We start from the raw sequence: 72,089 nt of genomic DNA, 5'->3' as shown, positions 1-72,089 counted from the left end.
CATATGAACGCAGAGACCGGTGCAGTGCACCCCTACCCCTTCCATGCATGCAATCTGGGTGTCTGGAGGCTGTTCCAAATGTACCCTAGGATTTTGGATGCTTTGGTGCCAGAGCTGAAAATCACCTGCCTCTCTGGTCCCTCTTGGGGATGGAAACCTGCTCTCAAGCACCATCAGCATGAGACTCGGACCTGCCCCATGGGAAGGGACTTTGGCTTCATGTGGCCACATGTGTTGGGATGCTCTGAGACCTCTGTGCCATGGCGCCTCATCTATCCCACTGCCATCATGGATGCTTGGAGGCTGCTCCATGTCCAGGGTCTGTATGGGAGAGAGACATATAGCAGGGCTCATATCGTCCTCTTTCTCCTCCCAAAAAGCAGCCTGAAAAATCACTGCAGCTCACTGCTTGGGGTGTGACTCAAACCACAGAGTGTCCTCTTCCAGAGGGTCCTGCAGCATCCTTCCCTGTGTCACTCCTGAATACTCTGTCCTCCCCATCACTGCATGGGAATCAGCTCCACAGGACCTTTCCTGCTTCAGAACACGGTGCGAGTAATGCTGCAAGCAGGACCCTTTCGTCTTGCCCCCATTTTAGAGGCTTTTTGGCAGAAAGTGGAAGAGTTGCTTCCTCCTTCCACCCTTGCACCCCCAGTGTCTAAGTAACACTAGCCTTGTTTGGAGGATCTCAAAGGCTCGTTATTCATTAACCCCACCAGAGAGTTTCCTGGCAATTAATTTTTAACGCGTTGAAAAATTCTCCGCCCAACCCTGCTTTCTTCAGAGCAAGCCTCCGAAGCCGTTGTTCACCCTCTTGATGTTTCTAATCATTATCTCCTACATTCCTTTAGCTGTTTTAGAAACCAAAGCTGGGGAAGAAATTGGAAAGTGTTATTATTTCATTTGGGTTAAACTGTATCGCTTCAAGTTTCTCTCCCCCTGGGCACGATCATCAGCATATCTGATCAGCAGACATCTGCCTAAGCCACCCGCTCACGCCTCCCGGGAAACTTGGTGGAGAAAAAAAACCTGAGACGAAGCCACTGACGTCACCTCCCGCCTTTTGCTCTTTCCCCCCTGAGTTTTATTTCTAAGGGACATTTGCATAGAAAGAGGATCTTTGTTTCTGAAGGTTTTGCCAGCTCCCGCTGCAAATTCCAGATTCCCCCCATCTGGAAGCTTAATCCTTTCCCTGCGGTCGCTGTGGAAATTGGAGCTGCATGCCAGCGTAGTCCCTGCCTCCCCCAACCCCGTCCCACCACCCAAAGGTCCAGCAGCCTCATGGGAACACCGTATCACCCTCAAAATCAGGCGGCGAAGGAGCTTGGGGTATCAATTTGGGATGCCAGTGGTGGAAGTGTGTGCTGGTGCCACAGTCTTGGCACGCCACCTTACCCATATCGTGCCTCAGTTTCCCCGGACAGGGCTATGCAGGTGCACATCAGCTTCAGAGAGCGTTTATGCGGATTAATTACCACCCATAAAGTTCTCATAACACGTGAAGAGTGACACTGATGCATAAACAACGAGGGTAATTTGTACAGCACTCGAAGGGAATGAGGTGCTAAATTAGTAATACAGCAAACACGGCCATAACAATACATCAAATATTGCTGGCACAGAGACCAGCTCAGCTACAGCTCATTGCAACCCACCTCCTGTGCAGCCTGGAAAGCCCCTGGACACCCAACCACCTTCTCCGGCCGCCTCTGCTGCTTGCCCCCCTCAACAGACCTGTTGACTTTATTGGCTAAAAGGAGATTTTTACGGCTCAGCTGGTTAAAACATGTCTAGGTTTTTTTCACGGGCGTGTCCCTCTTTTCCCAAATCATGTATGAATTTATTCTACTTTTCTTTTTTTCTCAAGATGAAAAAGGAGGAGGTGGGGGACAGACTTTCAAAGAACGCTCTCTGGTAAAAATATCCATTTTTTCCATTAAAAAGTAAGGCATTTTTACGGTTAGCTCTCCTCCGATGGAAATTTTTAAACAAAACAAAATTTTCCCAGGGAAATAATCTCTTTTTCTCGGTTATGAAAAAGGCATATTTTATCCCCTCCACTCCTAAAAATAATATTGAGATGAAAAACATCTTGTGGAGTTGCAAGAGCTCTCCACCTCTGCGGTCAGTGCCGTGCAGAGGGAGGGAAGCAACACGAGCATCTTCCCTTGAGGAATGCTGCTGTAAGGGAGATAACTTTAAGGATAAATCCTGAGGGATGGTTATTTTTTCTGAAATCTAAGGCCTGCAGTGTCACCTCCTTGAAATCAGCGTGGGCAGAGGATGCTGCACTGGGGGCTCTGTGTTGGGGTACGTTGCATCAGCCAAAACGCATGGAGCAAAATCTGCCCTGCGGTGCAGATGGTTGCAGGCAGGGCAGTGCCTTGGGCTGCACCACCCAAACCCATCCCACCGCCTTCAAAACACATGCTATGGCAATGAGGAAGGATGCTCCAGCTTCTGGCGTTTGCAGCGTTACCTGGGAAGGAAAAACACCTCTGGTCTTGACCCGTGGGCAAACCTCCAGAACGGGAGGCTCGGAAGAGAAATGCAATTCCTTTACAGGGTTTTATAATTGATCTGAAGTCACGGGAAGCAATGAATGTGGAGCCCCATGGTATTGCTTCAAAGCAAGGATGGATTTTCAACCTCATAACAGCTAAAACCAAGAAAAGGGATCCAGTGGAAATTGCATTTTGAATGAATGAATCTCCTCCCGCAGCATTTGCAAGTGCAGCTGGTTTTCAGGCAGATTTTTTTTTCTTCTTTCTGTTGAAAATGCCAAACTGTTGAAAGCAAAACAGCTTGTGAAAATGCGTGGATTGTGAGGAAACTTCATTCTCACAGAAAGAAAAAGGGAGGAAGTGGTCAAAACATCAAAATGCTTGTGCATAATACACTGTAATGTATATAAAATAATTTAATAGTAATGGGTAATTAAAATCAGGACAAAACATTTTGATTTTATCCAACTGTGCCGACTTGAGTGACTCAAAATGATTAAATTCCAGTTCACAGGGAAAACTCTGCCTTTGTTTTGTTCCGTTTTGGAACGAAGACTGTTTTGAAACACTGGACTCTCCCGAGGAGCAAACTCTGAATTTCCTCCCAGCAATAGCTGCTGGAGAAGGCGGACTGGTGCAATGGAGGAGGGGAACAGAGGTCCCCACCAGGGAGCTGGGCAAGAGCTGGGGTGAATTCCTGCAGGAAAACCAGTTGTGGGACTGACCTGCAGCACAGCAGAAACCCATCCTGGGGCACGGGTGAGGAGCTGAGACAGGCTGGGCTCCAGGGACGTCTTTAGTGGTGTGCACTCAAAATTCAACCTCCTGGGACCTGTGTGAGCTGGTTGGGCCAGTGACACCTTGGTGAGCAGTGGTTTCCACCGGGAAACCAGCTGGGTGAAAGCACACAGGCCAGGGTCTTCTAGAGGGGCAAAACCACATTCTTCCTCTGCTCATCTGGGCATCACCTCTGCTCCTCAGGTGCTTTGCTCTCCACCATCCACAGCCTGTTGCAGGTCCGGAGATCACAGGTCTGGCTCATCACTGACCCACACCCCACCCCTTGTTTTTCAGGAACTGTTTTATGAAAGGAAAGACAATCTTCAGTGCTGGTGACACAATCAAGGATGGGGAATTAAAACCATGTCTATCTCCAGCCTCCTTTCTTATGCACTGCTGGCAAGTCACGAGTAAATTGGAGATAGCGAGTGACTATCTTTCTCTGAGCACAGCCAAGGGAAGATAAGCTTGTTTTTTGTGATTAATTACTTACTAATTCATTTTACATTAAAAGAAGTATTACTTTCTGTTTCCTCATTGTGGTTTTTTTTTCTGTTTGTTGTTTGAGAACAACAATGAATAGATTTAGGCAAATGGGTTTCAAAGTGTCATTGTGAAATGGAAACTTGAGACTTGCAAATGTGACTTTCATTTCAGTTGTTTGGTTTTTTTTTTTCAGTTCTTTTAGCTTTCGCCTCACCCCCGATTAAAATATTTGCCATCCTTGACATGAATTCATGAATAGTTTCAGTTGTCTCAAATCTGCGTTTTTTGGCTGGTAAACTCTTATCTAAAAAACTCATTTCACACAGTCCTGTAAATAATGTCACCTGCCCTTGGGCTGGCTGCCTTGAGGGTGTGCTGCAACAGGTAGATCAAGAAGAGAGATGCAGACATGGAAACCTGGATGGTCATGGGCTGCTTCTTGGATGGGATGTAGGAAGCTGCAGCCATGGCTTCACACCACGCTGTCTGGGGTCAAAATGTTATCACATGCTGGATAACATGGGAGGGCCTCTTACTTGGGAAAAAGTCTTCTCCCACCTGTTTTAAGAGCAGTTTTGAGATCCTTGCACCCTAACAGGACCCTTCAGCCACTGAAAAGGGGGCAGCCTTCTCTTCATCAGGCAGCTGGAAACGTCTGCAAACTCTCAAAATCACGATCTCGTTTGCAGTAGTTTAACAATCGTTTAAGGGGTGAACGTTCACTCTTTCAGGGGAAAGAGGGGGTTTGGCTGGTACTCCCTGCTTTAACCCTGCTGTGACTAAATGCCATCTCAAAGCCTTCCTCCATCAGTGTTTTCACTTACCAGGTCAGTTTGGATCACTTTTCCGCTGGTGATAAGAAGATGGGACTTGCATGTCCAAATTCAGAAGTCTTCAGCCCAGCTGTCTGCACCTGAGCTAGTGATCACAAACTTCCCTTACCGCTGGTGAGACAAGATTTATTTTTTTTTTTTCAAGGGATGGTTTCTCTCCTGCTCCATCTCCAAAATACACGGTCCATGCCTGGTCCAGGAGGAGCCAGAACCTCCCCATATCTTGCTGTGTAGCATAGCAGGACAGCCCTGGCGAAAGTGGGGACCTGAAGTGAGCCAGTGGCAGCCCCAGGATGAAGGCAAGACTGCTCCAGGCTCTGTCCTCTCCCTCCCAGCATCCCCAGGCCCCACTCACACCTTGTGCTTCCCCCGCTGTGGCCGGCAGTGCCCACCCCCGGTGCCCCTTTGTTTGGCTCTCCTTTTATTTTTTATTGCTCTTCACATCCACTGCAATTTATTTGTGTCTGAATGTGATAAACTCCACATTTCGGCTTTTTTTAAAAGCCAAATATTTGTGGAAAGTAATACTTAGCCAGACTCATATTCCAGCCTTAACACAAATCTAATCCAGATACAAGCCAAACAGCAGGATGACAACTGCTCTTAATACTCACCGTGTTTCTAGCATCATAGCTTTCACTGAAGAGAGAAGATATCAGCTTTTTAATTGCTTCAGGATTCCCCATGCTGGCTCCCAGGGCCACCCTGGGCTCCCCAGACTGCCTTCTCCCTTGCAGGCACAACTCTGACCCTTAAAACCCCAATCTTTGCCCTCTCCGCTCCAGCCTGGCCTTTCTTAACCCAGGTTATCGAAGAAGCCTAACTGTCTGCCTTTGTGGGAGTGTGCAAAGATGATCAGTGGTTGAGGTGACTGCATTTTCAAAGAGGATTTAGTCTATTAATTGAATTTAGTCTATTAATTAATTTTGATTTGGTCTATTAATTTTCAGGCTTGGTTCGGATAATCTCTTTGTTATCCCCCTTGTTCTCTCTAAAGGTTTCCTTTTACATCTGTCTACCAAGCTCCAACGATGCTCCTGGGCTAAGTGGTGCAAATGCAATTTATGATTCCAAATCCTTCTTTGTGGAGCTTGTAAACCCATGCTAATCCTCAGAGATGATTAACAAAGTGGCTCTGCTTCAGCAGTGGGCTTAGAAGGGCACTGATGGGGGGGGTGGCTCTTGGGTCCTGTCCAGGTTTCTGGATCTCCCCAGTCCAACCCAAACCACTGAGAGAGGACAGGGTTGGAACAGGTTGGTTCTGTCACATAGGGATGACACAGCTCCTCCAGCAGAGAAGAGGGATGAGGTTACAGAGGTATTGCAATGCCATGATACTTCCCTGGCTTCCCCACCCCAACAAGCCTTTCTGTCTCCAAGGAACCCCACCATGTGAATAAAGTCTTATTTTTTACCGAAAGGCTATCTGGAAGCTATCTCCAGCTCCTTTCCCTGCTGGACACTTGCTGGTCTTCTCCTGAGCTTGAGCTGAGCTCTGCTCCAAAGTCAGGAGCAGTCACTGTGAAAACCCGTTGTTCATTCACCTTTTGAGTATTGCAGATAGAGCCAATCCTTCATCTCAGGGGGATATTGCAGGACAGCAAAAGACTCATGGAGGATGATCAAAGGTGTGGAACAGTCCCCTCCTGACAAATGCATGAATAACATTGCTTCCTTATGGTCCAGAAAAGAGGTGACTGAGGAGTACATGGTAGGAGGCATGGGAAGGTGGCAGGAAGCAATGTGAGAAGCAGAGGACACAACAAATTGCTAGCAGGTCTTAAGAGCAAGCCAAAGGAGGTGGTTCCCTGTGCAAGGTGTGATAAACCTGTGGAACCAGTTGCTGCACAATGGTCTGGATCCTAAAAGTTTGCCCAGGTTTAAGGAGAGAATAGAGAAATTCACAGAAGAAAAAGGTCTTCAGGGTCTGTAAGTAAATACATAGAAACAACCTGCAGCTCAGGATGGCTCCTAGCTAAGTGGGGTGAGGAGGGGGCTGGAAGGATTTATTACAACACACTTGCCTTCATCTCACAGGCTTTCTGGGACACTGGGGTGCTTGGTCCTACCCAGCTTCCCCCCTCCATCATTTTAAGGCTATATCCCCCCTACTGAAATAGCTGGCTGGAGGCACAGTAGTGTGGACACATTGGAGGGCTGAGGCTGAGCTGACGTACACCAAGCACTGGCTCTTTCTGCATGCACTGCATGCACAGTATGAGAGCCATGCTTAGGGTGACTGGCTTGGGCTATCTGCTGGTTCTGGGCCCCAGCGCCCTGATCCCTCCCATGTCTGATCCTTTCAGGCCGCATGAACAGAATCCAGACCTTTGCTACTGCACAGGACCCTGCAGGAGCTTCCTTTGTGGAACGTCTTCTCAGTGGGATCTGAGGGGTCCCACCACATGCAGAGAGTACAGCCTGCTGCAGGCTCGTGCGGAGGTGTGGAGTCAGTGCTGCAACAGGACCTGTTCCCACAAGAGCCTGTCTGGTTTGGATCTGCTCTGAAGTCCCTGTCCATGGGCTGTAAACTGGTGCTCAGCTGTGTTTGCAAGTTGTGTTTTGGATGGGTGAAGGAGAAGGAGAGGTTACCTGTTTCCTGCATGACTTTCCCAGCCTGAGGCTTTGCCAGCTTTGGTCTGTTCAATGGACCACAGCTGCTCCTGAGCTCATCTCCTCCCACACCTTCTGCGATCCTCCCACACCTTCTGCCTGGAAACACTTTCCTCTCACTCCTGTGCTCTCCAGGCAGCACCTCACAACCCTTCCTGTCTCTCTACTCCACACCTTCCTTCATTAGCAGCCTCTTGAATGATCCAGTTTAGCTACCACCAAACACCTGAACACTGATGTGCTCTGTGATTTACACGCTGCCTCCAGTGAAATCCTTGCCTGATGTTTTCAGAGACATTTTTGGGTAGCAAAGCAGCTAACCATCACAGAGCAGTTGCTTTTTGCTCCTTTTCAGGTTTCATAGGACTGAGGGATTTCTGAGAGCTCCTTGAACCAACTACAAGTGTTTTGAGCAGAGAAGATGAACTGGACTCAGAGCCCTGAACATGAGGTCTCTTTGTATTCATAGGAGAAGTTAAGTCCCAGCTCCAGGGCCTTTCTTATCTTTGTTGGGACTGTAAGCAATGAGCTAGCCCAGAAGGGCAACAGGATTTAATGCCTTGAGCAGGAGAAAAACAGGCTGTCCTCTGTGTGTGCACCCAGAAACCCACTGGGGAGCATGCAGACATCGTTCTGGGAGTTTCTAAGAAAGAGAGGTCAGCTCTTCCTCAGCTCGTGAGGATCCAGTTGCAGTTGTGCAGCCCCTTCTTTTCCCCCTTGTGTCATGTGTGACCTGGAGCAAGCGGACACTTGGTGTCACTTGGGTGACACCCAACCTGCAAACAGCCCCTTGGCTGAGACCTGGCACACTCATTTCACCAGAAGGAGCAGAGGCAGCTCATCCGCTGCTATCCCTGAAGGCTGCGGCTGGGGTAGGAGTGGTGCTGCACAGCAGCAAGATGGCGATTGAGCGATGGTCTGTTTGTTCTCGAGCGTTTTCATCTCCCCATCTCTTTGGCCACAGCACAGTCGAGCTCTGGCAGCAGGGAGACCCATCAGCCAGGGAGGCTGCAGCCTGGAAGGTATCTCAGCATCAGGCTTGGGCTCCCCTTTTCCCCTAGGACAGGCGGCTTGCTGGCCTCTCCCTGAGCTTGGAGGAGGACAGGCCACCACATTTTCCTGGGTCTGGAGGGGGAAATTTGAGAGCACAGCTCTCCACTGTGCAGGAATCCCATGTGTTGGTCTATGGAAGGGAAGGGGGCGGGCTTCTATCCAGACGGGTCCCTGTCTTTTCCTTGCACTAGAAGTGAAAGACAGAGGCTTTACTCTGCACCACAGCTCTGCCCTCCCTCACACCCTCTCCCTGGAGCTGGCTGTGGGTGAAGTGCACGCACGGGGGTGACAGCCAGGGTGGCTGCTGCCGGGGGGCTGTAGGGCCAGGCGGACCCTCACCAGTGGCTGAAATCTCAGCGTAGACTCCAAGCCTTGAGAAGGTGAACAAGGCAGGCACCTCACGTTTTAGCCAGCCAGGCCTTGCACAGCAGGAAATGTCATGCACCTCTGCAGGGCAGTGAGCTGAAGATTTGGCAGCTGGGGTTCCCAGGGAGATGTTGTGTCTCCCATCCTCCCGCAACCGGACTGAGATGCCTCAGTGCCTGGCTGCATCCCTCCTGCCGGGATGCCCTCGAGGGAGCCATCCTCTCCCCAGGCTCCCCTGCTTCTCTGCCCAAGTACACACTGTGCAGCATACATGTGGCAGAGACCCCGCAGAGGAGCAAAGAAGCCGGAAGGATGTGCTCGTCACATTCGCATCCACAGACCTGCTCAGCTAAGTGCAGGTCCAGGTGCCTCGAAGCATCATATCTGGATGTCTAATCCCTCTTGGTGGCTGGAGAGGTCCAGGAGCCAGAAGCTGGAGACACCGTGGGGCTGATGCTGCAGGAGTGAGAGGGAGCGTGTCACACTGAAGAGGGCTGGTGACAATTAGTTCCAACCACAGCAAACTGTAATCACCGAATTGTTCAGGAATAATTATGCCTTGATAACAACATTACACTTTCTATTTCCTTTATTGCTGTTCTTGTTAAATATAATTACCATGCAAATTGCACAGCGTAAGCAAGCCCAGGTGATTAACAGGGCCATGGGGGCCTTGGGAGCAGACTGAGGTGACTGCAAGTACATATTTCTCTGCTTGCTTAGTCAAGTCAGTTGTCTGACCATATTTGCTCTTGGGAGAAGTCCTCACATGATCAGAGACTGTAAAGTGAGCTCAGCTCAGAGAAGATAGGAAGGACTGTCACAGGGACACCAAGACACACATGGCTGCAAGCTCACCAGATATCTGCTAGCGGGTCCAGGGCAGGCTCTGCTCTGAAGACCTCCAGATGCAGTGTGGGACAAACTGGGGTCTGTTTTCTTGTAGCTGACCTTCAGGAACTGGTCTGCACAAAACTGCCCTGGAGTGGGGGGTTCCCCCACCATCCAGTGTCCCTGGCCACTTCAGTACCCATCCCACACCCTTCATCGTGGTGTCTGGGCACTTGCTAAGCTTTGCATGATCCTACAGCTTGTGGTTCATCCTACAGCATGTGGTTCACCACTCTTCCAGCTCTCACCGTACAACTACCTGCACAGGTAGGAACTAGAAGATGCTCTTTTCTTCCTTCCTTCCTTCCTCTCTCATCAGCACATATGTATCTGAAGGACGTGAATGGGAAGGCAGAAGAGGATCTATTAAGCATAATGAAGTGGAGGAGTATGACAGAAAATGCTGAACAGAGTTCCCTGGGGAGGGCTGAGAACATTATCACCTGAGTCAGTAAAAAAGCTGACGAACAAGCCTGGAGCATGGAAGGACAACATCACAGATGCCCTATGGGACAAGGACGGCACCTCGCTGCAAGGGCTGAGAGCTGGGATGCTCAGCTCTGGGCACTTGTGCCGGGTTAGACCTCCACATGGTCTCCTGCCATCTCCTTGTCTGCCCTCTCCTGAGGTTAATGGACACAGTGTCTCCTCTACACCTTTCATTTCTGTTTGACCCCAAGGCCTCTAAACGACACTGGTGACTCTTCTACCTCACCTTTGTCTCGCAGCTGCAAAACAGCCTCCTGACTCGGGACATCATATTTCTCCTGGACTGGGACCTGGCAGTGGCTTGCTGCTGCAGGTGTCCTTGGCTATGCTACAAATCTGGGGCTGAAAACCAGAGCCACTGCCCAGTAATCGTCCCAGGGCTGCAGAGGGGGCAAGGACAGAGTGGGAAGCAAGCTGCTTTTGCCCGTCTCCTCTGAGCCACCTCTTTTCTCTGTGCCTGCCTTTACCAAGCCAAAACCAGCAGGTCAAGAGCACTTACCTGCTGCGCTTCCTGGTGTGGCCGTAAGACCTAGCTAATTATAGGGGTCTCAGCTCCTCCGATGAAATTCTCTTTCTATATATACATGCATACATACATATGTGCACTGAGTTTATTATTATTACCATGCCAGACAATCCTTCTTCATTAGAGCTTGGAATTTGCTTTCGATGCGTTCAGTCAGATCTTTAACATTATTTAAACACAGTGGGTTTGGGAGAGTTTTTGTTATTTTTAATGCAGACCAGATTTTGCTGGGATAAGGGAATGAAATTGCACTTCATCCAGACCAACTAGCTGCCTCCCTGGCTGCAGGAACCAGGAGGGTCCTCATTGCCCAATTCAGCCTGCAGCCCCTTTGAAATCACAGCCAGGCTGCCAAGGAAGGGAAAGGGATGATGAAGCACCCCTTTCCACCTGTGCCATGTCTCAAGGGTCTGCATGGACCACAGTGGCACGCTGAAGGCTCTCCTGAATTTAGGCGAGCATCAAGTGGGTGCCTGCAGCTCCCTCGTCCTCCCCGTGCGTCACAGTGCTCAAGAATGTCAGGAGCACATCTGGTGCACCCAGGCGCGTGACGGGGAAGGAGTCCCCGTGCTCGGCACAGCTGGGGCTGTGTGTCTGCTTGCAGGCGCCTTTGAACACCCGGTCCTGCTACGTGGTACATCCCCAGCTGCAGCGCCGTGCTGGGACCACTGTCTCTCCAGGAACCCATATGTCAGAGGCAAGATGTCTCATCTCGGATCCCCCACCCAGCTGGGTCTGGTATGTGGGTCCTGGAGAAGGGAGAGGCCACAGCCCTTCACTGGGAACGTGTGAGCTCCAGGCGAAGGAGGGAGGGAGTTGTCTGAGATTCACATGCCGCAGGGATGGGGCCGTGTCCAAGCAGTCCCGGCTGTGCAATTGTGGGAAAGACAGGCGCAGACTGCTTTTGTGAGCAGTCCCAGTGCACCTAAAATGAGTTTTGTGGGGAAAAAAAAATATTCTGGTCAGGGCAGAAGGTCCGCTGGATTATACTTGTTTTAAATGTCCTTTTGGGGGGAAAGAAAGGAAGGGAGGAAGGAAGGGAGGAAGGAGGGAAGGAAGGGAGGAAGGAAGGGAGGAAGGAAAGAAAAAAGGAAGGAAAGAGAGAGAGAAGGAAAGAGAAAAAAGAGAAAGAAAAAGAGATAGATAGTCTTTAAATTATCTTCAGTGGCTGACAGACAAAAGTTGGGTATCAGAATAGCATTTCTTCCAGAAAGTGAAAAAAAAAATAATATTGCTTATGAGACCTCTCTGGTGTAGAAGGAGTTGGTGGAAGAGATGGGAGCAAACCATCATCTTGCAGAAATGCCCAGGTGCAAGGGTGAGTGACTGCAGCTGAAATAAAATTTTGGCACTAGAACAAACATGTATAAATGGGCCATGAATAAATATAAGCTGGAGATGAGAAGAAACTACCCAACCAACAAGAGTTGTGGAACTACTTTCTGCAAAGTAGTGATGGGGAGAGAGATATTACAGAAAGCACAGAGAGGGCCCCAAGACTGAAGGAACACTGCCTTATTTTTCAATAAGACCAGTGCTGCTGCTCCTGGGAGCAAAGGCGTGAAGCGTAATTAGAAATGAGGGTATGGAAATTCTCACAGCCAGTCTAGAAGCAAAGCTTGGTGAGCCCAGCCCTCTGAGCTTGGTGGAACTGGGCAACCTCCATCCCAGGGAACCAGCAGGTCACCTAGCATGAATTCAAGCATCTCCCAGGGCATGGTGTGGTGTGATGGGATTAAACTGGCGATAACCAAGCTGAGGCTGGAAACTCAAAGCCATTTCCTACCCATGGGTACAGGAGGCTCTGAGGGGCCGCTGCTGCTGTGGGCTAGGCAGGAGCTGCTAGTAGGGCTGGAGGCGCAGCTCTGGAAAGCTGGTGGAACCCCCAGTGAGATTTTTTTTCACTATAACAAGACCTATGTTAGACCTCGGAGTCTGGAGAGCGAGATGTGTCCTCAGCAGTCCCCCACAGCGCAGTGGAGGGGGAGCAGCTCCTCCACCTTTGCTTTCCAAACCACTGCCTCCCTTGGCATCATCAGTCGAGAGAGCTGCCATCCACTTGAGGCTCTCTCCTTCTTCTTGTCCTGATTATTATGATCATTACTGTCTCATTTCGAGCTGTAAATCAGAAATATTGTGCCTCGTATTTTTCCTCCCTGGGGAATGCATAACTAGGGGTGAGATTGGCTCTGAAGTTCAGTGCTGTTCTGTTGAAAAACTGCCTCGACAAATCGAAACTGTCTCACTTTTTAGAAGAAGTTTTGATTGGAATCAATCTTTCTTTTTTTTTATGAGCATAAAAAGGGAGTAGTTAAAAGTAAGATTTATTCCAAATTCATCTTATCAGCTCTGAGACATTCAATTTTGTAATCAATTCCCACAGGGGCTCCACCAAGAAGCCCATATTCAGAATCAATCTTGTATTTCATTAGGTTATTTCTGGTGTTAAAAAATAAGATTGATTCTTACTTTATGTTATAGCGCTACAGCAATTTATTTTTTAATGATATGAGGTAAGAATCAATCTCTGGCTTCTTCTTCCTTTTCTTTTTTTTTTTTTTTTTCCCCTGTTTTTCCTGTATTGGTTTCGTTAAAGCCAAGAGAATTTAGCAAGTTCTGAAGGATTTTCAAATTATTCTTGCACAAATTTAGACCCTATTGGTGCCCATCAGCTGCTCACGGGATCCGCAGAGCACCAAGAGACCTGATGAAAGTCACAATCTGCCCTATCCTGGGATTTTGGTAGCACGCTCCAGAAAACTGCCGCAGGCATCGTTTCCCACTGGCCCAAAGCCATTCATGACTGAGTGCAAAGTGCAGATTTTGTACTTGTTTTGCAGCGGTGTGAAGTCTCCAGGTTTCAGGTTCCTGGGTCCCAGCAAGGCGTCACCCTTTGTGCGGGTGGAGTTTTGCTGGGATCTACAAATGTCCCTTCTAGCTCATCCCCACTTTAGCAGACAAGGCATGCAGACTGCTTGGCTGCCTTCTGGCCCATGTGCTGTTCTCCATCCCCTGGCAGTTGGCATCCTGACTTCCTCGGACTCCCACACCACATCCAGCATCACCAGGAGCAGGTTTCTTACCTTCTTCCCCCAGGGAGCCCCCACTGCTGTCCAGGAATGGATGATCCTCTGTCGGCAGCAACCAGCAAGGACAGTGAGAAGTGGCCACTGGCATCCTGGTCATCCTGCTGTCCTCATCTCCACTCGCTCCATGCCTACCTCTTTACACCAGCCTGAGCAGCGATTTACGTCTCAGCCCACCCTGATGCTGATGTGATGCTGTTGCTGTCTTCAGTGAGAGGAGCTGGGAAAAGTCTTCTGGCCAGGACAAACCTCTGGCAGGCTCTGCCACCCACCTTGCACCTTTTGGAGGAGTTTTGAGGACAGTCCGCTCCCAGCATCCCACTCTTCACCCAGTGACACTGGTTGTTAGCCATTCTTGTAATCACAATGACAATAATTATCCATGACTAAATTAATCCTTAACAATTTATAATGAGTTGTGATTCATCACCAATGATTCAGAAGTTACTCAAGCAAGCACAGGTGCTCTTCATGGGTAGCTGGGAAATTACCTTGCTTGCAGCACTGGGACTTGGATGTCACTGTGCCGGTATTTGCCTGGTTATTCTCAAGATATTTTGGTTTATGTGGTGGGGCTACTTGAAGGCTCAGCCTTCTCCTTTTTTTCTTTTGTTTCATTTTGGTCCTAGAAACAAAACACAGGTTTCCAGAAATGAGGGCAATAAACCACTGGAATAACTGACCTGGGAGGTACACCATGAATCAAAGCTCCCAAAAGTTCAAGAAAGTTGACCACATGGAGTCTTGCTGGCCCTCGTGGATTGAGGCACCCAGGGCATCCAGCCTTCACCCTCCCAGGGTGCAGAATCTGTCCCTGTGTTGTGCAGACACTAATCACAGAGAGCAAGGGCTGGGCTGTCTCCCTTGCTATGTGGGAGTTACTGGGGCAAGGCCTCCAAATTTTGAACATATTCTATGAACGCCCCCATAATCGAAGAGGAAATAGCACACTACTACTATACCACTTAGATGCACACAAGTCTATGGGGACAGATGGGATCCACCCAAGGGTACTGAGGGAGCTGATGGAAGTGCTCACCAAACCACTTTCCATTGTTTACCAGTAGTTCTGGCTAACCAGGGAGGTCCCAGTTGACTGGAGGCTAGAAAATGTGACGTTCGTCCACAAGAAGTGCCACAAGGAGGATCTGAGGAATTACAGACCTGTCAGTCTGTCCTCAGTGCCAGAGAAAGTTATGGAGCAGGTCACCTTGAGTGCCATCATGTGGGACATACAGGACAACCAGGTGATCAGGTCCAGTCAGCATGGGTTTATGAAAGGCAGGTCCTGCTTGACAAACCTGGTCTCCTGCTATGACGAGGTGACCTGCTCAGTGGATGAGGCAAAGGCTGTGGATTTTGTCTACCTAGAATTTAGTAAAACTTTTGACACTGTTTCCCACAGCATTCTCCTGGAGAAACTGGCTGCTCATGGCTTGGATAGGTATACGCTTCGCTGGGTAAAAAACTGGCTGGAAGTTTGGGCCCAAAGTGTGGTGGTGAATGGAGTTAAATCCAGCTGGCAGCCAGTCACAAGTGGTGTTCCCCAGGGCTCAGTACTGGGGCCAGTTCTGTTTAATATCTTTATCAATGATCTGGACAAGGGGATTGAATACATCCTCAGTAAGTTTGCAGACAACACCAAGTTGCGCAGGAGTGTTGATCTGCTGGAGGGTAGGAAGACTCTACAGAGGAATCTGGACAGGCTGGAATGGTATGAGGTTCAAGAAGGCCGAGTGCCTGGTCCTGCACTTGGGTCACAACAATCGCATGGAACACTACAGGCTTGGAGAAGAGTGGCTGGAAAGCTGCCTGGTGGAAAAGGACCTGGGGGTGTTGGTCAACAGCTGGCTGAACGTGAGCCAGCAGTGTGCCCAGGTGGCCAAGAAGGCCAACAGCACCCTGGCCTGTATCAGGAATAGTGTGGTGAGCAGAACTAGGGAAGTGATCATCCCTCTGTACTCAGCAGAGGGATGAGTACATCTGCTCCTGGTGATGTGAGGGGCATCACCCCCCCCGCAAACCCTTTTTTGGATTTGCGGTGAGGCCCCGCCGCAAATCCTTTGTTCGCTTTTGGGGCCCTCACTTCAAGAAAGACATTGAGGTGCTGGAGCACATCCAGACGAGGGCAACAAAGCTGGTGAGAGGTCTGGAGCTCAAGTCTTATGAGGAGGGCTGAGGGAACTGGGGAGAAAAGGAGGCTGCGGGGAGACCTTATCGCTCTCTACAGCTACCTGAAAGGAGGTTGTAGCGAGGTGGGGGTCAATCTCTTCTCCCAAGTAACAAGTGGCAGACAAGAGGGAACAGCCTCAGATTGTGACAGGGAAGGTTTAGGATGGATATTAGGAAAAACTTCTTCACTGAAAGGGTTATCAAACGTTGGAACAGACTGCTCAGGGAAGTGGTGGAGTCACCATCCCTGGAGGTATTCAAAAGATGGGTGGATGTGGTGCTTAGGGACACGGTTTAACGGTGGGTTTGACAGTGTTAGGTTAATGGTTGGACTTGATGATCTTCAAGGTCTCTTCCAACCAAAACAATTCTATGATTCGATGACTTCTGAAGCAGCATGGCAGGACTGGGAGATGCAGGGAAAACTGGCAGCAGGACCCTCCTGCAAGTTGGACACCCCAGATGCGTGGCTTGAGAGGTCTGTATGAAGCAGAGATTCCTCCAGGCTCACTCACATGTTGTGTCCTTGTGCACGTTGTGGGTACAAGTCTCCAATTTCGTTTCTCTCCATCTGCCTGCTACTCTGGCTGTCTCCTCATGCGTGTCTCTTGCTTGTCTCTGTCTTTGTCACTATGTACATATCTGTCTGTCTGTGGCTCTGTTAGTCTTCAAAGGCCCTGAGTTCATTTGATTTCATTATCATTTCCCATCTCTTGAGCTCTATCTCTTTGTTTTTTCCCCTTTTCTCATTATAATTTACATGCGGCTTGGGTGCATGCTGGAAATGAAATGTGAGTTTGATAAAGCAGCCACAGCTCTCGCTTCCAGCCATGGCCTGAAAGCCCTGAACCCCTTGGAGAAAAGCAGGCTCTTCTCTTTTTCTTTTTTTTTTTCATAAAGGGGGGAAAAAAATTGATTTTTTTCCATTGCACTGGCACAGAATGAAATTCTTCCAGCAATTACCGGGAGATAATGGCCTGAAATTAAACAGTCCTATCTCACTCTCTAACTATAGGACTTTTTATTTTTTCAAACTATTGAATACCAAGCGAATAATAATCAGGCAGGCATTAGGCATTCACACTCAGGCTACCTGGGACATGAAAGTACATACACATGGCAGAGCTCCTTTTATTGTTTGTTATTAGCAGCAAACCGTCAAGATATGCAGAGCTGTATGCAAATGGAGGGAGACATTAGCCTTGTGCCCATCAATGCGTTGCTAAATCAACTATAGCTATCAGTGTTGCCTTGCTCATGGGAACATCTGATTGATGGAGAGCCTACCCTGCACCATGTGGGTGGGGGAACAACCTTCCCAGTAGAAGTACCCAGCACCAAGCACACCTCTCCTCTTGCCCATCTGTGCCATCTACATTTACTGCAGTGTAAATGCAGTCGTGTCCTCACTTTGCAATGCAGCACCTAGAAGATGTCAATGTAGAGGAGTTTGAAGGAGGGTAGAGATCAGGTCAGGTCCTGGTGCACTGCGTGAAAATTTTCTGGACTTCACAGCCCCAGACACTCCTGCAGCCGATCACACCCTATTTTTCCTGTTCTCCTGAGCTCTCAGGGGGCAGTTTCAGAGCTCTGCCATGGCCATGGAGGTGGCACACAGTGTCTAAGCAGCCTGGCAGACCCAGAGCCAGCACGTTGCTTCCTCCTGAGCCAATCTCACTCAAATTACCCAGGAGATCTCAGCAAAAATGTAATTGACCTGCTCTGATTTAGACACAGCTTGATATACAAGAGGAAGGGAAGAAATCCAGGAGGATGGAGCATGACTCCTAAAACTGGAGAGATAAAAAGAGGTGAGGAGATGGCTGAGACTGAGCATCCTGCTCCCTGGGGTGCTAAATACCCCATGCACCACCTCTACGAATGTTTTGCAAAGATGAAGCGTGAGGGAGTGGGCAGGCAGCCTCCTGCAGCGACAGGGAGATATATATCCGAGGGGAGCCTGGGACTTGCAGGATCTGCCTGCGCTCCTTGTCAATCTGCAAGAGGCATGATGAAACAAGGTAAAGGACAGTTGGGGGAAAGCAGAGGGCAGGGTCACATCTTGTCAAGAGGGTACATTCCCCACCATGGCTCATCCAAGAGGCTACCTGGAGAAAGCAGTAAGGTTGGGCATGGTCTGCTCCAAACTGCACGTAACGGTGACCTGTCACCATCCTACCACCCACACAAGGGGGCATAATTCACTCCAATGCACCCCAGCTTGGGATCGTGCTGTGACCACTACCTCAGAGCATCACCAACTGTCTGTTCCCATCCAGCAGCAAGGATATCCCCTTCACCTTTGACCTTTGTTGAGCTGAAGCTCAAATGGCAGGAGTGGGCCAAAGAGCTGGGGTAAGACCAGTACATTCCAGATTCCTGAAAGGGCTTTTCCACCAGAAACTTGGGTTCATCTCACGTGGACTCCTTCCGCTTCAAAATTATTTCTAAAAAGACCTTTTAAAAATTGTTGAAATGCCCTCCTTTAATACCTGCATGACACAGGATTTTTTCTTTGCTTAGAAATACCTTCACTGTATAATACTTGTCAATTTATAGTCATGATTGTGAATCAAAATTAAAAGGGAAATCACATCAAATGCTCCCAAATTCACCAAACAGCATGATCTATTTTTGAGTGAGGAGGGCTGATGAGTGGCTTTTCAGTTCCCGGGCATAGCTTGCTCTCCTGAAGTGGGACAGGAGTATGTTCCAGCATCTCAATAAGTCATCCTGGGCCAGGAGGGACATCTGGGTGAGCCCCAGCGGCTTTTGGTAGAGCTGGCCACGCAGCCGTGTAGGCAGGCAGGGGCTCTGCCTCTCTAACCTGAGCTGGGAATCCTCCAGAAGGGTTAACAAGATAACAGGGAATGGTGGAGCCATGCCTATAATTTATTTAAGCTTTCAAAAGGCTTTTGATAAAGTCCCTCATAGGAGGCTATTAAGGAAACTTGGTAACCACAGGATGAGAGGAAAAGCCAAGGCATGGATTAAAACTGAGATAAGATGGGGAGGGAAGGGAAGGAGCAAACGGCCAATTCTCAGCAGGCAGAAAGGTTAATAGTGGAGAGCCCTGAGGTCACCCGAGGCCCTGAGTGGTTGAATATATTTATTAACCCCAGCATGGAGGGGAAGGGAACAGTGTGGCTGTGGATCTCTCTGGGGGCTACTGCAGCAGGTCCCGGCGAAGGCGGATGGGAGTGAGATGCAGCAGGAGCCCTGTGGTGGGGTGGGATGAGGCAGGTGTTGGGTGATGCTGCACCCGGGGCTGTGGTCAGGGCTAGCGCGGGAGCCGGGGCATCCCAGTGGGTTGTACCTGCTTGTGGGGTGCATGGGGGACGTCGTGAGACTCACTGCCCTGGGCCCTGCCAGAGGAACCAGGGCAAAGTGAGAGCTCACATCCAACACAGAGGCACAACTGTAAAGTTCGGGTAGTAACAACCCCAAAACAGAACACATAAACATCCCTTTACATCGATAGGACTGATTGACACCAGCTGAGGAAGTGTCCCAAAGGCCAAATTTCACAGACCCAGTGATACCCCCCGAAAGAGATGGCATTTGTCACTTTTCATATCAGAAACGAGGGTGGCATCTCCTTCTCCCCAGTGAAGCAGGACTACAGCTGTCTGGACTCAAGTGCCACGCAAAAGCCAAGTTCGTGAATTTAAATATTAATCTAAGGGACAAGCAGGGTCCAAAAGAGAGGTCTGAAAAAACTAACTGATGAGCATAAAAAGAAATATTGGCTATTGACTCAGTGAATATTATCCATCCTGTGCAAACAGCCCCGTGGAGCAAACAGTCTGTGGACACCTGATTAAACAGTGTTTATGGTAACTAGTTGAGAATGTCTTTTTAATTACTTTTGTGGGAGGGAATGCAGATTTGTGTAAGAAGTCTTTTTTTTCTTTCTATTTTTCTGGGCACAACCAGCTTGAAAAACTACCTAGCTTGAGAAATGGCTGTAAAGACGAGTCTGGAAGCTTTAAGAAAGCTTTTGGTATTTTCCAAGAGAGAAAGAAAAGATTAGAAGTTTCAAAATGTCTCTTAATTTTGAAGAATGAGCTGATTGGAGGTTAAAAAGAAACCAGAAAGCAAAAGCTCAAATAAACCATTTTGAAACTATTAAAATAGAACATTTCCAAAATTATTTACATGAGGTATTTCCTAATAACACCATTAATTCAAAGCATTTTTTTGTTAATTTTCCATTCACAATTTTGATTTTTTTTTTCCCTTAGAAAAGTAAAATTTAGAAAATTGCTGAAACTTTTGGTGGCAAAGCCTTGAAGAGCAAATTGCTCCTATCTCAAATCCATGAAGAGATAAGCTGTGTAAGGAGGAATTAGATCTCAGCAGTAATCTCAGTCACGGGGTTTCCTAATTGTGTGCTCCGTGTTTTGAACATCCGCACCCTTTTAATGGATTTTCCTAGGGTGATTATACCATTATTTCACCGTGCATGTATAAAACTGGCTGTTCAAAGTCAACTGTAAATGAAAATTGCAGTTGTTAAATCACTGGGGTGGCTAACTTGCTGGCTACAAAACAAAACCGGCACCCACTAATTGGCCTTTAAACAAGGATGGTGGGGAAACTCTGAGACACGTCTCCGGCGTCCGCCGGGCACCATCCAACAGCAAACCGAGCATCAGGAAAGCAAAAGTCACTTGAAAGACCCTTCGGCTGCCAAGGTCAGCAAACTGCTTGAGCTGCCGCGCTGTGGCCCAGGGGGACAATCTGGGAGGCTGAGCTGTGTGCACACTTTCTCTCCTCTCCCAGGTCACTTGCTGCCTGCAATGTTAATTATCCATTAAGAAAACAAACAAGCAAGCCCATCTCCCTGCCCAAGGTGACTCGAAAGGGTACAAGGAGGCTGGGACAGCCTTTCTCCCTTCTCTGCTGGCAAAGGGAAGACGACGTACACCTGACCCATGTCCGCACCACTGCTGATAGCAATTATACAATAAAATCAAATATACAGGCAAAACTCAACCAAGGGATGAACTTTCCAGCTCTGCTGTTAGCTGGCTTAAGTTGAGACAGTGTGAGGCTTTTCAGCCTTCCTGGATCTTTCTAGTCTTCTTTGCTTTTGCCCTCTTCTTCTTCATCCTCACGCTCATTAGAGCCAGAGAGAAAAATAAGATGCTAACAAAACATCTTTCAGCTGTATTTGCCACCTTGTGGATGTCGCAGTGTTTTGCAGAGATCCCTTCATGGTGGCAGAGAGGAGCAGGAGGCAGGCTGTGTTTGCCAGGACCTCCACGGTTTTGCCATCCATGGACCCCGCGTCTGCCCCTACCTCTCACTGGACAGTCATGGACCAGAGACATGCAGCCTGGGCAGATAATGTCACTTCAGACCCCTGCAGCTGCCTGGGACTCGTGGGCTGCCAGGGCAGACCACCAAATGGGTTGTCCCAGGATGTGTTTTCTCCCTTGGAGCGTCCTCAAATAGTTGGTACTTTTCTGAACCAAAATAAGGTCAAAGTACCCAAGTCTGCCATTGAGCAGAGTTATCATCCTCCACCAAGCAAGCGTGATGTTGAGTGGAAACCAGTGTTGCAGCTATATTTAGTTATATCTCTGTAACTTATGATGGCAGTCCCCAAGAAACCTGATTAAAGGGCAGGGGGTCTTTGTGCTTGGGGTGCAGTGAGCAGTCCCTCCAGCCGCGATCCGGCAGGAGAGGCAAAGGCAAAGCCATGTAGCTGGGATAAAAGCAGGTAACACTAATTGCAGCTCTCTTGGAGAGGACTCTGGAAGGACTGTTTTGTGGACAACATGTAATCAGGGAACTGGAGGGCACCATCAAGGGTTTTAAGGCTGTTCCTCGCCTTGGGGCAGAAGCAGCTCTAGTGAAACCAAGCATGTGCTTCTCTCGCCATCCTCACAGACCTCTGGCAACAGAACCTCAACTCTGCAGAAAGATTTTTTATGTATGCCTCACCAATATCTCCCTTGCTGGTGTAGGCAAGTGTTAGAGAGAAATTTAAAAGGAAGCTAAAAAATTAAGTTTACCAAAGGACTATCTTTTTAACCTGTTTGCCTTGAGCTCCTGTTTGCTGTAGCACCCCTTCTGTGCTAAACACATATCTCAGCTCACTGGCAAGGAAACACTCATCTGGATTAGCGATGGTAAAGTTTGGTTGTTCAAGAACAGCACCAGGGAATGGTGGTGCTCAGAGGTCCTGTGGATGGGGTGTCACAACGGCACTCCATGAGTGTGAAATTAGCTCTGTAGTGAGATGCAGGTCCTGTGTGACACTAAGGTGACTCAGCCAACCGTACCTCCTCCAGGCATCACTTTGATGTCTCTTCATCAGGTTCACCAGAGCTGATGTGAAGGGGTGAGCATACACCAGGTTAAGGGGAAATGAATTTCAGTTCAGCTGTGGGTTTGGAAGGGAATTTGCTCTCAAAGAGTCTCACTGGCACGGGCATGGGTTGAAAACAGTACCAAGTTAAAAAGCAATCTACGTGCCTTGTCATTTGCATCAGCAAGGTAGCAGTCTCGTTTAACAAATTTATTAATGATCTGGAAGGAGAGGTAAACAGCTTGTTAATTACATTCTCCTGCCTCAGTTGGGAGGCATTGCGAATGCCAGCGCAGATTGGGTAGTAATAGAAAGAGACACCAGAGATGTCAGAAAGACAGGAAGGAAAGAAAATGAAATCCCTCTTGGGCTCAGGCAAATTGCAAAATAATCCAGGACTGGAGTTTTTAGTAGGAACAGTAAGCCCATTTGGGAAAAGACCAGTGGCCAGCAAGGAAGAGAGGGGTTTTAGAGCAGCCAAACATGCTCTTAGGGGCGGTAGCATGGGAGAGAGCTGAGTGTGCGAGTGGGAAATGATCCTCCCGCATCTCCCCCCCTGCGTGTTCAGGCTGCCATGCTGCTCGCTGTGTTGTCAGAGCAGCAATGACGAACTGATGCTGTCTCAAGAAAGAGTTACAAATATGATCAGAGGCCCTGGGGAGGGGGGAATTGCTTCATGAGGAAAGATTAAAAGTGCTTACATACATCAAGCTCAGTTAAATGATGGGCAGGGGAGGTGGGATAGCAGCTGACAAATATTTGAAGGGCATAAATCTAGCAGTGACAGTGGGCTATAAATATAAGAGAGGAGCTCTTGTGGGGTGCAGGTGTCATTTTAGGTATATGTAACATCTGTCACATTGCAGGTTGGGGAAGCTGTAGTGCCTGTATGGCTGCTCCTCACCACCAGGATTTGAGATACTGAAGAGAAAGGTGGGACGTGGAATATCCACGTTTATCATCATGACTTACCACTTTTAGGCAACAGCACAGCCAGCGGTTGCAAGAACTGCAAGCAGGGTGGCTCCAGCCTGCTCCTTCTCAGGGACTGAACGAAGTGCTTGTAAAGTAATGAGAAGGGGCAAAAGTTTCTGAGTCCCTTTTGGCTGCTGGGGGATGGGAAGGGAGCTGGGAAGGAGGGAGATACCCTGGAGGCTCTCAGAGGGCTGGGACCTCCTGCATAGGGGTGCCTTCATGTGCCTCTGAAGCCACAAGGAACTGAAACTATGAAGGTCAATGCATGACTGCAAACACAGGCTGAACCAAAGAAATGGCTGCACAGACCTGGTTGGTCCCTCCCTCCCTGGCAAATACAGGTTTTTAGTTTAAGGGTTAAAAAAGGTAGTCTGGGGATGAAGAAAAGCCCTGACATAGTGACTGATGTGTGAGGAAAGATCTGTGAAAACCCACAAACACTGTGTTTTGACAAAAAGAATGGTAAGCAGTGGGGAAACAAGAACATGCCTGTCATCAGGGAATGGAGTTATATGCCATCAATACCTGTCCACCTCCCCAGCTGGCCCTTAGGCCTTTTGACAAAGGTGGCTCAGAAAGCTCCTCAGGGTTGTCAGTGGGGATGCTGCAGATCTATTTATGGATTCACTGGGAAAAAAAATGCTCTTGTCTGTAGTCTGCCAACCAGTGTAAGCGGAGGAGGGCTCTGGAGACGGGACAGCAGCACCGTCAAGAGGAGCTTCATCTTGAATCTGTTTAGGAGTCACTGTCTTGGTGAAACAACGGTATCAAAAACGAAGTGTCTAGAACCAAAATTCTGTTTCCAAGCCCTGGCAGTAGCTCAGACAGCTTGAGACTGCATAACTTGGCTGGTGCAGGTCAGAAGTAAGGGGTTTACCAGAGGATCTCCAATGCTGCCTTCCTTACCCTCCCCTGGTCAGGATTTTCCCTCCATTGCATAAATTCTGTAAACAATGCAGGGGAAGTCACTTGTCCAAGAGTCTTTTGAAGAAAGGTTAGCTAAAGCCTGTGCTTTGCAGAGAACATTCCTGTGGCAGCTCCAGAGAAATGGGCCGGCAAACCTGATGACTTTTTCCTGTACTAAAAATGCTAAGTGGCTTCTTTTTTTGATGCATGACACACTAGCCTTCCTTGCCCCCTGCAGGGTTCTTATGCCCTCCTCGTACTGGCTTTTGAACAACTCATCTGCCACTTCAGACTGCATCTGACTGCGGGATCCTCTCAAAAAAGCAAGCTCTCTGTGCACTGATAACTGAGAAGTGTCCTTTCAGACTTAAGTTCCTCTTCTGCAGCTCCGACTAAATACAGCACTTAAAGCTTTTATGGTGCTTTTCATTTTCAAAGTGCTTTACAAACATTAATAATACAACACACATGAACTCCACTGCCACAGTAATACCCTAATCCTTTCTCTTATCTCCTCTTTGGGCTCAGAACTTCCAGCCCGGCAGAAGCCCACAAGCTTTGGAGTTCTCTGACAAATAAACACCATTAAAAATAATCTCTGGTCTTTCTCTTCTTCCTCTTTTAAAAGCATCTCTCTGCAGCCCTTCATGCCAATAATCCATTAATACTGTCAGCTGCGGGGTTATGAACCACGTATGGTAAGTGGCTTGAAGAGTGCTGCATTTCTGGGTTAGACCTCTCTGGACTACCTTTGCAGCAGCTTTATAGAGGGACACCACATAAGGACCACATCCTTGTGATCCTCAGATTCCGTGTAGGCACTGGATCCTCCACCCTTGGAGCTCAACCCAGCTCTAGCAGGAGGCTGGAGCCTAAGAGCCAGCAAGCTCTTCTTTGCCGACCCTGAGTGGTGCGACATGTCCTTGTGCATCTCATACATAAAAGGGACGATGTGGTCCCTAATCCTCCTCCCTGCTCCGTGCATGCCATACAGAGCAGGCAGCAGCTCAGTGAGACGGGTTGATCCGATACGAAGTGATCCCAATCATATACTATAGAAAAATTAGAATGGAGGTAACTTGCCCAAATGTGCCAGGCTGCAAGCTGCAGCAGTTTGATGGCTGATAAATGAGCACCCTGAAGACCCCAGCAGCGTGGCGGGCAACCTCCAGGAACTGAGCCGGACAGGGCTTAATTATTTCACTCATCCCAAGGTACATTGTCCCTGAATCAGAGTCATGAGCCATGCAGTTGTGCCTTGTGTTGGGGTTTTACTCCTGTTCCTTTAATACAGGGGTTTGGCTTGGCTTGTATTCCCCACAACACCCCTGCCTGTTGCCCTGGATGCTGTATAGATACACATTGAATGATTCCAGCTTAAATCTGCAAAACCAACAGCAGAGGTGTCAGCTGCAGTTTTCAGGCAAGGTGTGACAAGGCTAAAGAGTCGGCCTTGGTGTGTCTGTCCTCTGATTACGTCAGGTTCATGGCCCTTGTGACTCTTCCAGCCACAAAACCAGGTCATTGCTCAGTGCTTTGAAGAAGCTGTGGGTCAAGTAGGAGGTCCATGGAAGGAATATGGCTTGATGCCAGCTCAGCACTGGTCCAGTGTCCTCACCACAAAGCCATCCTTTTCTGGTTCATGCCTTCCTTTCAGCTTGCTGTGGTTAGCAACAGTCTTTGCAGACAACTCTACAGCGTCTGTCTCTAAAGCTTGTCTGCACATTTTTTTTTCTCTTTGCCCCCACTCAGATTTCACCATCCTTAAAACACAATTTCAATTTCTTCCCTTGATTTTGTATTCAGATTTAGCAACCTGCATCTCAAATTTATGCTTAATATTTCTCCTTATCAAGCCATCAAGTAATTTCCCTCCCTCAAATTACTACCTCCCCCACTGTCTCTGCAACTCCTCCTCCTCTTTCTCCATCTCTCTTTTGTATCTGGCAATATTTCAGACTCCTTCCGTAATTTGCTTGACTGTGTAATTGATCAGAATAACTCAGTTTTACTACAATTTGCTTGAAATCCCTTTGTTAGCAATTAGAACACTTTGTTTAAAGACAAATAAGATTTAATGTGACTCTCTGTCTTCCTTGGCAGCCTCCCAGTCTGGTCTTTCCATGCCTCCTTGCGGCTGTCTGCTCCTTACCACCATAGTCAACAGCTGGCAACAAGTCCTTTGTCTTTTGCCTCTGGGGTTCTGCCCCCTGCCTCTCACCCCACTGCCTCTGGTGCTGCCTAGTCGACCTTCTTCACTGATTTGTCAAGGTTTATTGTATTGGCACGGAGCACAAGATGTGCCTTCCCTCCCTTCGCTGCCTTCTCTCTCCCGGGAGATGCTCAGACTCCCACTGCCGGAGCAAATGGGTCTGAACCGGCCATTGAGACATTTAAGTGATTTTGGACTGTGTGAGGAACAGCCTCATGCCCAGAGAAGATGCCTATTATAAGAGAGGACATAGGATTATGGGAGGGGTGCAGGAGTAGGTATATGATGCGCATGTTTCTGCTTGTTCATAGGCACCTACAACAGCAGTGTCTTGAAATGTGTCTTGGGTATATTTTGCTGAATGCCTTCAGCATCCTCAGCATACTGGAAACCATCCATGTGTGATAAATCCCAGAGATTAGCTGACATCCCCATTGGGAAATGGCTCTCCAGCTGTCTGGACTACTGCAGCCCTGATGCTGTTGAAGTCCAAGGCCTCCCTGGTGCTCCCTCAGCTCACGCAGCCATCATCTTTGTCCGTGGCTGGCTCTGAAGGTGAGACTCAGCTGCAAACTGTCTACTGTCAGGGTGGCTGCTCCTTCACCCAACCCAGTGTGCGGAGTTGGGTAGCAATTGTTGTTGTACAGGACCTGCGTTTTTGTCTGAGACTTGCTGTAGTCTTAGCTTTCACTTGGCCCTGGTCTTATTATAGAGTAGATTAGGTGGACGTGGAGTTGCGTATGCAAGGGGTACCAGCTGTTGGGTAACACATGGTGTGTAGGGTAGATGGGACGATGACAAGAAGACAGGACCTGGTTCTAGACAATCAGCTGAATATTTCCTGATTTGTGCCAACGCTCATCCTTTTCCCACAGCATCCTCCCGCCCTTAAGCAGAGCCCCATCTTCCCGATTCACATGCTGCATCCCCGTGTCATGGCAGGGGACAGAGCATGGCAGGTTCCAGCACAGGGGCTGCACGTGGGACACAGGCTTCCCTCCAGGGACATCTCCCCCGTTGCAAGGATGCTTTCTCCAGACATGGCTGGCCAGCTGAGAGGCAGTCAGGCTACCCTCTGCATCTCACGTGTGGGAACCCAGCACTGGAGAGTCTTCCTTTGTGTACTGTGGGTGCCTGAGATCCTGACCAGGCAGGTGACATCACCTGTGGCCTGAGACCTCCTGGGCTGGCAGCGCATCCTTAACCTGCAGGTACCTTGAGCCCTTGGCAAGCCAAGGGATGCCAAGAGCAGAGCAAAACTGTTTCCTCCCTCTGGAAAAGCCTCATCAGAAGCACCGTATTCAGTGTCTGCATTGCCCTGGGAAATTGCATATGCATCTGTCTGGGAGGACGCAGCCGTGCAGGCTCCAGAACAGTGGTTATTTCTCCATGGGGATTTTGGATCTAGCAACGTACTTTTGATAGGCTGATGCTCTGTGTGCTGATGGGGGGAGCCAGGGGGAAGAGCTCATCCAGAGACTCTTCTTTCTGCCTGAGCGGGTAGCAGTGTCCGTCAAAGCAACGGAGGAAATCCATGCGGTTAACACGGTGTGTCATGGAATATCAAAACATGCCACAGGATTTCCGGCCAAAATGTCAAGTAGGGTCTCATGAAAATATCTGACACCGGAATTAGCCTCTGCCAAAGCTCAGTGGAATTGCACTGCGGCTGGACAGTAAGAGCCTGTTATTTGCAATCGACTCAGAACAGCTCTGTTAGCACTGGGATTTGGGCTGCTGGGCTCCTTCCAAGGACGTTTCATAAACCTGGGGTTAGCTTCTTGCTCTGAGAGCATTTTCTGCAGAGCAGTTTGGATTCTGCGGCCAGCCCCATGCCCTTTGGCACTTTGCATTCTGAACAAAGAAATGCAATGTTTTAAGTATTTCAAAATGTGCTCAGAAGGCACTGCACATAAGAAATGTAGGTGACCAGGGACGTAGAGTCTTCAGCTTTGTGGGAGCTGTAGCAGCTGATTTGCAAAACACTAGGTGATTTTAAAACCCCAGTCTAAATCAATATGAGATTGGGAGTTAAATGCTTAAGAAGAGGAAAGTGATATTGAATGATAGCATGCAGAATGGCTTGCTACAAGCTGACCATCACGGGAGTAGTCCATTTGGATTGGAAAACAATCTCTTCTATACCAGCAGTTGCAAACTAACATTTCTGGTCCGAACTGTCACCTGGGCTCACCCAGGACTTGAAAACAGCAAGGAAGGGAAGGAGGGCACAGTGTAGGCATGGTGCCAGCCCGACAGATCGGGCATCAAAACTCACCCCGGTACTGCAACTACAGCTGCACTCGGCCAGAGGATCTGGTGGTACCCAGCAGGGGCAGGAGCCACAGGAGGGACCTGGCTGCTGGCATGGGTCCGGGGCGGCTGCTGCTGGAGGCAGCTGTGCTTCACAAAAAGGATGGCAAATAAACCACCATGTTATTTGCATTGTGTGTCTGGGTTTAATTCCTAATTCCTACTAGCTGAGCTGGCTTTTGAAAGGAACCTGTTGCTTTTGTTTATCTGTTTTGGATCTTTTGAAAAATAAATGCATTAAAGAGATACAATTAGTGATGCACCGGTGAGAAAAAATGTAGGTTACTTGTTTTAGGGAATTTCTCAGAATTGCTTATTTTCCTTCATGTTCCTACTTTTTTTCCCTCATGTTTTCTTACCACCAGCAGCCACAAGCAATATTTTTTTTTCCCAAAATTGCTTTTTAAGAAAAATACTTACTGTCAGGTTATGAAATCTGTGCATTCAAGGATCGGTTTACTCCTTGGGCTGTAAGGGTGTTAAGTTGAGACAGTCAGAAGACAGGCAGAAGCTTTGTCTGTCAGTTCTCTACAACGGCAGGAGCCCAGGTGGCTCACACCAGACCTGGAGGGACACAGTGCTGCTTACTGCTGCCCTGGGGCTCTTAGGCTGGAAATGTCTTGGTGCTGCTGGCTGAGATCCTGGCACAAACATCTTGCAATGCTCACCCTCTCAGAGGGCAGCAATGCTGTATGCAGGATGGAATTACTTTGTGTTTTTGGGCAGTTCTCCGTGGTAAAATGCATCCTTGGAAAGCAAGCAAGTTGCAGATGCTGGTGGAGACTAACTGGGGGCAGATGTTGTAAGGTAAATCTTCCTCTGTCATCTCAATCGCTGTGGGCTTTCTGGAGTGGATTTCTCTGGGAGTCCAAGAGCAGAGCTAAGGAGATTTAGCCCCTTTGCATACTGAAGTTGGTTAGTTTGACACTCATATTTCTTTGTATCAGTGGAGGTCAAAGCCACGTGGCACCTCCTCTTCTCAATCTGATGAAGCAAAACCTTTGGGTAAAGCAAGAATGGACATCCTAGTCCATTGCTGAGGATGGCAAATCCCAAGCCCAGTTGTCAGTGAGCTAAGCCGACTACGTCCCTATTTCTTTGTATGAATTTCACTGGTCTTCAGTCTCAGGGCGGGTTGTCTCATCTGGTGTGAATGGCAATGCCTCTTAGCTCACATTAGACTTCTACAGTCTGACTGTGGCATCCCTTCAGACTCCTCCTGCAAGGTGGAAACCTGCTTGGCCTCCGTCTCCTTCTCTCTCTAGTTCTGCCAGGCTGCAAGGTGACAGGGAAAGGCAAAAAGCTGCTTCAATTTATTGTACACCTCCCTACAGATGCTTGAGACCCTGCAGCATGAATCTTGCCCGACGTGTTACATCTTCTCTGCAGAGCTCCTGGCTGGTTAGGACAGCCCTGATTAAACTTGGCCAGGGGAGGCAAGACAGCAAGAGTCAAAGGAGCACAGCAAGCAGTTTACGCTGTAAATCCCAATCCTTGCAAAACGCGCAGATGAGATTCAAATTCTCCCCTCTTTGCAATATGAGTAGTCATCACTCACACTCTTCTTCCTTCCCTCTGCTCCTTAGCAGGGTCCAGAGGCCAGTTATAACATGTTCTCGTCCCTGATCCCATCCTGATGGCTCCCGATGCAACACCACATTCCTTCTGCCCGCGGCCTGAGCTCCTCTGGCTCGGGGGACGGGAATCCGGAAGGCTGATGCGTGCCTGTGTTTATTTTTTACACACTCTTGCTGTTTTATGGTGTTTTTTGTGGTCGAGGGGTCAGCTGGGAGCAGAAGTAATTTGCCTGCCTTGGGAAAAGAAATGTATCCATTAGCTTTCTTGGCTCCAGTTGGAAATGCTCTGCTCCTCCCTCCTCCCTGCTGGGGAGGCAGAGCATCTCCAAACAGCCCCAGGGACAGCGGAGTGCTCACTGCATCCAAGTTGTGTCTGGCAGAATCAGACACCACCTCCGGGTTACGCTGTCGCAGCAGCTCTTCGGGGGTCACCAGCAGCCATGAGCCTGGGAAACCCAGGCTTGGAAATTGGCAGGAAAGAAGCTGCTACTCCAATAAGGAAGGGTTCTGTCCCAAAAGCGTTGTGGTCTCTTTCCTGGGGGTTGAGCTGAGAGGGGTTCTCTTGTTTCCCTCGCTTGTCCTATGGAAATGGAGATAGGAACAGCTATGGTCCACCTCGAAGGTTTCACCTGTTTCCTCTCTCTGCTGTGACTGGATTTTCTGGCCATGCCTCATACTGTGCTGGGCACAGATAACCAGAGGACCACCTGAAATCCGCCTCTGTTTTTTTTGTGAATGGAAACCTTGCCAGGCGTTGCTTTTCCAGGCAGTCCTTCCAAACCGTTTCAGTCTCTCCTTTCTTCTTGCCAGCATGACCAGCACCAGTCCCCATGGTTGTGCCTGGAGACAAAACAGGGACCACAGCCCAGAGGAGACATCAGGATCTGCTCCACTGGGTTCAGCACACAGCAAGGTACCTATGAATGAGACATTTGCCCCATCAAGGTCCACACAGCTCCTGTGTTACCTTTCACAAGCTGCAGAGCACTCGATGACCTTGTATTTCATAAGGCACCTCCTAACCCTACAGGAAGCCTGAGTGCTGCACCAGGACTTGGCTTTGGTACTTCACAGGCCCTGAAGATCAGCATCTAAATTTGCCTGGTAGCCAGAGGGCAAAACAAAAGAAGAGCCCAGGTCCCTCTGTAACCTTAGCATGGGGCAGAGGAGATCCACTTCTGAGCAGAGCCCTGAAGAGAAATACTCCAGGCCAGCTGCTCCTGGCCAAGGCTGTCTTTCTGATCTGCTGCTTACACATTGTACCACCTCTCCAGTCCCCTGCCTTAAAGAATACTCAGCTGATCACCAGGCAGAGGAGCTGATAAGCCGGAAAACTGCAGGGGATGGAGAGAGAGGCTGCGTGAAGAAGTCAGAGCAACGATAAAAGATGAATCCTCCCCATGACATGATATAGCTCTTTCTCTGTGGCTGCAAGCAACATGCTGACAGCTGCTTTACCATCATCACCCTCCTCCCCCCAACCAGAGAGAATTTTATGTCAGTGGATGGTCCCAGTTTGACAGTCTTGGAGAGTGAAACACTTTGTCCTGCTCTGTAGAGAAGAGGGACGGACAACAGCTTCCCATACCAAAATTCTTCAGCCATGCCCAGGGAGGGGGAAACAGGCATGTGAGGGCTGTGGATCAGAGTCCAGGCTGTGTTCAACGGTGGGAAGGTGTGCAGGGCCCACTGTAAGCTGGGTTTTTTTTTTGCAAAGTGATCTTGCCTGTTGTGGGAGCAAACCTAACCCTAACTGAGCTCTTCCACAAGTCTGAGGACATTTTCTAGCATGTACACAGTCCTGTGTGACAGCTGAGGTGTCAGGGGTGTCAACGCTGTAAAGAAGCAGGGGTGGGACCCTCACCATGGAACTGGGAACCAGGGGATCACCATGGGACCATGGGACGTCTTTCCAAAACAGAGGTGTTTTATTGCTGCCAGATTGCTAACACACCCCGCCCAGCAAGGCAGAAGTTTGACTATGCGTCTCTTAGCACTGCAAGGAGGACATCTGAGCAGCCACATGTGCCTCTGTCAACAGTGACGTTCATGGAGATGATGGATGTCAACACTGAACACCTTGAGTGTACTTCTGATTCAAGAAGTTTGGGGGTTTCCATGTATCATAGAGAGGAAATGATCCTTCAGTAATTAATCAAGGTAGTGATTAATGCATTTTTACCTCAGTTGAGATTTAGCAACATTATTTCTCAGTCACAGCTGGAGGGAAGGAAGATAATAAATCCTGAGTGGCAGGGGGAGTGAGCACAGGGAAAAGTTGCTCATTGTCCTTTACAGTACAAGAACCAGGGGCAATAAGTGAAATTAGCAGGTGACAGATTCAAAACAAGCACCTAATGCAGTTGTGGCCTTTGTGTTGCAGGATGTTGTGGGTGCTAAAGACTTTAATGGGTTCAAAAAAGCTGCAGGAGACATCAATGGAAGCCACATTTATGGCAGAAAGTCCCAAGATGCAAGTCATAAGGCAGGGAGAAATATCGATTAGATATGCTGGATCATGCTCCTGCTCCTCTGTTGGCATCTGCTGTTGGCTAGTCTTGGATGATGAGCTAAGGGGGCCTTTGGGACGATCAGACAAAGCTGCTTGCATGCAGCAGTTGATTGCAAGCTTGGTTAAGTTCCAAGTGTCCTGTTGCCTTCTCCCCAATCTGAGCTGTGCGGGCAGCTCACACAGCTCCAGCTCTGATGCTGCTGATGAGCGGCTCCCAGCTTTCTGCATCCCTGGGGTGTCTCTGTGTGATCATCTGCTGTAGCACAGGCTGCAGCAAAGACAATCTTGTTTGTTAAATGAAACGACTCCAAGAGGATTTGTCATTTGCATCACTGAGACTAACAGTACCCTTTATTTAAGAAAATAATAAAATAAAATGAAATCATTACTAGCACTGTTTCTTCAAACTTGTAGTGATAAACACCCAGGCAGAGCTTTGCTAAATAATCTTGCAGCCTCCCTTCTGCAGCAGGCGATAAAGCAGGAATAACAAACTACCTGGAACTGGCTACACACCAGCCACCACTCCGTCAGCACAGATAGGAGTTAATTATTTCCTATCAGCCAGCTAGGTCTGGGAAATAAGGGGCAATGATTTCAAGGCTCTTCTTGTTAAGCAACAGCGACAAAAAAGGGAGGATATTAGGATTATTGTCTGCCTCTTTCATGAAGAGTAACATGGATGGTTGGAGCAGAGCAATTAAGGAAGAAGGGATTTCATCTCCAGCAACTGAGTTAAATAAATAAGAGAAGTCTATGAGAGGAATCCTTGAAAATAGTGAGGATAATGTAGTTTATCATGGAGAGGATATTTGAATAACAAAGATTGCAAGTCCCTTATTGTAGTGCGGTGACAGAGATGCGCAGTGGTGACAGAAACGTCTGCTCAGGCCTTGAGCTGGGCATACCCTGCAGGGAATTATTCCACCATGGGGGCTGCCACCACCACCTTTTCCCTTCAAGTCTTTCCCATCACACACTGCCTTGTCCCTCCAATGTCAGTGGTCTTTTTAGAAGACCTGGAAGATTCCTCTTCTGCATGGGGCTTCTGCCACAAGAGATGATCTTCAGACTTCGCAGGATTTTCTGGGTGGAGGTGGGGTGGGAAATGCATTGGGATTCAGCTTCGGGCAGCTGTGCCCTAAACTAAACATGGGGGACCTGATGTTTAAAAGCCCTCCTTTGCCCAAGGCCTCCTTTGCCCACGCTGACACCCCAGCGCTGGGGGCAAATGGGTCCATTTTCCTTTGCCACCCCATGACCCAGTCCTGAGGCAGAATATCTTCTCCATACTTATTTCACTGTGATGTCCAAAACAGACCAGAATACCCCCGTGTAATATTGCTGCAGGACTGCAGACAGGGATCCTAAAACTGTTTTCCTACACAGATGGCTTCCACACCGGGAATTTCTCTCTCTAGACCAAGATTTCCCTCCCTGTTTCAGCCATGGCTCCATTAGCAGTGTGATTTTTACCAGTTAAAGCTATGCCACTAAAAGCCTCAATTTATAGTTTTGGAGTTATTCCTCTTCACACATGGAAGCAGTTATACAGGCATAAGGCACCTTTATCCTGAGATAACCAAGTCCACGCAAAGGCAGGTTGTACCTCTTTTAACAATACCAGCACTGTTAGAGAGCTAGCTGTCACTTGCTAAATGCAGAGAAGCCCCATGTTAGAAACTCCTTTTAAGACTGCTGGTTCTTATAAAAATGGTGCTCCATTCTTCTGTAAGACTAATGAAATATGATACAGGAAATCAACATGGCATCGGATATTTATTAGAAATGTAACCTAAATCTGAGAAACATGTCAATGCAATAAAAATACAGATTTGCAAAGACAACAGAACATGACCAAATGCATCATGAGAAATAAATCAGAGACTACCTTCAGCATATATGCGGAAAGATGACTGTTCTTGATTCACTTTAATCATAAATTCCTCAAAATAAGACCTCATTTATACCAGGAACAAGCTGCCAAAGGTTATATTGCATTAACCTTCTAGGGATTTCTTCAGATAGGATGGGCTAGATTTCTTGGCTGAGCACAAACTGCCAGACTCATTACAGGATGTCTGGACAGGTTGCACGGAGGGGTTACGCTGCCTGAACCATCACTTGCCCCTTCTGGCCATGCAATGCAAGACACCATGAGCGCAGGAGACCTCAGCTTTTGTCCTAGTGATGGTAGTGTTGTAAAAAGAAATACAGGCATGTCCAGCTAATTATTTATAACCCAGTTCACAAAGGTCTTTGTGTCAGATGTGGATTTATGGGAAGTCACACATATACATACTCACAGGCATGTTACATCTGCCCTGGGACTGTGCCAATCCCACATTACCTATTAAGTAGCCACTGATGGTGTTTATCATCTAAGACGGCAAAGCTTTATCATTCCCCGCTAATATCACTGCTTTACAGCTTCACTTTGTGATTCTGTGTGATCTGCATTGTGAGGGGGGGTCTCCAAATACCTTTACTCTGTTCTGGGACACCCTTGTCCAAGGGTTTTACATGCCTACCACAGACTGGGATCATCCTGAGAGGCTTCTTTGCTCCCACCTGGAAACTAGGATAACCAAATGCAATCCATGGGCACTGTTTGCTCTTTGTTGATGAGTGGCTGTGTCCATCAGTTGTCTCCTGCCCTGCGCGAGGGCAGGTTGTGCGTGTGGTTAGTGTGGACTGCTACAGGACAGGCATATACACCGGATGGTCACAGGAGCCACGGCAAACCCAGGGACCAGTGTCCTTTGAGTTAAGTAAGGGCTGTAGGACCAACTTCAGCTGGTGATGTCCAGTTGGACTCATTGTCTTTCCACAGGCGTTTGTGCTTGGTGGATCAATACTTCATTGAAGTATTGGGCTGTGTATCTACATATCAGGAGAATGATGGATGTCCGTTTCCAGGCAAGGGGAAACTTGTGTGACTGAAATAATCTGTCAGCCTCAGGCAAAGAGAACATCCCTGGGGCTTAGCATCCACCTCAGGATGCTGAAACCTCTCCTCAATGCTCCAGACTGTCCCCAATGACAGCCTCACAGCCATACACGGACCTCTGCCAACCTCCCCACTGACCCAGCGTGCTCCCCAGAGCAGATAAATGCCACCCCATGGGTGGAGGAGACCATGTAGCAGCAAGTCTCCGCTCAAGCCTTGCAGCACAGCTGCTGTTCCAGCTTATTAGGGCATTGTTGGAGTCAAGGCTGTAGAAGGAAGGATGGAGTGAGCAGGCAGCCCCCTGAGCATGGCAATGCGATCAGGACCGTGCAAATTGTCCCTTAGAAGTAGTGGGGTGCTAACAGAGCATTAACTATCAGTCTGGCTCCATGTCTGCTGCCATCCTTGACCAACCTCTCCAGAGGACCCACGGGAGTGGAGACAGGTATGTGCTCCCATGAAGAGCTACCTCACTTCGGAAACTCTGGCTCGTCTGATGCTCTGTGATTCCCAGGACAACAAAGCATGAGGGCAGCTCGTGCTTTGGGAAAGCTGGGTGCTGAGTTTAGAGGGACCTGTCCTTTGAAGAGCTCCACTGAGAAAATAACAACTTGGTACACTTTGGCCATGACAGAAAGGAGCAGAGCTCCATCTAAACAATGACCTGAGATGGACACAGCAGGGGAAATGCAGTACTCTTCTCTGGGCTCCCACATGCAGCTTTCAATGCTCCCAAGAGACTGCTGTGCCCACACCAGGGCCAGACACCCATGCACCAATGTGTTCAAGAGGGTTTAGGAAATCAGCTCCCATCAGCTCCAGTACCAAAATCTTTCAGGGGAGCTTATCCTCCCGCTTGATCTTTGGGATCTGTGACATCCCCAGCAATCGTTAGTTTAGCTTCCCATCAGAAGGCAGCTGCAATCAATGGCTCTCCTGGGCTGTTTGCTATTGCAGTGTAAATGCCTTCAGCACAGCAGGCTTTGGTGGTGCTCCTGATACTGTGGTTTCTCTTCTAAGCACGTCAGGTTTTCCATCCCGGGTACCAATGTCTGTAAAAAACAACGTGAAGTCTCTTATCCTCCAGCAGGTTAAAGGTCTCCTGAGCACTCTGTCCACTGTATAATCTCTGCTCCACAGCGGCTGCTCCTTATCTGTCTCAGTTATTTGTGCTTGGCTTGTGGACTGATTGGTCCAGCTGGGAGTGCTTAGATATACACCTGTAAGCTTAGCTTGCTATTATGTGTTTGGGATATTTTTTGTGAATTTTATATATTTATATATATATATATATATGTATAAATAAAACATTGGTGGGCTGAAAAGCACCCAGCTAAAATACAAACCTGTGTTGTGGCTGGTTTTTATACACACAATGCCTGATAGTTCTTACTTCACACAACTCTCAGGCCATAGAGATGAGACATGCAAGGTGTGGAGGAAAACAGCAGAGAGAGAAATAGCCTGCCAGCAGGTACCTGCCAAGGGAGTGGAGACCCTTACGTTCCTCTTAGCCATGAGATGACACTGAGGTTAGGCTTCTTTCTAGCCCGTCCTGGTAAGGTGGTCTGCCCTGGGATATCTCTGCTAGCAGAGCAATACAGATGATAGTGTTCAAGCAGGAGCCTGTTCTGCGTGGGATTGCAGCTCACAGAGGAAAACCCCTCACCTTGCTCCTACAAGCTCCTCCAGGGTCAATCCTGAGGAATGTAAGCCCTAGCAGTGGCTGAAAAAGTGCTCCAACAGAGGAGGAGAGGGCAGCAGTTCTGGTCACCTTCATCAGAGCTGCACCCACTCACCCTCACTGGCAAAATCTGTGTTTGGCCAAGTGTGTTTGGCCTTTGGGTCTAACTCTCTATGTTTCTGCCTTGTCTTGCATGGATGTTCTTCGCTTTGATCAACCTGAACACATTTAAATGGCCTTATCACTTCTTGGATCTTCTGCTATTTAATAGGAGTAGACATACGCATCACACTTCTGCTGCTGTTCGTAGTCATGCAGACTCATCTCTTGAAGGCTTCTCCTTTCCCAGGGAGCCCAGCCCACCTTCCTGCCAAGTTGTGTGGAAACTTGGAAGCAGCTTCCTTCTCCAAATAAGCTTGATTTTTCTCTCCGGAAGATTTATTTAGGCTTGTTCCTTCATGTCGCAAACCAGTTATTTGTATGTCAGAGTGCGATACGGCTGTATTGAACCACGATGCCTGTTTTGTACCTGTATTGAAAGATTGGCACTGTAGCAGCATTTGTTTGAACTTGCCTGCAGGCAGCCTGTTATGCTGGAAGACGGCAAGGCTGCAGTCTGGGGCTGTTGGCTTTGATTTGGCTCTGAATTGCTGGCTCATCTCCAATAGCTTAATGGTCTTCCTGCAAAGGTACCAAAGCAAGCAGAAGGGGCAGGGAACAGAGGCTCTATTTACTAGTGGGGCTCTGATCTGTGCAGGGACTGAATGTCTGCAAAATAAGAGCTCTCAGACAGACCAGCCTTAGGCAGTGCTGACCCCGAGCAAAGTTTCGGCTGGGACCAGAATAACGATGATTTTGTTATAGAGCAAGCTCCACATGCAGAGTGCAGCATTGCTCCTCAGATTACATATGTGTAGAAGGAATTTCCCATAGGATAGCGCTGGCTGGAGGTCACCCCTCGCCGCAACCACATCAACATGTCCACAGTGGCAGAACTTTGCAGCCTATACTTAGCACTTGCTTTTAAGGCCTCAACTGGAAGCTCAGCCTATACAAGGTCATTCAAGGTCTCTGATGCCTCTCCAGAAGAAGGATGCAACACATCACCTATGCTACGAGAAAGAGGTCTTGGCACAGAGCCGCTGCAGAAAATCTACTGCACAATGGGGACAGTGGGATATCCTGGGAGTATGGGTGCTGTCAACTGTGCCTTAGGGCAGATACTGTGCATGGCTTACCGCCACGCCAAGAAACCTTCTAGCCCCAGAGAAGTGAGGTGGGACCTATTGATGCTCATGGTTGAGGCTACTTGGTGCGTGCTTTTGGGGTAAATATGTAATGCTGGCACTGTGCCTGATGTCTCTGCTCAGGGACATGCAGCCGCTGGGTCACCAAAGGTGACTGCACACATGTAGGTGAGTGCAAATGAGAGGCAAATTGTAAATAGCAGTGTCCTTGGTCACTGTGGGCTGGGTAACTTGCTCAAGGAGGAGAGCTCTTTCAGCGTGTCAGCCCTTAGAGGATTAGCATGTGCTGGCATGTTCATCCAAATCCAGACAGAGTAGGGAACTTTGTTCTTGTTTTAGTATCCTCCCTTTCGAACAAAGTTCCACATATTCACTCCCCAGGACAGTAATTAACAGCATAGCTGATCATCCTCTGGGTCTGCATGTCAGACCTAAACTGTGTCCCAGCGCAGGGGACATTGTGCAAAGGAGACACGTCTGCCAAGTATCAGCCTTTCAAGAATAATTATTCTTTGGTTATTTTTCATAAAGGTTCCTGTATCTTGTGACATCATGTTAGTGGGAATTAATGTTGTGCGGCTCAGCTTTTCTCCCTTTCAGCAAACACTGATTGTTTTTTGTTGGTTTTCTCCTGTCTTGGCAGGTTTATTTCTCATACATGTTTGTGATTGACTTTAGTACCAGTGAAAGAAGCCAGATTGACAGCCAGCCCCGGGGAATCACAGTTTCCTGTTCTGCAGAAGACACAGAAGCAAAGGCAAACCCTTTTTCCCACACAGGCTGTCCCACGTGAACCTGGGTGCTCCCTCTTTCAAGAAATGTACCAATGCCTGGTGCTCGTACAGAACTGCACAGAAGAAACCTTAAAAAAAAAAAAAAAAAAAAAAAAGAGAGAGATACCATAGTCAAAGCATAAAGCAAACTTCCCTGGGAGCAAGGGAGCAGGTCGGCTTACACCAGCTCTGCATCCCATCCCCAGCCAGGCTGCATTAGTGACTAATCCTCGAAAAGCCCCAGGTAGGGGTCGATAAGCAAATGTTATTCCCCGGGAGTGCGACAGAGAAATTGAGCCTTTGTGACTCATTCAGCCCTTGGCCTTGCTGCTGAGACTGCAGGTTGCAGAGATTTCTGTGATGGAAATGCTTCAGCAGAGCATCGCAAGCAGGGGCTTCTGAAGTGAGGCACTTAAACGCAGGCTTTGGCCCCCAGGTAAATGGTCTGATTGGAAGCCAAGGGGAGCTGCAGTGGCAAATTGCTATTCTGCTCTGCCTCATGCAGCTTAGATGTTGTGCAGCTAATGAAGCAAGACTCACATCAACAAGGATAAAATCTGATTTTGTGGCAATTGTCCCCTCCTCAGTGCACCCCTGGGGCAGCCCGACCCCATCCATCGGACTGTCCCCTCCCAGCACAGCCAGGAGAGGCTGTGACACTGGTACCCAGCGTGGACATGAGGCTGTGTGTGCCGTCCCTCTCCTGACACAGCTGCATCCACGGGGCTGTCAGAGGCAGCGATGTGCAGCCAAAATAAATGGTGCTCGTGTCAATACAGAAAACTTCCCAGCTGAGCCAGAGAGCCCCAGGAGGGAATTGAATTGCTCAGCAGTGTTAGAGCCATGGCGACGTCCATCCCGTTTACCCTCTCGCATCGGACTCACATGCAGGCAGAGTTCAAGCTGTCCCATGCAGTGTTCACAGGAGAATTTCCTGACCCTTCAGCTGCGACTTTTATCTGAATGACATGTTAGGGGTTTTAAAAAAACCTATTAAAGCTACGGGAAAGACATTACCCTGCCGGGTTATCAACCACAGGCTCTAAATCTACGTGGGCATTTTGCTGGGCTTGCACAGGATGCCATTTGGACAGTTGGGACATGTTCCTGAGGCTCCCTACGCCCAGCACTGCAGAGGTTTGTCTGCATCGATAGTGTGTGAGGGTCTTGCAGAGATGGCCAGTAAGTGCAGGTCAGGTGGGACAGATCTTTGTGTGCATGGCGATGGTGTCTGCAGATGAGTAATACACTGCGTGCTGGGGCTGTGCTTCCTGAAATGGGGGAAATGCAGATGTTTTGTGCATCCATTGGACATTCATGGTTATGGTGTGTATGGGTGTTTGCTTGTATGTACTTATGTGTGTAATGCTATGGTAATGCTATGGTGTATTTATTGTATGTCTGCAATGTATTGAGTGTGCTTATACAGGTTATGAGAGTGCTTGTGTGTGTGCAGCTACATTCTGCCTGCAAATATGCCCACTGTGCTGATGAACACAACTTGTGTGTGTTCATGGCCAGTGCGCAGGCATTGTATCTGTGTATACAAGTGTAATGACTGTGTGCGTATGTGTGGGATGAGCGTGTGTGTCCTTGTGCGTACTCCTGATGTGTATACAGGCATCCTGCCAGTGTGTGCCTGCTGCCCTGGTAAATTGGCGTTTGCATGTGTAATGCTCTGTGTGCTCAAGCAAATCGACCTCCCTTTCCCTGTACCTGTGTGTGTGTTTCCCTGTGGGCGGCTCATGTCTCCTCCCATCTCCCTCTTGTTTCCAACCAGCACCGCTTGGTGCCTGAGTGGGGAGCGCTGAATAGATGGTGTAAGCGCCCAGCAGTTTGCTGGTCTATCAATCAGTCACTGCGGAGAGCCCTGCGTGGCTTTTTTTTTTTTTGTGGTTTTGCCAGCTGCAGCGACAGCACCCGCCTGCTGTGCAGGATGCAACCCGCAGCGGCTGGGGCTCGGCTGGAGGCACCAGTACCCAACTGGGCAGCAGCACCCAGAACCCCACTTGGCCTCATCTCCAGACTTGAATTGCAAAGACATCTGTCCCCACTCTGCGCAGTGGAGAAAGACGACTCTGACAGGCGTGTGTCTGAAGTGTCCCAGGTTTGGATTAATTAATCGTCCTCCATAAGGAAACTCAGACCTGATTCTGCTCACGGTTATTGCTCCTTTTAAGTCCCACTGCAGGTTGTCGGTGCCTTATTCAAGACTGGAACCAGGTGGCGGCAAGCGATCAGGATCCTGAAGCTTCCAGGAGTCATAGCCAATGAGCTAAGCCATGGTGCCACCTCTGCTGGCAGGCTGGCCATCAGGCCGGGTCAGCCTGGGCACTTCCCCACGGAAGGAGCCAGTCCTGTACACAAAAGTAGTTTCTGTGGCAAAATCATCTGAGGGAGAGGACTGCCAATAGTAACACCACTTCCTGGCCACAGGCATTTCTTTTAGGAAGGCATACTTTCTCAGTCCATTGCAAAAAGTCACATGCCAAGAGGAGACCGAGCTAGAACAGACCAAGCGTTCATTGCCTGCCACGAGGCAGGATTGTCTCCATCTCAGACAGGTATGTGCTTAACCTCAAGAAATGAAGGCTTCCCCTCTTCCCCACACAACTTGTCCTAGCACTTCATTATTCCTCATGTTAGAGGTTTCCTAACATCTAATCTGAACCTCCCTCCTAGACCAGGACTTCTTGTCCCATCACCAGTGTCCATGGAGAATTCCTTTCTGATTTAAAACAGCTTTTTAAACATTTAAAAGCTATGATCGTGTCTTGGGCTTCTCTTTTCAAGACTAAAAAGCCTCAGTGCCTTTGATCTTTTCTTACATTGTTTTCACTGCTTTCCTCTGGACAGCTGCCAAAAGGTCCATCTGTCTCCTGAAATACGGCACACACCTTGGACACAATTTTGCTTGTATCTGGAAGTCCAGGTTTCTGGACCATTGCATCTGTTTCAAATTCAGGTCATGTTCACAAGCAGTTGGGGTTTGCAGAAATGACTGGTAGAGGTGAGCAGAGAAATGTCCTGTGAGAAATCCCAAGTCTGTGGCACCTGCGTGCTTTTCTCCTCCCAGTACAGGACGAGAGCTCAACAGATGGGAACTATTCATGAGGTGCATTGCTGGTTCCCAAGCACGTGGACCTGCTATGAGTGCTGCTGAATTTCATTCCCTGCTGACCGTCATGGTTGGGGCAGACTCAGTGCACTCAGTATCCTGTCTGGGATGTCCCCAGCCTCTCCAGCAGACAGAGGGGTGCTGCCCTTCTCTGTCTCCAGGGACCTGCATGGCAGAACCACCCACCCATGGCCTCAGGATGCTCTAGGACTGTATGCCAGGTTGGTAGTCACTCAGCAAACTCAGGTAAGGGTGAAAACCCATTATCCAGTGGGAATTCTGAAATGTTTTGACCGCCTGCTCTGGGGAAGGGATCTGAGGTGACACGATGAGAAGTTCGGGATGTGGTTTTCAACAGATGCAGACTCACCGTTTCTTGCGAGACTCATTTTCATACCATGTGCTCAGCAGGAGAATCCAGAAGCCACAGAATCCTTGTTAGATACAAAGGAGTGCTGTCTGTACTGTTTTCTTTCGAAGTATGAAGCCCTTGGTCCACAAACTCCAGCCAGACCAGAAAAGCCACAGTAATGGCACAGCCCCTACTGCATTGCTTTACCGGGTACCCACAGGGTGCATCTTTTCTGTGAGAAATGGGGTGACCTTGCTACAGCATCTCTGGGAGCTCCTGCCCACCCACTAGCAGGTGCTTCAATGAGATGTTTCTTTCAATGGGAGGAAATCAACTCCACTGGGAACTGTAAAGCCAGTAATTTTGCCCTTTATTGGTAAGGTGTTGCCCTGTTGTTTTTTTCTTTTTTACTTTTTTTTTTTTGTCCCTCTTGTTCATGGGTATTTTTAAAAAAACGAGAGAGGGAAAGAAAGTGAATGAATGAAAATCCATTAAATCTAACCGGTAGCTTAAATGTTTATGCCATGTCTAACTGCCTGATCCTGCCATTACTTTCCTCTGCATCCTGCTGTACCTGCAATTCAAGAAAATTGCCTCCCAAATTGCCATCTTTAGTTTGAGATCCACGTACAACCCGGCTGTAAGCAGTGGATGGAAATGAAATGGACTAAAAATTTAATCCAGCCAGGATTTCCTTGCGTTTTTCAATAGTCCTTGCTGTCAAACTGTAAGTCCTGCTTATTAAAGGTCATGTTTATTAGAGAATGAGGCAGGGAGAATTACAGACACTGACATCTTTAGCGGTGTAACTAAATAAAAAAAATTGATCTTTGCTTGCATCTACCCGTTTGCCTCTATGTGCAGGCAGAGAGACCTATACAAAGTTGTGTTTGTTGCAGTGACATGAACATGCAGAAATCTTTGGCAAAAAGTGTCAACTTTCAAGCTGCACTGAGATTTGCCCTTAGAATGGGCTAAAATCCCTCTGCTTCACACTTTAGTGATCAGATTTCACCTCCTAATTTGACATAACAGCCTCCAGAGATTAATGAAAATTTCCATGTAGGGTTTTGGTGGTTTTTTTTGTTTTTTTTTTTGTTTTCCAAGTGAAGTACTCTTCCATCCCCCTCTTCCCTAAGGAGGTTGTTAAAAAAAACCCTTTTTGGAAATATGGTCCTAGTTATTCCTTCTTTATTAGGGATTTTCTAGCTAAACCACCACTGTCCTAGTTTCCAGTAAACTTACAACTTCGCACACAGACGCACACACTAATGTCTCGGCTGTTAAACTGGTCCTCAGATCATCTGCATTGAGTTCTCCAGTTCCCAAAGGGCAACCTCTTGCCTCTAACTCTCTCTTTCTTTCTCCCCTTCTCTCCTTCTCTTAGCCTCCTTTCAGTAATCACTTATTTTTAGGACCATTAATTTGAAGGTTCCAAAACTCAAAGACATAAAAAATAAATGGGAAAAAAAAAAAAGAAAACTCCTCATTGCTTTGGAAAGTGGTGGTGAGCCTGGGGAGAGATGAAGAATGGGGATGAAACAGAAGGAAGGAGCAAATCTGTGGACAAGGGGTTTTGCAGGGAATCATTAACCACCAATATATCACCAGTGGCTCAGGATGTCCGTGGTTCACAAATTGCTGAGGTCTGGGAGAGTAGGATTGCCTTATTCTTGTAATCTTGTCCAAGTGTCTGCTGTTGGTCATCTATTGAGATGGGACACAGGGTCTTTGGTCTGACCCAGGTGTGATGAGAGCTGGACCCAGGGTGCTGAGCCCTGTAGGGATGCTTGTGCCTGGAGTTGTGGCATCTGCCTGCAAGCTCCTAGCTGAGGAGATAACACCAGGGTCATGCTTGATCTCAGTATGACCTTAGGGAGGTACCTCTGGATCGCAGTCCCCTGGGGTCTGAAACACATGCTGGAGCTGGCTGCATCTCCGAGGGCAGCAAGGACAGTGGGTTTCCCAGGAGTAGACAGGACGTATCACCATTTTGGGGATGGTCTGCAGACCTGATAGAGGGTCTGGTGTGCCAGCCCCCACTCTCTGACATCAGCAGCAATCACCCTATGGACAAGGGCATGAATGCTGAATGATCCTGCCCACTGCCTTGTCCCACTTCTGCTTGCTAACTCATCGTGTCCCCACTGAAAGGACGGGCACAATAAATATTCATAGTGCACTTATGGGTCTATTAAAAGCTACGTCTTTTCTTTTTTTTTTCTCCAAGGTAGGTTCATCTATTCTGATTATGCTAAGGGCCTACCAAATCACTCTCTCTAAATATGCCGTCGCCCTAGTGATAAATGCAGCTGCTGGAGTGGGTCCTTTCTGGCGTTAATCGAACGCTTTAATGAAGTCAGCGTGCTGTTCATATGCATTAAAATGCTCAGTCCCAGCCTGAAGAGGTGCAGTAACTCTCTGGCTCTTGTGCCTCTGCACCAGAGGTAAATAAAGCACTTAAGGCCCGTGCTGGGAAGGGATGAATATCTATTTGTCGCTGCTTGTCTTTTTAGGCATCCCTCCACCCTTCTTTTCTAAAGAGTGAATGGTTTTCAGTGCCTCCCTTCCCAGGATTACACAGGAAAGTGGCATGGATGGGCTCTGACGGCTATTTGTTCTCTCTCATTCCTGTTATGTGTGACAAATTGCTGCACTGTCTCCAGCCTCCTGGATCCCTTTGCACACCGGTGTCTTCCCAGTAAGGAAGGGACACTGGCCGGAGTGGAGGAGCCAGGAGTGAGCTGCCTGAGCAAGCAGGGAGGCACCGTGACCCAGTGAGAAGGTGGCAGCATGCAAACCCAGGTTCTTAACTCACGAGTCCACAAGGGTGGTGGTGGGCTTGTACCTTGAGGGGGGTGGTGGGCTTGCAGGGTCGCAGGCAGGGGAACGGCTTTCCCTGGGGAATCCTAATGTGAGTGGGACGATGTTTGGCTTCAGGAGACCTTTAAGATCACTGGTGTGGTCAGTCGCACATGTGAATAAAGAAGGCAGCGACAAGAGAGGTGAACTCAATGATGGGCAGTCCATGGAGTGGGCTATGCAGCGAGTCTATACGCCATGGGCAACATAAGGGGTAAGTGAACATCCACCCCAGGTATTTTTCAGCCCTGACTCTGAATCTTCATGTGAAGAGCTGGAAGGGCACTTCAAGCTCTTTCATACATTCAGGCTTGCTATTATCAACGAAAACTGCATTTTGTGGACTCTGGGTGTGGATCTTTGTGGGTGGGATGCAGAAAAATAACTCTCTAGACCCACCAACAAATTTAACTTAGGCTACAAAATAACAGCTGCAAGCATCACTACCAAGTAGAGCTCAAAACAAATGCTCAAGGGAAGCAGTGAGACTGTAAGCACTTCCCAAGCCCTGAGCAGCTTGCATTTACTTATTTCACACCCATTTTGGAAAAGGAAGATACAGCCTCAGCTGGGGAGCTGAGCCACGTGGTAATTTGTGCCTTGTACCACGCCACAAGTGAATATGGCCCAAGTGAACACGGACAATTTAAAGGACACTGACTGCTCTCATGCTCTTTCTCATATCTGATCTTTGTTTTTTGAACTTACAATCTGTTCTTTGAGCCATTTTGTCTCTCCTCCCACTGGTCCTGCCTTCTCTCTTTCTTCTTTTTTCCTTTCCCCCTGTTCACCTTCATGGATGGGAACCTTGTTCATTGTTGCTGAAACACGCAGTCAGCTGAAAAATTGACACTGCAAAAGAACTGGACAGCTGAGTGGATCCCCATCACAAGAGTCCAAGAATCTTCTCCTGGGAAAAAAGACTCAGAAATGCACAGTGTTTAAGGAGTTCTCTATCAAGAGCCAATAAATTTTATATATTCATTCTGAGTTTATGTCAATAACTTGTGCTTGTTTAAAATACCTTTTCTGAGATGGTATCTCGTGACCTGAGGACATCAGAAGACAGAAGATTATATCTTTCCCTTCAGTGTTTTCACTAAGAATTTTTGGAATTTAAAATTGGGATATATTTCCAAACTTGAATGTGATTCAGGTTCTTGACACTGGTCCTTGTCGTGCCTTTCTCACTGCGTTGAACAGCTCCTGAAAATCTTTGCTAACAGCCGTATTATCCCCACTAAGACGTGTATGTGCTGTTGCAGCATGCCTCTTGATCTTGTTCTTACTAATCTAAGGAGGTTGAGGGCAAGACTCACACCACCTGCTTCAGTAGGTAATAAGGAAAGTAAACAGAATTCGTGTCCTTAAACTGCAGCCAGCAATTCAGAAAACTTGCACTCCTGCTTCACTCGCCTTTGAAGAGAAATCCAGCTAGCCATGTGCCAAGGAGGCATTCAGTGCTCATCTTCTGCGCCTGTCCCAAATCTCCCAAGAAAGGGGCATTTGCTGTCTTCCACCTTGGGGTAATTTTTACATGCAGCATTCCAGGAGCAGTTTCACTGACCATTCCCAAAGTTAAAACACCTTCCCTGCTCTTATTCTGGCTTCTACTTGTTATACATTGCATCTTCTTTGTCTATCCAAATATCACACAATAAATCTGCCATCAAAAGAGGGAATTGATGATGAATTGCCTGCCCTTTACAAACTCTCAGTTTTCCCCCAGTTCTCTGCTTTCTAGGGACAGCACATTATGCTATATGTAATTCCTACACACCATGGCCCAAGATATCCAACTTCGCATTTTCCTGTGGGAGGACAAACTCTCCAGCTCTGAATAGGTGTCCTGTCCTTGTAGGCACTGATCATCTTGCTAAACTTTGTGTCAACCAATAATTTCAGCAGCAGCAATTTTGCTTTTCCTCCCAGATTACAGATGACAAGACAGTCATGCCAGGCTTCCTACCAGCTCCTACAGACCTTGCCTCCTCAGAAACACCCCCATCTGCCCTTGATGCCTCATAAACAACTATTGTTTAGCAGATCGCTTAGCAGTTCCTAATCCATTTAAGGAGTGCTTCATGGACATTGCATCACACTAATTTTTTAATCAAACTGTCATGAGCTGCAAAGTCAAAGCTTTATAACAGTCTAAATATATTATATCTGGGTAGTCACCTTTATCATCCCAACTTTTTATCTCATCAAAGAGCGTTTGACAAGTTCCATTTTCTATTAGTCTGTGTTAACCAGCCCTAATTATGTTCCCATGCATTAATTCTGTATTGATTGACTCCTGTATTAGTTTTTCCACTATTGTGATGAGATTGTGTCAGACTTGCCACTCCAGAGTTGCTTGGGTCAGACCACTTTCTCTTTTCTAATACTGGCACATAATGAGAGCTCTCCAACTCCTCTGGAATTTCCCTAGTGCTCCAGGAGTTATCCAAGACTGATGTCAAGGGGTCAGATATTTCCTTAGCCAGTTCTAGGAAGACTCTTGGCTGCAAGTTTGCAGATCCTGTTCGTATAAAATGTGTTTATCCCTAGAAGAAATTGCTTAACTTCCTTCTTGGTTGCTAGTAGAGTGGAAAGTATTTCGACATCCTTGTGTGATATAAACACATCCTCTTCTTTCTTTCCAAACTCAGAGCAAACATATTTATTGAACATTTCTGCTGTCTCTAAATCATTATTCACATTTTTTCTGTCTCCACATGGTTGGCCCATGACATCGCTGGCATTTCTCTTTTTCCTAATTAGCCTAGAAAGCTCCTTCCTGTTCAATAATTTGGGTCTTTCCTTGCCATCTTTATCTTCTCTCCATTTTCTGTACTTCCTATCTTAAAATTTATACTGATTTACATTTCTGCTTCATGTCCTTGTTTTACTTTGCTATTCTAGGGCTAATTGCTACCTTCATGTCAATGCTGAACTAAAATGTGTATTTGGCAAAAATTTTCCTGTTCTTTTTCTTATGAAATCATAGCTTTTAGGTTCTCATAAGCCCCTGTTAAAGCTCTCCTGTATGTATGCATATGCATACATCCATACATACTATACATATGTGTATATATATGTACGTATACACATTTTTCCCCTGCTCAGTTGAGCTCATGCTTTCCCTTAGCCATGGGAAATTGTTTTCTGAAGACACAACACACACCTTCCAGATGGAAATTGTTTTTATTAGAAGTCATAAACAAGAGCCCAAGGAACAGAACCACTTGGACAGTGGATGCACCTGAGCAGGTATCTTGCTGTACCCTTCAAGGGCTTTGCAGAGGTGGATGTAGCTGAACATCACTGGTCAGGAGCAGAAAAGTTGTCCACACAGGGGAATTGAACATACAAATCCTCACGTTTTCTTGCTTTTCCCACCTTCCTCAAAATGACCTCTGGACTTACAGTGAGTCTTGAGTCTAAAGCACTCCTATACGGGCTATAGATATTTCATGGCAGTTCTCAGGACATTTATGCTGATACATAACATTTGCTGTTGACTGAACACATCCATTTCATAAGATTCATTTGGAACCCAGTTTGAATACCACTGCAAGGAGAGGAGACAGCCTAGGTAGCTGGAGGGAAAAGCTCTTTTACATTAGCAACACGTGGAAGACAAGATGGATTTTTCTTAGGTTAGGTCCTGCTTGAAGGTTGCTTGACTCAATTTGTTGAATGATTCAAAATGACCCTAGGTGCTGATAATTCAGCTCCTATGAGATTTGCTATGAATTCAAACTTTGTACAGCTAATACGACTTTACCTCAGTTGTAAGTCTGAAGACTATTCAATAATGACAGGCAGTTTGGTTTGTTTGCAATCTCCATATGTTCTCTAAGGTCTGTAAGGATGCCAGAAGATGCGTTATAAGCTTCAGGCTGAAGGAATATGAGAAACTTTTGGCAAAGCGAGATGAAATTGTAGGTAAAATAACTGACGTAAAGCTGGTTGTGGCTGACACACTCTTAGAATCATTACCGGCAAAGTTCAGTACATGGAAGGAATAAAACCCACTCAGCTCAGCAGTAGTCAATGAGTCTGAAATGGATGGTTCAAGTCATGGTTAATTTATTCAAATTGGCTTTCCGTCTTGGTGTGATAGACAGGTACGATATGCCTATCCCCCTTTGACATTTTAAATAGTTTTTACAATAATGCGTCAAATTGAGTTTCACCACTAGTAATAATGCAGAACATTGACCTGCGACATCTGAAAATAAACGACGAGAGCACAAATGCACTCCTTCCCAAGCAATCACGCTTTTCACACAGGTGGAACAGTTTTGTTCCAACAACCATTTTGTTCCAGCCATAGCACCCGACTTGTGTCAATCACACTGAAGATTCCAAGAGCTTCACTTGTTCAAAACAAACAGAAGGGAGCAATTCCTCTCACAATGTATAATTAAGCTGCCGAACTCCTTGATCAGGATGCTGTGGACAATAAGAGTTTACATGAGTTTAAAAGGTGACAGAAGAAATCCATGGAGGAGTATGCTACTGCTGGCTATTAAGCACAACGTCCTCACCTGCCTCAGAACGTCTGATGGAAACTGCTGGACCCTGGCAGAGAACTCAGGGAAAATATCACTGTATCCTTGCCATGTTCTTGTACTTTCCATGTAGGCACCTGCTGCTGTCCAAAAAGGACAGTGTTATAATGCACCTTTTGTCAGACTGAGTGCACCCATCCTTATATTCCTAATCAAATCCAATGGAAGTGCCTGACCATGGTTAAAATGGGCTTGGGAGTGGGCTGCAGGATACTTAAAAGTTTGGCTTGGCAGCTCTTCATCCAAGAGTGTGTCACAAGAACTGATGTATAGCTCAGTGCAGTACAGCATCAACAACAAAACAAATGTCCTTCTTGGACTGGGATTTCATAGCTGAGCTTGCACTCTCCTCGGCAGACACGATCTTAATGGTGAATGAACTTCAGGGTAGACTGCATTTGATGCAAGATAGCAGTCATTATTCAAGCTGACATTGACAAAATGACAGTGGTAAAATAATGGCACATTCTTTGATATTGCCTTCAGGGTCAGGATACTCACTGTTATAGGATGTCTTATCGATCGGGCTTGCCATTTTTAGAGCCCAGACAAGATGTTAGGAGGAAGTTGCAACTGGAGAATAACATGAATTAAAGGATTTACCATGGGTTCGTGGCCTTCATGGAGTGTGAACACACAGGTTTCTTATGGTCTAAGAACAAAAGATCTGAAACTTCTGTACCTCCCAGATGATGATGCCATAGATAGAAGGTACTTTGATAGCCAGCAACTCTCTTTGTTGCTGATCTCATAATTTTATTCCTGTGAGCTTCCAAGAATACCACATACAGGGATGGATTTCATTTTGGGGCCCACAGTGACACTAAAGAGCAGCTCTGATTTCATAGCTGCATGCATTCCTCTCAAGAATGAAGGTTTATGCAAAGTCTTGGTGCACAAGGAAAGATGCCAAGCCAAATGTATTTTTAGCTGTCCAGCCAGCTGGGTTTCTTGTGTCTGCATGAATTCACTGCTTTTCCCCACAAGGATGATCAGAAACATCACTCTTGCAAAAGTTCTCAGTAAAATATCTGTAAAAATTGGTGAACCCAAAGGTGCTATGAAGCTCCCAGACTTTCTTTGGAGCCCATCCAGCAATGGCAAAATTGCTTTAGTTTTATGGCTATTCCCTCTGAGGAGATGACGTATCCAAGGACTTGCACTTTAGTGAACTTTTCATGTTTTATATACAGCCTGTTTTCTCAAGCACCAGCTAGAGAGGACCAGCACTGTCCATACAGCCAGCCAAGACTGAGCCTGATACATCCACACAGACCTTACTGATGTAAGGAACCAACAGGAACAGGCTGAGTGGCGTAGCTAAATATTCAAAGTAAATGTGTTCTACATAGACTAAAGCCTTCTAGTCAACACCTTCATAAATACACACCAAGCTGCAATCTCTATTTAAGCCCAACTCCATAAACATCCTGGCACTCTATGTCCTTTTCAACAGTTCATTAATTAAAGGCAGATGACATTTGGTTTTGATCATTATTTATTTTTCACGATTTGATGCAGTCAACAACAAGGCATAAAGAGCTGTCCTTTTTTAACAAACACGACGGATGTTCCGTAGGGAGATACATGAGTGAATGAAATTCTTTGTTAGGCTTTTTTTTAGGTATTCCAGGGGGGCTTGAAATCTAGTCTGGAGAAGCAGTAAATTATTTCAACTGAGGTGCTGGCTTCAAAATTGAGACTGTATAGCTATCAAAAGGCTGAGGCTGAATTAAAGTACCAGACAGATTTCATCTTGGTATTTTTTAGGAGTCTGGGTGAGAGGTTCACTTGGTCTTGCTGGACAAAGGTGTGGTCAGTGTGACCAAATTATTTCCAGGACATTAACAGTGTGTACAATAAAATGGCCACTTTGGACAAACTGTGTTCATACTGATGGGATTTCTGTGAGATGCAGAGGTGATACACTGCAAGCCAGAGATGCCAAACAGAAGGGGGGTGCATCCCACTGACTGAATCAAACTGCACGATCACAGTGTGATCCGAAATCAGGACTCAGGGAACTCACTCTGACACAACCACCACCAGATTCAGCAAGGTCAGGAGGGCCCCCGGCTCCGCTAGACCAGAAAATCAAGCTTCAGGGTAGCCATGAGGTTCCCAGATGTGACAAAGTCACTCAAAGAAACCGTGAGGCACAGCAACTTTCTGTGTGCGTGGAAAAGCCGGCTTAGCAGAGCTATCGACTTTCAAGTCTCACTAAGGCTGGGTGTTTTGCACATTTCCTTGGCTGGGAAACCAGTAAGAAAATGGATTTTTCGAGCGCGATATAAACAAAGTCCAAGAAAACCTGTCCTGGATAGTCCATCTGGTGTCATTTTTGGTGCCTCCCTGTCATATCAGCCAGCGCTGGTATAAATACAGGTTCTGTGTGGGGAAAGTAAGGATGATCTGGGCAGGAAAAAGCTTTATTTGTCCTTGATTATGCACATTTTGCGGGCCTGTCTGCAGAGTTCAAGCAGGGTTGTGTACAGGTCTGGAGTGTTGACCCCAGCCAACTTAATCCTTTGCTTTATTGTATCAGCCTTGGCAGAAAGAGACTATCCGAGGCACTTCAGCCTACTCCCGGTCAAAAGCCGTGCACAGCAGATCAAAGCGGGACAGACACTGCCTGTTGCTTGCCAAGAAGGCCAGGTGGCAGAAAGCTTCTCACATGTCAGCAGGCACTAGAAGTTCGGGAAATGTTTACAGGCAGCTGACGTCTTCGTGGAGATCTCAGGCTGCGTCTTTCAAGAGTTCACTGCACCTTCAAGTATAGCTGCCGAGGAGCCGGGGTGCGTTGCAGCTGGGTGGGATACAGGGCTGAGCAGCGGCACACACCTTTTCCTGGGGGGTTTCACAGCAGAGATGACAACCAAGGGCTGGTTAGGAGCAGAGGCAGATGGCAAGACAGAAATACCGATCCTTGTACCCGTAATAGTCATCTTTGTCTTTCTTCAAATCACAAACAAGTGTTTATAGAGAAACTCGTCCTCTTCTCTGGGTTGCTTTGGTGGTCTGGAATAGACTCCAGGAATTGCATCCAGTCAGCCGTCTGTTCCTACGCTCAGCTTGCAAGTAGATGATGCCCCAAATCTTAGTGGAATTTAAATGGAAAAAGGGCAAGAAGGCTAATCCAGGGAGGGAGCCAGGAAGACATTTAGAAGCGGGAACATGCTAATGCAAAAATACTGTTCCCAACAGCACTTTCAGTCTCCTCCCTAGGACCAAGGATTAAATGGGACAGAGAGCTGCTGTGATTTGGCTTCTGCTCTTCATATGTTGAATTTTATTTTCCTATTTCATTTTTTTATTGTCTTTTTTTCTTTTTCATTTGGGAAGTGACCCAAGAAACTGTGTTTCCCACATAGCCATTTCAAAGGAAATTTGATGCTGCAACAAGGGCCCTGGGGGAAACACTTTGGGAAAACAGCACCAGCTCTGTCCTTCCTCTCCTTTTTTTCTTAGGAAGAAAAAAAAAAAAAAAAGACAGAGGAGAGGAGCCTTCAGTGTGGGGAGACATGAAGCTGGGGGAGATTGGGTTTCAGAAAAGCAGGCGGTGTGGCTGCTTCGTCCTGTTTCTTAAGCCAAGGACTCTCAGCCTCTGCTCAGCCACAGAAATACCTCACTCTTCAAAGCCATACTGTTGTGATCCCTTTTTTCGTCCCTTTACCTTCTGTCCGCACTGGAAGACTACATGAAACTCACCACAAAGTTTTCTGGACATCTCAAGGTGGAGACACAATTCCTTCTAGCCTTCCCTAGGAGATCAGCACTTTGGTGGGGAGAAACTCCTGCTCCATGGTGTGGTTGGGCAACTCTTGGCAGCCTCCTGGAGGTCCAGAGACTGGGCTGTTCATGCCAGGGGCCGATGCTTGCAGGCTAAGTTTTCTCATGCACCCCACACCTCTAACTTCTGCCCCCAGAGCAAAGATCTCAGTGTTTACCAGGGTCACGGAGTGATTGCCCAACACAGCAGCAATGGGGACCGTGAGGATGTTTCAGGGCCTGATCTAAACATTCAGTATCCTGAAGAGAAGGATCCCTCCCAAAGAGCCTCAGTTTGCAAAATGATCTCTCCCAGCCATGCTGGAGTTGGCTGAGCTTGGAGAAAGGAGGAAAAGAGCCTTTCCCCAGCAGGAGCATGTCCAGCTGTTTCCCTTGCCTTGGATAACTAAACAAGGGCTTTGATCAAAGCTGCTGGGCAGGAGCATCCATCCCTGCCTCTGAAACACAGCTTTGCCTTGCCGGCTCGAAGAGACCAAATGCTGGAAGCTGGAAGGAGCCAGCGCAGTGTGTGAGGCATGTCCTGCCCCTCGCGCTGGCCAGGTGAGTGGAGGGCCAGGCACCAGCCCTTTGCACCTGAGCTGCTCCAGCCACCACAGCTCCCGGGCAGGCTGGGCTCCGACAGCTCCAGCGGTGGCAGGAGGGGCGGTGGGTACCAACCTCAGGAGGCTGCAGGGACAGATGTTGTCTCACACCCTGCAGAGGGCTCTGACCCGACGGGTCGAGCAGAACTGGAGAAACGCTGGTATTTCCCCAGCCGTCTCTGCTGTTCTGCTTTGTGGGATGGGGATGGGAACAATGGCACTGCTGCCCTGGGTCATACACCAACGCCCTGAAGCATCCAACAGTTGCCAAAATATTCATCTTCAGATTCCTCTGTCCCTATTCTTCATGCTCACAGTGACCCATAGAGCACTGCTGACTGATGCTGTGGGCCCAGGTGGACTTAGTGCCTTCAGGCAATGAAGGCAGAGAAACCCGTTTGTCCCATCCCCATGGCCCTAGACGCATTTGCTGCTCACCTGTGTGCTCCTTCCCTAGGGCCGGGGGGCAATTTGGCAGGAGAACGCTGGGAATCAGCTCCTAGCTCAGTACAGCTCCAGTCCTCACCCTCTTGCGCAGCGTGAATTGAAAAGTGCCAGAACAAGAATCTACGCGTCCCACAGGTCACTTACAGCAGCAGCCTTGGGTCCCAGGGGGTCACTGGGTGGGAAGAGCTTCAGATGCCTGTTCCCAGCTGTCCCTCACTGTGCCATCATGATGTGGCACACGAGGGTGTGCTTATCTGACACTCGCACAGCTCTGCAGGTCACCGGGACATCAGAGCAGGCGGGCAGCTGAGCCCTGACCCCGTGGAAAGGGTGAAGTCCCTAAGAAGACAGGCAAAACAGTTCTTCCCCGTTATCCCTCCTCCTGGCCTCACTTCACGCAGCTGTAAAGAGCCGGTGTAACCCCTCACAAACCCCTTAAGGTCTGTTCAGACTCTGAAATTCCCCCAGGCTGGCAGTCTGCCCCTGTGTACTGCAGAGCCTGCTCTCCTCTAGCTGAGCAGCCTGCCCATTCCCCATGGCGAGGCACGGTCCCCAGGGAAAGGGGATGCAAGGAAAGGCTGCTGGGTGAGAGGTGCCAGTGATAAAGCCCCAGCCCTCTCTTCCACCACCCATGTCGGTGCCCAGAAGTGCATTTCTACCTTTCCTCTGAGCCCCTGGGGTCGAGCCTGGCTGAGCATCCCTCAGTGTGTGCAGGGGGCTGGAGTTGGCAGAGCAGGAGCAGGGGACTGCGGGGACCGTGCTTGTGGCCACAGAGACAGGGGACATTTCCTCCACTGGCATGAGGTCGTCCTGGGAGTGCATGTGCATGGGGAGAAATCCATTTTTTATGCTGGGAGTCATCTCAGCCACACCAACCAGTGCAGCCCGACAAGCTCCATCCGCTTCCCCTCCCACCACCCGGACGGTGAGCCCCAGCTCTGCCCCAGAGCAAGGGACATCTCTCAGAGAAGAGAAGACTCAAAAGAGTCCAGCACACTCTCTTGCCCTCAGCTAGAGCTCCCGGCAAAGGATTTTAGATAAGGTCAGCATTTTTTTTCGCCATGTACAGATTCCCTCATCGAGGATGGACAGAGATCCATGAGATTCATTTCATGGATGGCTCCGAACAGCTGTGACACAGAAACAGCTTTCAAGTGCTCTCAGCCTGGCTGCATCTGAGCAAGTATCCTGGAGGCCTGACTTACTTTCGAATCTATCTACCTAGGTATTTCAAACGCATTGCCACTGCAGCATCTCGGTCTCAGTTTATCTCCATATCCCATTGCATATTCCCAAATGATGTTGAATAATGTGTCTCCGATATTACTTTTTAAGTAACCTTAATTGTCTGATTTTGATTTGTGTTTAAATTGCACTTTTCCCTGCAACCTGAGAGGCATCAGAATTACACACGTAGCGTTTTGGTGGAAAGTATTTTCGTGCGCTCATCTGGTGAGCGCTCCTGTTGGAGGGCATATGCACGAGGGGGCAGAGTTAAAGCTTCTGGGGGAAGATCAACTTCTGAATTTCCTGAGGTTTATGAGATTAAAACCTCACATTTAAAGTCGCATTAAAAGAGAGCTGTCAGGTTCTATTTCACAGAAGATGTTGGTTTTGTGAAAAGTGCTTTTTACAAAACATATGGCCAAGGTAATTGTTTGGGTTTGGAGGGGGGGGTGGGGGGGAAGAGGGATTTATTCCAACGAAAGCATGTCTTTTGAACAGCTCTGGCCTGAAGAATTTGAAGCCCTCAGTTAATGCATGAAAATGAAGCTGACTTCACAGAGCAGCGATGTTGACTCTCCTGTTTTCTTTGCCAGGAGGGAAGGAAGTGAAGGGAAGCGGGCTGCTGGGAGGGGAGCGCCGTGCAGGACCTCAGCACAAGCCTTAGACACCTCTTGTGGCTCCAGACGCACCTGAAGCCAGGCTGAAATGCCACAACCCGACGGGCAAAGGCCCGTTTGCACGTGGGTGTGTTTAATGAGCAACACACTTTGTTCATTACATGCCTTCATTTTAAATCATAAACGATTTCATGAAGGCTTTTCCTTTCCAAACATATGTAGATTGGTCGCTCCCCTTTAAGGTGGCTTTTGTGTTCACAGCAGAGAGAAATGCTTGGCCAGGCTGAAGCTCAGGGCTGACATCAGTGGGAGCTTTCGTTAATTGAATTACTGTTTTGTGGCAGAATGTTTTAAAAATAAGCGGAAATGTCCCACATACTTTTTTGGCTGAGAGATCAAATGTATCCAAAGGAATTCAATAATATTCCTACATCTGTGAGTCCTGCCTGTCCCTGGAGAAAAAAAGTCAAATTCAGTCTCCACCATTGTTTGTGTTCATTATATTCCCTTATCGTCTTTTTGGCTCGTGGGCAGCGGGGGGGAACTAGCAGAGTTCCTCAGGCCTCAAATGGAAACATATAGAGTCATATGCATATCACAAGAGCAGGAAGGACAGTATCAGAAAAAAAGACTCCTCCACTATTCATCTGAATAAGAGCCATGATTTGCTTTGAAGGCGTTTGCCTCCCCCATTGCTTGCTTTTCTTCTGAATACTTATTGCAGCAGAATCCAGGCTGAAAAGGTGTAGGTAAAAAAAGGAAAGCGCGAGGTGAGATTCTTTGAACCTGCATTCGCATGCAGAGCCACATGTGGATATGAATTTTCAGGCAAGTGTATCTTCAGATACCTATTGGCAGGCAAATCCCAAAGCAAGTACTTGCACTTATATGAACTGATGAGGATTTATCTAAGATTTTGCTGGCAAAAGAATACTCATGCGAGCACTTATTCAGAGATACCCTAGCAGGGAAATACTTGTTCACAGGCTTGTCCACAAATGCATTAGCTGCAAATTCATATGTAAATACTGGTGCTACTGCCCCTCCATGTACGCCTGCGTCAGGGAATGCGTGTGCATGTATGGATAAGCTGGGCAAGCAACAAGCGAATAGGAATGCAAATATGAAGTGAGAGGAAAATAGTGTTTGATGGTCATGCAAATGAAGTTGGGCATTCATGCAACAGCTGTGCGAGTGCGCGACCTGAGGTGCTGGTGTAATCACACACACGAACATATTCGGACAGGGCTTTCCTGTGGCAGATGCTCATGCATATTGGCAATGCAGTCAAACGTTAATGCATATCCATTTTCCTGGCCAATGTTCAGGCCATCAGCTATTAACTGGTGATTTTATGGTGGTGCAGGAAAGCAAGAAGTGGAAGGCTTGGGGTGACCAACCCTTGGCTGATGGCTTGGGAATCTTTCAGGAGATATCCTTGAGGGAAGGAGGAATAAAGTCACACAGCTCACACCCAGAAGAGGAAAAGGCTTAGCTCAGATCTATGCTAAACTCAGAGAAAGAACCCAGGTGGAACTGGCTTGCCAAGTCCTGATGTTGAGATGTCAAAGCAGAAAAGAAGAAGGGCATCGAATCCCTCTGGATACATTTGATGTCCTCCACCAGAAAAATTGTATTGGACATTTCAGCTTATTTTTAAAACATTCTGCCACTAAACAGTAATTTGAAGAGCTAAATCTCCCTCTGACATCAGTTCTCAGCTTCAGCGTCAGGTCAAGTTTTATTTAAACTGCCTTAAATGGACGTTGCCAAGCTGGAAAGAAAAATAATTCTATGAAACATCTGATACTTTAAAAGCAAAGCGTTATTTCTGACAGAGCCTCGGCTCAACCCATCCCCCAGGAGCAGACTCTCCTCCACCACTGTCTTGCAGGATGGGATTTATCAAGGGAAATAAGGGGGTGAGTCCCCTCTGCAGAAGGGTTCATTTCAAGAAGACCACACTAGCCATTACCAGGCTTTCCACTGATCGTAATGGGTTTCAGGCAGCTACAGATAGTTCAGCCCAGGGCACTATTTGTTGCTGATTTACAGCCTATCATGTCCTGTGTACCTGCAGAGGGAAGGGAGCCATACAGCTGCAGAAGGACCATCGTGGCCCTGAGATGCATCCTCCATGATGTCTCCATGATCCTGCTGCTAAGCCCATGGAAAATAATGCAATTATCACTCTAAAGTAAAGTGTGTTTGAAAAGTGCATTTGATTAGACATGTGCTGTGATGGACTGAGCTTGTGTAACTCTGGCTGCTTGCACTCCTCTCTCTCTAGCCTGTGCTCCCTCATTAACAAGTGCCATGCTCCGCCAGATTAATGATCTACTGATAGGTACTGGAGAGATGCTTTAGCTTAGATTTATCCCATTTAAGCTGTAGAGGCTTCACCAAGGAAGATAAATGGGGAGCAGAATTGGCGATGCAGTGGGACTAACACCTCCAGGTGGGCGGCAGGTCTTTGAGAGGCCGTATCCCTGGGGAGAGTGACAAACTGAGGTTGCGGAAGGAGTTTTCGGGGTTAGCTTCTAGCAGAGGTGCATCAAAACAGGTAGGGGAGGATTTGGCTGCAAGTACCTCGTTCCAGCTGGATTTCTGAACCTAAGCCCCTTGGAGATGAGTTGCCCACCGTTGTCCCCACCTCTGCTGCCCGAACACCTCCTCTACCTGCTGATCCCCATTAAGGCAGGTGCTGGCTCACGGCTGGGGTTGGCTCCCGCTTTTCTCTGGGAGTGGGTGAGCTGGCTCAGAGCTGTGCACAGGCTCCCTGGTTTCCCTCCAGCTGCCTCTTCCTCTTTGAGAAGAGCCTCAGATGTGAGCAAGTGTGAGTCTCTGTGCTACAGGGATGCACTGAAATAGCAGGGTGTGAATCGCCCCTCCTGCCCTGCTCTCACCGAACAATTCGCAATTCTACTAATCCGCTCACCTGAGCAGTCCTTATGCAATCCTTACCCTCTAAGTAAGATCTCTGGGATGAGTAGGAAAACGAGTTTCTGATCTGGGCCTGAAGATGCTGTAACAATCCATTACCTGTGTTACAACAGCAGGACCTTTTATAGTGTGTTTTTAACATCCCAGAACCCCAGCATCCTTTGCAAAGGAGCCATTGATTCCTCTACCCTGGTTTTACAAGTAAGGAAAGCCGGCCACAAAGGGGGAAAGAAAAGCTTTTGTTCAGCGCAGTGCAGCAAGTCAGCGGTGGAGCGGGGGAGAGACACAGCTCCCCGAGCTCCAAGTGCTACTCCCACTTTGTGTTTGCTAGGTGTGTGTGGCTAATGCCAAACGAGTTTAATGGGGGTCATGGCTGCCTTGTCCCATATACCGTGCAAGCTCGAGGAAGGCATTCGCTCTGCCTATACTAGCTACCAGCTTCGCTTTCATGTTTGCGCTAGCATGGGGGAAAGTCAGCCTCTGGAAACGGGGAAGAACAAAGGTTAGCACAGGGAGGACAGAAGGATTTGCTCTTACATCTTTGGAGAGAGCTTTGTGTTGTTTGTACCACAGAACAGCTCACACAGCTCATCAGAAGAGCCTCTGGACTTGATCAGAGGTCGTAGCAGGCATCGGCAGTGCCCTGCTGCCAGGCAGCCATCAAACCCCCAGCAGGGCTGTGGATGACGGGTCTCACGGTGCCAAATTCCCTGTTGCTCTTTCATGTGAGGGTGCTCCACTACCTTATGATCTGGTTCATGGAGCAATTTCTCACCCATCTGGGACAGCAATATGTGCTGCTTATCCTTCTGGAGTCACCTATTGCCACTAACCTGTAGGAAACCAAAATTTTTGAGAGATTTATACTTGTCCCCGATTGGAAAAAATTAGCCAAAGCATTTGAAAGACAGACAAACAGACCATGCCTTGTTTCCTTAGGAAATCAGCCGAACAGCCTCATGCTAAACATATGTTTCTCTGAAGAATTGTTCCCCCTCTCCTCATGCACACAGCCCATTTGCAGGTTGTCAGCCCTTATCATGCTTCAGGTTCGCCAGAGATTTGGTCATGCAAATAGGAGCTGAAGAGAGTGAAAACTGAAGCAAAGCAAGAAGTACAGAGACCTTGTTTGAATGGCTGCTCACCCCACCTAAGCTGCCCCACATCTACAGATACCCAGTTTGTTAATTAGGGCTCCCAAAGCCGAGTAGATTTAGGATCCACCATGCAGCGTGCCCTCTGCAAAACAATCACCCTCTTGCTCCAGACCTAATCCTGAGAAAGTCTGTCCGGGCATGTGCTGGGGACTCTTATGGGTGGAGGATCCACCTTTCACCTCACCAGCATTTAATAGATCACTTTCTTTCTTATACGAATTCATCTAGCTTTAACTTCCAACAGAGATGCTTTCTTATAGCTTTCAGTGGTAGATTAAAGATCTCTTTGGTACTCGTAGCTTCTTCTGAAAGTGCTTAGACACTATTATCCAGTCACCTCTTCATCTTCTTTTTGAACCGCTGAATAGGTTTGGTGATTTAAATCTCTCTCTCTGAGACATCTTTGTCCGTTGCTTAAATTATTCTTCACTTTTCTCTGTTCTCTTTCAAATTTTCCATGTCCTTTTTAAAATGTGGGCACCAGAACTGGGATTTAGAGGCTCGGTTACAAATGGATACAAACCATTTTCCCTGTCTTGGAAAAACTGTTGAGATTTTGTTGTGTTTTCCTGTCTGCTCTGAGGATACATGTCAAAACTTTGATAAATGCAGTGACATTATGACCCTAGAAAAAAATTGATTAGGAGAAAAGTAAGTATTTCATATCGACCTTTTTTACAACATTTTAGGAAACATTCCAGTTTTCAATTTCATATTTTTTAATTTTCCTTGTTCTTGCCCAGTTTCTTAGATAACGAAGTAATTTTGAAGAAAAAAGAACTCCTAGCCCTGAAAAGGTGTTGGAAAAAACTGTTTGACCTTGCAGATTTTTACCTCCCCTTTTTTTTTTTTTTTTTTTCAAAATGACAAATGCACCTCCTCAACACTCTCCTGACGAATGTTTTGCTTTTAATTAACCAGCATTCAGGAAATCACTCTCTTTGCTCTGGTTTCTCACATTTCCCTCATCAATACAGAGATGAACTGCTCTAGCTGACCCTGCCCTGATCCCAAGGTTTGGACTAGGTGATTTCCAGAGATCTTTTCCAACCTCAGCGATTCAGAGTTAGCAGGTCACTTAGCAACCTAGAGCAAATATCTTTTAATTATCGCCAATTATGTTAACATTTCATGTGAACAGGCACAGCGGAGATCAGGTCTTGCTTCAGTTTAGCCTACGTCTGTTCCCAAACAATCGAAGAGCGAGTTAACCATGGGGGCTTTTGGACCGGGTTGCGTTGTGGGGGTGTACAGTGTGCCCAGGCTCATTGCGAATGGGGAAAGGTCAACTGGTGTCCACTTGCTCAGTTGGTGAGCAGTGGCTGATTAAACTGCAATACACAAGCCCATGTCCTCGTGCTTCCCCTACCCTCAGCCTCTTGCTGCCGATGGGAGCGCTATCAGGAATGGGTGGATCAGTAAGTCGGAGGGGACCCTGGTCTTGCGGGTGGCATTAATACTGAAGAGGAAAAGGGGTAAAAGAGATTTGATGCTATATGTGGGTTTGATAGCCTTTTCTCCAGCGTATGTGTAGCACATGCATTTATCAAATGCGAGCTTTCAGAGAAAGCAAGTGGGATGGTTCGTGTTCTCCTTTTCCCCACATCTCACTAGGTTTCATGTGCTTTATTGCTATCTTTGAACAGGATCATAAAAGTGGAAGGATTAGACCCCAGCCATCCACTCTCATGCCAATAGCCGTGTTGAAGTCAAAGGGGCTGTTGGGTGATGGGGTCTCAGTGCAGGCTGCTGGCTTGGTCTCTGTGTCATGGAAAACTTCCAGCTGGATAATTGCATCCTGCCTCAGTAAATTCTCCCTGGAAATCCACTTGGATGCAGCATCTTCTCTCCCTGCCTCTCTTCAGCAATGGTGGGGAACGGATCGAGGCGGTGAAGCAGCTGCTTCGTGCTGTCTCCAGAGGTGGCCACATTCCAGTTGCAGGCAAATGACCTCTGTGCTCATCAGGTTGACCAAATTGCAGTGGGGAGGGATGTGGAAATGAACGGTACTGGGCAGAAGTGCTCTGAGGTGACACAGAATCGCTCTGCTCTGTGCTGCAGCCCTGTTGCAGCCCTAGAGCCAGATTGCTCAGCCATGGGACATCACCTTGAAATGCAAACAGGGAAGTGCAATGGGCTGACATTTGCATCGCGCTTATCTGAGCCCTTCAGCACAAGGCAAATATTTGCTGGTGATACTGATATCATCTTAGAACCACAGAAATGAGGCCCAGCAAAGGCATACTACATTGTGTGCTCCCAGTACGGGGGCAAGGGGTTTTCATACAGAAGCATTTCTCCAGGCTGCATCAAGTCCTGTTTTAGGAGTCCAGAGGACCACTTGCCATGTGGAAGAGTAGATACATTGATGGCTTGCGTGACTGGGAGGCAGCCTGGCTGGAACACCTCTTGGAATAAAATCTCAATCTAATGGGCAATTGATAGCCAAAGTATAGGATAATAGTAGAATAATTTTTCTTAACACTTATTTTTACCCCAAGCCAGGCTTCTCAGATCAATGTGACTTGGCATAAAAAGAGGGCAGGGAGAGGAGTGGTGACTGAAGACAGATAGCGGAGTGGGGGACTGGACACTGCCACATCTCTGTGGGTACCCAGTCCTGCTGCAGGCTGTCCCCACGCCAGTCCTGCTTGCATGGAAAAGCTGCATGTGGTGGGACTGGATGGAAGAAGGCGAGGGCGATGGGGACAGGAACGGGTGCTCCCTGGATCTGGCTTTGGAAAAACCCTCCTCCTCACATGTTGTCTTCATCTATCTCCCTCCTTTCACGCAGCTCTGCTTTCCATCTCTCTCCAGCACACGCATGCACATCGTAAAGCAGCCCCTGCACCCACCTCGCCTTTCCCCACACGCCTGCAGGAGTGCAGCCTGCAAACACACCTTTCCTATCATCAAACGTGGGCGCGCACCCCCTCCACATACCCCATGCAAAAACAGCCAGCCAGGCTCCCTGAATGCGAGCTCGGGGAGTTATAAAAAGGTAGATGTGTTTTTCAGGAACACGAGCAGCCCAGCTGAGCAGAACTTCAAGGGGGCCACTTCTCGCTCCCTTTCGTTTCCACTCCAAAGAGCGCGTGAATGATGTCCGGTGGGAACGAGCTCGCCAAGAAAAATGCAGCTGAACTGCCGTCGTAAGGGTTGTGTGCTTCACGCCATAAAACCGGAGTGGAAGAGCAGTGTGAGAAGCTAAGACCCTCACGCACAGGCCATAATGTTCTTTTCTGCTTTGAAGTGGATTTAGGGCTGGCTCAGCCTCTCTGGGGGCTGGAGGCTGCTGCTTATCCATGCAGCCTAGCAGCAGCAATAAGCAGCTGAACATCCTCAAGCCTCCTCTTTACAGAGAGCAGAGAACGCTCTGCATCCTTCTTCCTCCAAAGCAGCAGCTGCAATCAAGGAATCACAGGATGGATTGTCACAACTCATCCACTCCCCCCTCTCTGGCTGTTTTGGACCTGAACTCTCCCCGCCTCTGAGGTGTCTTAGCACCTCCTCATTTTGACCCCATTTTCATGGCACGGAATGCCTTGCAGGGCACCCCGGATGGGACCTGGGTACTCTGTGGCCTCCCCAGAACCTGTATCCAGGCAGAGGTCTTCTGGACATCATCCCCCAGGTTCTTGCTTATGGCTGAAGAGAGGTGGGTGCTGTCTGGTTCCCTTCAGATTTGCCAGCTTTACTTGGCTTATACCTCCCCTCCATTTTTCCTTTATATGCAGCAATCCTGGGCTTTTTCCTTCTTTTCCCTTCCTGATTAAGTGACGTGGATGTTCAGCTGTGGATGGACCCAGGCCAATTCTTTTCTCTAAGATCCCAGTCAGCAAGGTCCATCACTGGTGGCCAGATGACTCATCCAGTTGCCCTGGGGAATCATGGCAGAGAGCAAGAGCCCTAGTCAGGGCAGGGGCTGCTCACCACAACTGCTCCAAACTCTCCGCTCTAACCATTGAGCATCTTTATTGGGATTGTCCACAGGAGCTGGTCACAGGGCAAGAAACCCAGCACTGGGACACTGTGGCAGAGCTTTTTTGTTGGAATGTTTCTACTGATCCCTTATCTCTCCCCATTAGTGGCTGGTTATGCCTGGTCAGGGTAGAGGTATAAACCCCATCTTATCTGAAAACTTACCTATGGGGAAAGGAGATTTTGGAGGAAATGCAGCTCTGGATGTTTGGGTTACTTGCTTCACTGCAAGTTACTGTTTCACAGCTGCCTCACATAGGGTGGTCATGACAGCACACACCGACTATAAAAAAAAAGACCATCCAGGACTCAGAAGCTAAATCCTGCTTTAGCCATGGAAGCCAGCCACATCTTCCTACAGCTCTCCTGGGGGGCTGCAAGAACAAGTAGCTACTAATGTGTGACTTTTCTCCACCAGATGCAGCTACCTGAAAGCTCAGCATCTAATTTGCACTTGTCATTTGGGATATCTCTTGTTTGTGGAACACCTTTTGATGCAGATCCACCCTATCTGTTGAACACTCTTGTATGAAGAAGGAATGATTTTCCTCATTCCCTGGAGGTATCTGTTTCTCTCCACTGGTTGTGAAAGGAGCAAACAGCATCTACAGTGTAGATCAGAATCATAGCGTTAACACAGCCAGAAATAGGTGGGATGAGTCCTACCCTCTGTGTCAGATGGGAGGTCACCCTGATGTCATGCTGTGTGGCCTTTCTCACAGTTTGTCTATAAAAAGAAATTTCCGATGGTTCTGGTACACCCAGATCTCAGGAGTTACACTAGTGCGTTTTCAGTAGAAACTCTCAGGTGCCTGGGAGTGACAGAGGAAGAGGAGACAAAACTCAGATTTTTAATAACCTTTCCCGGATATAAGGTTATTAAATTTGTGGCTTGTCTCAGAGTTACCTAAATCCCCCACATCTGCCCTGATGATCCCTTATGCTGTAGGGACGGCTGGATATGACTTGTACCCATCCCTCCACCACTATGGTTGGCAGCTTACCATTTCATTAACATCCACCCAGGCTCATTTCAGCTAGTAGTAATGTAGTTTGCCTTTCCTACTGTGGTCAAGGGGACTTCTGAAAAAAAACTGCTTTAACCATTTAAGCCAGATGTGCTGCCAGTCCAGAGGAGTCATCATGTGTGCTTTATGTCCTTTGGAATGCAAGTCGTGGTGCTCAGCTCCGCACGGCGAGCAGAGGCTGCCTGCAAACCAGGCATCGGCAGCAAACGCGTCGGTACTCATGCTCATGACCTTCTTCTCAATCAGATCTGCTAGAGATTTCGTGCTTTATTAATGAGAGCAGAGATTGTTGAGAACAATTAAAAGAGTTGCCGTAGGCACAGACAGTGGATGCGCAGACGTGTAGCGGTCCTTCAGGTACTAAGCAGAGGTTAGGGAAAGGCTGATAAAGTCAATACCCAAGAAACAGTTTTTCACTCAATTACAGTGGTTTAAAATTAGGTTGAAATCTTGGTTCACCACTATTCCCCAAATATACCTACCATAGCTCATGTCTCAAATGCATGTATTAGGTACATTCAGATGGGCTGTCCAGGGTGATAACAGACTTGGAGAATGACCTCAGGTTGAACTGCAGGGAAAAGAAATTGTTTCCTCATTAATATCTCTGCAAAATAAATGTCAACTGGAAAAACAGTTTCTGTGTAATCAATCTTGGTTCATAGACACTGGGCTCTGACAATTCCTCTCATGGAAAGGAATATATTTCCCATAGATCTGTAGTGTTTCATACATTATAGCTTTCATAATAGCAAAAGCCAGTGCTTGGGTTACATTGAGATTTTCTTTCTAACCCTTTGGTTTCACATGATCATAATTCTCTGAAAAATTTCTCTGTTCAGACTAAAACTTTCACACTTTGTATAGGGCAAGAAATGATGATTTTTCTTTCACTGAAGAAAATCCTTTTAGCTATCTTTGATTTATTGGAATGTGTGTAGGGGAGAATTACACTTTTATGGCTTTTTAAAATGTATTTTTCTTCTTGGCAACTAACAAGGCTAGAAAAGCCCTTTTCCTAACCTACTTGGCATTTTCCTTATGGAGAAGCCGAGATTTTGTTGGGGGTGGGCTGGGGAAATCATCTACAAGAAAAACAGCAATTGAAGGATCACCTCTGAGCATGCTTAGCTGAGATATACTGGGATTTTAGGGGGAGGGGGAAGAGAAGCATTTAGATTTATTTCTTGCAAGACAACACTGTGTACAGAATTTGCTGCTGAGCCTGGGGCTGATTTAGGGTGGTCACTGGGTTAAGGACAGGAATGACTGACAAGCAACTCTCCCTCAAATGCAGAAGGAAGGTGCATCTCTACTTACAGTCTCACCAGGTTGTGTGATTTGGATTCTGAAGACGTTCGCTTTTGCTGGGTTTCTTCTAAAAAAGCTCCGACAGTCAAATGATGCAGGGGAATCTCATGTATCATTGCAAAGAAAGCGCTTTCTCAACTTCACCTTCATGCGGAGAAGTGTGGCAGTGTGACTTGGCAAGATTTCTCCAATCTCACGTCCTGAGACAGGTTCCCACCTTCCTCTTTGGCCTTTCCTAGCCACCTGTGGCAGAGGCAAGTGGTTGCTAAATCACTGGTCAAGCAGCCCTTGAGAAAGGGTCCTTCCCTGCTGCAGCCCCATGCCCTGTCACATGCCCTGAGCATGCTGCTCTGGTCCCTGACCCACCATGATGGATATGTGGAGTCATGCGCACTGGGAAGAAAACACCTGCAAAATATTGAGGTGAATGAAAGAACCTCACATTTTCAATAAAAAGCTATTTTTAACCAGTGTCGTGTTGGCCATGCAGACTGGACAATGCGTTTGAGCACCAAACATTGCCAACTCCATGAGCTCGCTCATTTCCAAGGGGCAGCAGAATACAGGAGAAATGCAAACAGCTGCACAGTGCTCTCCTTCTACTCTGATTTTCCCTTATTAACAGGAGGTAAGAAAATGTCATGCAAAATGATTCTGTTAATGCGACAATAGGATTGTATATCCATTCGATGACGGATGACAGGAAGTTGAGAGGTTGATCCCATCTCAGCCACATTAATTTGTAGCCCCTATTTGTTGTGCTGTCTGCCTCCAGTCCTGGTGACTTTGGCAGCTAATTCTAGCAGAATTTCAGCAAAACTCCAGGAATCTTAGATGAAAAGCAAATTTTTCACCACCACCGGAATTTTTAAAGCACATAGGAATTTGGGGTCAACTTACCACCTTGCTTTCTGACCTATGCAATGCAGCTTGTTCTGTTGATATAGCCTTTTCCCTCATTTCTTATATACCTCCTACATATTCCCTGCGTCCATTTGGAAACCGGATTCATCCTACTCCCTCAGAGTCTTTCCCTCTGTGATCTCTGCTTTCCATGCAAGAAAATACATTCGCCACCCATTGTAACTAGATCCAGGCATTGCCCTATTCAGTGCAGTTAGGTGCCCCACAGAGTTCCCTTCAAGTTGTAATGTTTGTCCTCAGAAACCTTAATTGTAGACCTGTTGTTATTACCTACTGCTATTTGAATTTAAACCAAAGCTGGCAGCAATTGCTTGATCTCATCCTGTTTTCTGCAACATGTTCTTTTGCAAAATCATTTATTCCTTACCAAAAATTAGGTCTCAAACAGCATCATGGCACTAATACTCCAAGTATTTGGGAGAAAAATCTGCCATCTGCCTGTTCCCAACAATCTTGACTGACTTCAATAATTGGGCTGGAAAAATCTATTAAAAGGATTAAGTGATGCATTGCTCACGGGCTCTCAGTTGGATCCCTCCAGCCTTGAGACCCTATATCACACTGACTCAAAGTGGAGGGCATTCTAGGATTCTATGGACATTAGTAGACATTTTGGAGGAAGACATGAGACTACAGCTGGTAGATAAACCCTACAGTTTTCCCACCAATGCCTAAAGCACGAAGTGCAAAGACCTTCCCTGTCCCTAAGATTGGGAACTGTTGGTGTTTTATTACCTGTAGAAATAACCTCGGACAAGACCAAGAGCCCATCAACCCGGCTTTGGATCTTGCTGAGCTGCTGCTTTCAGTGTCTTCAGTTGGCAGGGAGATGCATGGCTTAATGCCCTCGTCCTAAAGCCCATGCAGCATCCAACCCTAAATCTGTGGGGCAATTCACAGGGTTAATTGTGAACTGACATGGGACCATACACGGTACATTTAAAACACAGCCAAAGAGACAGATTATCAGGAAATGTAGACTCTGCAGTCAGGTAGGAACATATTTTAAGACTATAACACTGTGTATTAAAAGTATATTTACAACATAATAAGCCAGGCTGTATATTTCAAAGATCAATGAGAAGGGGCCAGTTTTGGTGACGTTTGAAGTCTATCTCCTGGGCTGTCACATATATTTGAAGAATGCCTGCTATACATTTAGATCAACCCCCATCCCAAATGGAGGGGAACGCGGCTCTCTCCCCATATGGGGCTAATCTCCGGGAAGGCGGTGCGAGCACATGGTACCAATTCCTCCACACTTTGGTCCCTTAACTCAGTCCTGAAGGCAGGGAGCCGAGATGGGGGCAGGGGTAAAAGCCTGGTGTCACCCATTCATCTTTCGCGAGAGGGGTGCCTGCTGCTCACAGGTGATCAGTTTTGCTTTGCTCCCGTGGCAGGGGAGAAATACGAGGGGACTAATCACAGGGAGTGACGCCTCGGGACAGGAATGGCTCCTGATGGAAATGCGGCAACTGCAGCTCCCTCCCACTTTCTGGGGCGACAGCGAAAAAACAAATTGAATCCAGAATGAGCTGCCACCTCCCTCCGCAGCTCTTTTGCAGCCGAGTCCTGCAGACCCAACTGCACGGCTAAATACATACGTGGCATGCAAACAGCACGTTAGCAGGGAGAAGTCTGACTTTGGGGCAGCAGGTCACCTACCATCAGAGCTGCCCTTCCAGCCCCAGAGGAATTGAGCCAGCCCCATGGATTGAGCCCATGGGAGCCAGCGGCAGCGGTACCCGGCACACACAGGCTGCAGGTGTGAGAAGCAGCCGGTTACTGCTTGTGCTAGAGGATGGGCAAAGAAACGTCCCCTCTGGCAGGAGAGAAACTGCAGTGGCGATTGCACTGGGACAACCTGGCTGAGAGAAGGAAATGTTTTTGGTGGAAGAAAAATCCAAACTTTTCAACAACATATTGTTTCCTGGAAGTTTCCAAAAGTTGTTACAACAATTCTATTTTGCGGCACCGCATTAATGAGTAAATCCCAGTTTAGTCAGTCTTGAGTGTTTTTCAGTTTCCTCATCTCCTTTTCTTTCACATGGAAGAAAGAAGTAGGTGGGAAGAGGATCTCTTGCTTAAAATTTCAAAACAATAAATACTGATATCTATAAATTTTTTTTTTTCAAACTTTGTTGAATTTTCCTCTTCTAGTTGCTTTAGAGGAAAACAGTTTCTAGGAAAATCCAGGATTAGATGAAAGAGAGTCAGAGCTGTAAAGTGTAGGAGAATTGCTCACTTTTCTTACGACACCAAGCTGCACACATTGTCTAAGCCAATTGCGTGAGGATCCTGTTCCGGTCGTGTTCATCTTGCTCTGCTCAGACTGATCCATTCCCTCTAATACTCCATGTAGAAATGTCTGTGCCTCTAGGCAAGGAGCTGGATAGGGATCTGCTGAGAGATAATCAGCCCAATCCCTTTTCTGCTACAACAGGGGGCTTTGTCACAGGACTGCACATTTTGGTGCCAAGGTTTCTATTAATCTGAGGCATTTTACCTATGCATTCCAGAAGGAAATGAGTTATTCCTTAGCAGTGTTAGATAGTCTCTCCTCCCTTTAGACTTTAAAAGTGAATTGTTTTTAGAGCTCATGTTTCTTATGCAGCAAGAGCAGACATGTTGGCTTATTGAGAGAACATCCCACCACCCTTGGAGGAGTTGGCTCTGCTCTTGGAGGAGCTGCTGGAGCCCATATCCGGGTGACAGTTCACATTCACACCAGTAATTTTCAGACACATGGCAGGAGAGAAGATGCCTGTCCTGTGTTAATGTCAGACATACAGCCTCAAGGATCTGGAATAAGCTCTGGGTACCACTGTTGGTCCAAATGTTGGATGCTCAGCTCCATGTCTTGTCTCTGTACATCTCCGGAGGATCAGAGCTACCTTAGGGTGGACCTGTTTCTCGGGGCTCTCCGTCCCTCTCAGAACCCATTGGATCCCTGCGGCGATACAGCCTTGAGCACAGACTCCCTTCATCCCACTCCCTGTCCATGCCCCAGCGACTGTTGTCAGGCCTCAAACTCTTCAAGCAGCTTTGTCAAACTTTAATTACGTGACTACAATCTGTCCAAGAACTCTATGACATTAATAAGAATGTTCCTAATTAGCATTTATTGTTTATATTATTGAAATTCCAAATTACACGACCAATTGATTTTTCCCCGTTGCCCTCATTAAGTTGCAGTGAAATGCATTTTAAAATAGATTGGCATTTAATTCCTTTAGAAAGCGCTGATTAGATCAAGGGCCCGTTTCACTGCATTTGGTTGCATGAAGTTGCGTTAGGTTTTAATTTCTCCTTGTTAGTATGAAGCTGAGTCACTGACTCTTCCCCTGCTGCACAGGCACCTACTGGAAAAATCCCCCTCCGTGGCTTAGACCAGGACTTTGGAATAAATGAAAGCAAAATAAATGTCTCCAGACAGCGGATTCAGTGTGAGATGAAATGCAAAGCTCAGCTGGGTGTTGAAAGCATTCAGCTAGCTTCATGAGCCAACAGGATGGGGAAAGAAACCTGAAATTATTAAGGGGTGTTTGGCTAAATATACAGACTCTGATCTTTTCCTGTCTTCTTAAGGAAGGATCTCTGTGACTGCTGCCTGTCCCCTGTTCTCTCCTCCCCACCAGCTAGATACACCTCTGGTCTGCCACACAGAGCTGTGAAAACTCAAGGCATGGATGGGGATGAAGTCCAGCAACCAGAACACATGTCCAGTTGAGGCACAGGTTTCTTGCATAGCTTCATAAAATCACTTGGTCCTCATTGACGTTTCTTTCAATATAATGGCATAACAGTGTCTCCCTATCCCACATGTTTAACAGGACTGGAAATAAGTGGCTACATGAGGACCTCCATAGTTTCACAAATACTAAAGCCATCTTTCCTCTAAGCTTGTTGCATCCCATGAGGAC

Source organism: Charadrius vociferus, unplaced genomic scaffold (genome assembly GCF_000708025.1).
Source record: "Charadrius vociferus isolate BGI_N301 unplaced genomic scaffold, ASM70802v2 scaffold37, whole genome shotgun sequence".
NCBI lineage: Eukaryota > Metazoa > Chordata > Aves > Charadriiformes > Charadriidae > Charadrius > Charadrius vociferus.
The sequence above is the reverse complement of the archived record's forward strand: the minus strand, read 5'-3'. Positions refer to the sequence as shown.